Source organism: Vipera berus (genome assembly GCF_964194415.1).
Source record: "Vipera berus genome assembly, chromosome: 5".
Taxonomy (NCBI): domain Eukaryota; kingdom Metazoa; phylum Chordata; class Lepidosauria; order Squamata; family Viperidae; genus Vipera; species Vipera berus.
In genome coordinates this window covers 46,076,951-46,147,425 of record NC_138207.1, presented here as the reverse complement: position 1 = coordinate 46,147,425, position 70,475 = coordinate 46,076,951, and the positions used below count along the sequence as shown (strand labels likewise).

The 70,475-nt window shown below is 40.8% G+C and overlaps 5 protein-coding genes across 6 annotated transcripts in view; 3 read left to right on the top strand and 2 right to left on the bottom strand.

Annotated features, from left to right (window-relative positions):
* HOGA1 (4-hydroxy-2-oxoglutarate aldolase 1) overlaps window positions 1–8,880 on the top strand; it is a 9,451-nt gene extending 571 nt beyond the window's left edge. Inside the window, exons 2-7 of one of the 2 annotated variants that reach the window (XM_081329018.1) lie at window positions 3,299–3,427; window positions 3,574–3,701; window positions 5,016–5,150; window positions 6,326–6,422; window positions 6,667–6,800; window positions 7,739–8,873. In XM_081329018.1, the coding sequence (XP_081185144.1) occupies window positions 3,299–3,427; window positions 3,574–3,701; window positions 5,016–5,150; window positions 6,326–6,422; window positions 6,667–6,800; window positions 7,739–7,888 (773 nt within the window). In that variant the 3' untranslated portion in view covers window positions 7,889–8,873. Of the gene's footprint in view, window positions 1–3,298; window positions 3,428–3,573; window positions 3,702–5,015; window positions 5,151–6,325; window positions 6,423–6,666; window positions 6,801–7,738 lie in introns of both variants that reach the window. The other variant, XM_081329019.1, reaches the window with a different exon arrangement.
* Window positions 8,881–15,984: 7,104 nt separating this feature from the next.
* Window positions 15,985–27,346, bottom strand: MORN4 (MORN repeat containing 4; the record flags this gene model as incomplete). The annotated part of the gene is made up of 5 exons (XM_081328560.1): window positions 15,985–16,417; window positions 16,628–16,737; window positions 17,147–17,261; window positions 20,109–20,206; window positions 27,276–27,346. The coding sequence occupies 5 exons, from the start codon at window positions 27,344–27,346 to the stop codon at window positions 16,269–16,271; spliced, it is 543 nt and encodes a 180-aa protein (XP_081184686.1). The 3' UTR covers window positions 15,985–16,268.
* A 3,450-nt stretch (window positions 27,347–30,796) lies between these two features.
* PI4K2A (phosphatidylinositol 4-kinase type 2 alpha) lies at window positions 30,797–43,828 on the top strand. The gene is made up of 9 exons (XM_081329354.1): window positions 30,797–31,314; window positions 37,781–37,981; window positions 39,828–39,959; window positions 40,047–40,200; window positions 40,590–40,651; window positions 41,435–41,534; window positions 41,747–41,880; window positions 42,006–42,065; window positions 42,172–43,828. The coding sequence occupies exons 1-9, from the start codon at window positions 30,814–30,816 to the stop codon at window positions 42,331–42,333; spliced, it is 1,506 nt and encodes a 501-aa protein (XP_081185480.1). The 5' UTR covers window positions 30,797–30,813; the 3' UTR covers window positions 42,334–43,828.
* A 1,613-nt stretch (window positions 43,829–45,441) lies between these two features.
* Window positions 45,442–55,071, bottom strand: AVPI1 (arginine vasopressin induced 1; the record flags this gene model as incomplete). Its single annotated transcript, XM_081329355.1, is given in 6 exon segments — window positions 45,442–45,458; window positions 45,461–45,591; window positions 46,658–47,018; window positions 47,700–47,790; window positions 48,349–48,541; window positions 54,810–55,071. Coding segments are annotated over 4 exon segments (543 nt in total). The 5' UTR covers window positions 47,734–47,790; window positions 48,349–48,541; window positions 54,810–55,071.
* On the top strand, window positions 51,822–53,072 carry MARVELD1 (MARVEL domain containing 1). The gene has a single exon (XM_081330097.1). It carries the CDS (start codon window positions 51,899–51,901, stop codon window positions 52,424–52,426), a length of 528 nt encoding a protein of 175 aa, XP_081186223.1. The 5' UTR covers window positions 51,822–51,898; the 3' UTR covers window positions 52,427–53,072.
* Window positions 55,072–70,475: the final 15,404 nt, after the last annotated feature.

Genomic DNA, 70,475 nt, shown 5'->3' with positions numbered 1-70,475 from the left:
TTTTTAAGAGTTTCCGGTATGCTTTCTTTTGCTGTCTAAAATTAATCAACCACCTTACTCTTCTTGTTTTCACAGCTGTGCGTCTATGAACAGAGTTTACTACCACATTAAGCCTCTGTGTCACTGTATATAACTTGTTTTGTGAACTGAAACCTTGTGGTTATGAACCCAACTAGTGGTGGTTTATTAGTAAATTCTAGTTACCGTAAATAAAGCGTGATAGATTAACTTGTTTATAAATGCTGAACTCAGGCCATCTGGACAGACTTCTGTTAAAAGCACATTCCTGGCATAGAAAATACTCAGTTTCGGGCAAGAAACCATCATGTTTCACTGTGGAGAAAGTGCAATCAGTAAATTGTAGCAGGAAGGCAAACACCTGTTGTGGCTGAATATTATCCAGAATTTTGTTGTTGTTGTTCAGTTGCTAAATTGTGTGCAACTCTTCTCAACACCATGAACCATAGAACACTAGGGTTCTACTGTCTTATACTGTCTCCCGGATTTTGTCCAAAGTCATGTTCATTTCATCTATGACATTAACTTAAGCATCTCATCGTCTGCCATCTCCTTCTTCTTTTGCCCCACTTTTTCCAGTTTTGTTAGTTTAAGAAAGATTAGGAAAAAAGAAATTGACCCTTCTTACTTTATTAGTGCTTTCAAAAGGATAGGAAAGAGAAGCACAGCCAAATTATTTTGTACTCAAGGACACGCATAGTTGCCCACCCAGACTTTGGACCTAGCCTACTGTAAATGGAACATGGAAGAACATGCACTGGATAGCAGATTTTTTCTATCTCTGAGTAATGTTCTACTAACATTAACTAAAAGATAACCATATTAAATCAATAACAGCTTGTATACTTCTTGAATTCCCAAGAAGTATATTCTTTCCTAAAGCTCTCATCTGCTCTCAGGATAAAGCTGTTGTGTTTTCATGGAACTAATCATATGTCTAACTATACTATAAATTTATTTATTTTTATTTTAATTCCATTTATATCCCGCCCTTCTCCGAAGACTCAGGGCGGCTTACAAGCTTAGCAGTAGCCTTCATTCTATGTATATGCCTGCTTGTTAGGGCTTTCACACACACACACCCCAAGCGGCATTATTACAAAGTCAGCTTATTGCCCCCAACAATCTGGGTCCTCATTTTACCTACCTAGGATGGATGGAAGGCTGAGTCAACCTTGAGCCTGGTGGGACTCGAACCTGCACTAATTGCAGGCAGCTGGTGTTACTTAAGAAGGCATTAGCCCAAGTAAAGTAGAAATTCAACGTACTATTGCATCTTATTTATTTTTGTATTGCATTTATTTTTTAATCTTTCCTTTGAGAGAAGCTGGAGGTTGTAAATAAGAGATCTTTACTTTTATCCCCATAATACGATGTGAGGTAATTTGGACTGAAATAATATTGCAAAGTCCCCTACTGAACAATGTTCCAGTTGGGATTTTAACCTGAATCTCCTCAATTCAACTGTTGGTAAAAGTTAGACGAGGCTTTTGCAATACTATATACAATACTGCCTTGGAATCTACTGAAAAACATAAGCTGAGTCAAAACATGGCAGTTAGGCTGCAAGTGCAGGAGATGTGTTCTTCTAAATCTGACATGTCAAACAGAAGGCCCGGGGGCCGGATCCGGCCCGCGAAGTGGTTTCATATGGCCCGCGAAGCCATCCTGGAAACAGTCAGGGAACGGCCCCCACTGCCTTGGCCCTGGCCCAGAGACCCTCCTCCTGCCAGAGACCCTCAGATCTGTCCCACTCCTGCCCAGGCCCTCATAGGCACCCTTGATGCGAACGATGTAGAGCTGGCCACGCCCACCCAGTAGGCCATACGTACTCTAGCCACGCCCACCCTGGCCATACCCACCCAGCCCCCTGAGGGCAACCGCAATGCTGATGCGGCCCTCAATGAAATTGAGTTTGACACCCCTGCTCTAAATCTTACTATTAGGTGATGATTGCCATCAATATGACACATTACCCATAAGGCTGGAATTAATAATAGTTGGAGTTCAACAGTATATAGAGAGCCACTAGTTTCTTACCTCTTACTTCAATGTTCATCTGGAACATGTATCTCTCTGTTTTAAAATATGCTACTATGTATTTCAAACACAAAGGAAAATGTGAGTTGTGACTTTTATACCGTAAGCAACCAAGGACCAGAGTATAAAAGAGATTTCTTCCACTTCAATATAGTATTTTAAACTTCAGTATTTGTAACTGAGAACTAGACATTTAAATGGTAGTATCCTTACTTTGGAATTCATTCTTAAAAACATTTGTATATCACTTCTATCTTTTGGATGCAAGATTAAGACATATTCACCAGACCTTGACTAATGTGGCTTGTTTACTGTTGTGCATAGACTACTAGTTTCTTAATGCCTGCTGCTTTTTCTATTGTTTGCTCATCTTATAGTTCTATAATGTTAATTATTTAATTCATTGATGACAGTATGTTGCTTTGGCGAATTTTAGTTTAAAAACATAGGTAATCCTCGATTTAGAACCACAATTGAGCCCAAAATATCTGCTGTTAAGCAAGATGGTTAAGGGAGTTTTGCCTACACTATGACCTTTCTTGCCACAGCTGTTAAGTGAATCATTGCAGTTGTTAAGTTAGTAACACGGTTGTTAAGTGAATCTGGCTTCCCCATTGACTTTGCTTGTCAGAAGGTCGCAAAAGGTGATCACATGACCCTGGGACACTGCGACCATCATAAATACATGCCAGTTGCCGAGCATCCAAATTTTGATCACAAAACTGTGGAGATGCTGCAATAGTTGTAAGTATGAAAAATCGTCATAAATCACTTTTTTCAGTGATGTTGTAACTTTGAATGGTCACTAAGAGCCTTGGTGGAGCAGTGGGCTAATGCCTCCTTAAGTAACACCAGCTGCCTGCAATTATTGCAGGTTCGCGTCCCACCAGGCTCAAGGTTGACTCAGCCTTCCATCCTTCCGAGGTAGGTAAAATGAGGACCCAGATTGTTGGGGGCAATTAAGCTGACATTGTAATAATGCCGCTGGGGGGGGCGAAAGCCCTAATAAGCAGGCATATACATAGAATGAAGGCTATTGCTAAGCACATTGATTTGTGCTTTAAATTGTAAGCCACCCTGAGTCTTCGGAGAAGGGCAGGATATAAATGGGATTTAAAAAAAATGAATGGTTGTAGGTCGAGGACTGCCTGTATGCATACTTAAAACCATAGTATCAGTGAGATATATAACTTGATGGAAACATAAATATCTACTCAATGTTATTTTCTTATTTCTTTAGGTTTTGTAGTACATGGTTCCAATGGGGAAGCCCCCTACTTGACACAGGAGGAATGCCTGGAAGTAGTGATGCGGGTGCACCAAGCTGTGCCTAAGGAAAAGCTCCTGCTGGTTGGGTCAGGATGTGAATGTGAGCAATAAAAAGGACTAGAGGAGTTGGCCTCTAGCTGACCATACCTTATACAAGGATTCTATGTTTGGTGCCTTATTTGACCCCCAAGAAGCTGCTAATATCCCAAGAGCTGCCCTTTAATTCACTTATATTTCTTCCCTTAGCAACTTACTGCACTATTGAGAAAACAAAACAAATGGCTGACAAGGGTGCTGATGCTGCTCTTGTGGTAACTCCTTGCTACTTCCGTGGAAGCATGACCAGTGCTGCCTTGATCCATCATTACACACAGGTAAAGAAGTGGGTCAGGATATTCTCTGATTTATATTTATTAGAGATGACTGAAGTGGTCTCAAAGGTATCACATTACACCTTGAGCCAAAAAAGCGAAGCTGACATTATAGCTTAGTATTATGTATAAACCAGATCAGATGATTGGTACTAAAGAAAGTTTTGAAGGCATGATAAGATGAGGCTACGAATGTTGATGGAGATGTTATGTATTCCTTATCTGTTACATGTTGTTTGAACTTGAAGGTATTGTTAGAATTCAAACAAGATAGAAATTCAACTATTTTTTTAAAAAAATTCTTGATTCAGGTGAAATTTCTTACATTATTTAGTGGCTGATTGCAGATTGTAGTACTTTGTCTCACATTCTTTTGCTTGAAGACAGAGTTGAACAGAAAGCTGAAAGTGAATAATGGGAATTTGCATCTTCCATTCTTTTTCAGTATAGAGTTGAGACTAACTTCTCAGTGTTCACTCTCAAGACTGAGAATTTCACAAGCAATTGAAAAGGCCTTTCTATATCTGTGTCCTCCACATTTGTTGGAAATGCTGCATATAAGATTTGGCTGTGTTGTGAATACTGGGAATACTGGGAATTGTAATTTCAACATATTTTGAAAGATGCCAGCTTATAATAGGCTGAGTTAAAACAATTGGTAGATCACAAGCCATTTTTGAAGTCATGGTAATTGCCATAGAAGGACTACAATTCCAAAATTTGCTGTAGTGAAAGAATGGACATATCACAATTCAGCAAAATATTATATTCCAATGATCTACATTCTACTGAACAGGAAATGCATGTAACAGTTCAGTTGTCCAGATTCAGTCTAAATACTGAAGTGCAATAACAAGCTGAGTAAAATTCAAGGCAGATGCAATTACAATATCTGTGCAACAGAGATACATAAATTGGGACCCCAACAATGTATATCCCTCTGAAAGCCTCAGACATCCTCCAGAAGTTGGCACCAGAGTATAGTGTTTATTTTGACAGCTGAGAAAAATACTATTAGAGTTAATTAATTATATCTAGTCAATATTAAATTCAAGGTAGCTTTTATCTTGGCCCTGCCAATTCTTTAAAGTACCGCCCTTAGCATACTACCCAAAAACTAAGTCTGGCCTTCTGTTTGAAAAGAGAGAATATGGCACACATGCATCATCCTGGTTCTGCAATAATTTGAGATTGCCTTGTATTGCCTGGACTTGGGTGAGGGGACTTGCTGAAGAATGATATTGTAAGGGCAGTTTGTTGCTCACTGGTAGATTGTTTCCCTGTGTGCCCACGTACTTTACTACTTTATGTCCCCAGGTGGCTGATGCATCTCCAATCCCTGTGATACTGTACAGTGTTCCAGCCAACACAGGCTTGGAACTGCCCAATGAGGCAGTGCTCAGCCTTGCGCAACATCCTAACATAGTGGGAATCAAGGACAGTGATGGCAATGTGAGTGAAATATGTCAACCAGGTGCTGCACTAATGTGATTTCCCTCAAGGGGATTCTTATTCCTTCTTGGTGGTATAAGAATCTATGTGTTAGACATCATTTGGTGTTAAGGAATGAAAACTTGTACGCATTTTCTCTTAAGAGACCTGGAGATCTCTGAATTGTTCTTTCCTCCAATGAAGAATTAATGTTTAAGCTGTTGAAGAAAATACTTTTTAAGCATTTTTAGCACAGCCAGATGGCAATTTCCCATATACCTGATTATCACTTGAACATTAAACTAACACTAGAGGTACAAAGCAAGTACTTTGTTAAAGTTCACATTACTGTTTTATAGAGAAATTATACCATATCTAGATTGTTAAGATTAAAGTTCAACTCTCTGTTTCACCAAAAAGCTCACTGGGTGATAACAGCCAAAGTTTAATTTACTTATGGGTAAGAATAAACATGGTAATCCCCAGGCTAAGTATATTGCAGAATAAGATGTAATATAAATGTGAAAGATAAAAAAGCTAACATTTCTGTGGTAATTATAGTTATTTCTGAAGAACTGATATAGGATGAAATCCCAACCATTTTTGTTCTACTGTAGCTGATCTGCCCTATTTCTCTTCAAGCACAGCTATACAGAAGCATTTCAAACAGCTTCAAATTTTCCTTTGCCAAACATCAGGTTAGGGGAAATTTTGCTAAGGAACTTCTGCAATCTAAAATTTTTCAACAGACCTGTCTAGATGCATGAAGCTGGAGACTGTGTAGTCCTTAGCTGTCCTTTAAATATCTAGACCTTCTTTGTAGAATAAAGTGGAAAAATACAAAACTTTAAAAAGATAACAAACCTTAGACTGGCCTTCTCCAGATGTTTTGACTCTAATTCCTATTATTATTTTGGATATGCAGACGAGCTGCTGGGACTTTTATTTTTAGGACAAAACACCTGGAGAGATCCACATTGGAAAAGGCTGCTTTGGTAAAAACAAGTGGTGTGAACAGACAATATTAAGATGCTTTTTAAGGTGCCCTGTATTTATGACTTCCTTGTCGTGTGTGCTTATGAGTGCAGTATCACCATGAGTGCCCTGTGTTTTTCCTAATGGCACCTTTTGGCATTTTGGTTGTGACTGGTGATTAGTACTGTCTTCTGCTACCAAGCCAACATGTCTTTTATCAGATTACCCGCCTGGCGCTGCTTGTCCACAAGACACAGAATGAAGACTTCCAGGTACTGGCAGGATCAGCTGGTTTTTTTCTAGCCAGCTGTATTGTAGGTAGGTTGTAGGATAAATGTTTCAGGATATGGGGAAGCAATACAGAAAAGGAAAGCAGCTATTGTAATATTTAAAAAAAACACTTAATACCGGTAGTTGTATTATAATGTACATGATTGCTAAGAAGCCATTATTAAGTTAGTAGAGTAATGCAAGAAAGGCAGTTGGGGTGGATGAGGTATATATGGGAAGATGAATAGTTTATAAGCTAGACATTTTCTATTGACTCTGAGCTCTACTTTAGGTGCTACAGGAGGAGTCTGTGCCCTTGCCAATGTACTAGGCAGTGCTATCTGTCAGCTTGATGATCTTTGCCGTGCAGGAAATTGGGGTGAAGCCCGTGAACTGCAGCACCGATTGATTGAGCCAAATATTGCAGTAAGAGCCCTTAAATCTGGGGGAACTTAAAGATTCTAAAGTGGAGCTATCCTTGTTGGCAAGTTATGGGAAAAAGGGTTAGAATAATAAAAAAATGAATATTTTTGTGGCATTCCTGTAGCTGGGAATCAGTCTGAAATCCAGTTCTATCCATTTGACAAAATAATCATCTTTGAACTGGAGGCTGTGTGCCCCATATTGTCAAATTCAATGATAAAGCAGTTCTGCTAAATCATTGTCTACTGATCTCCTGCTTTCATTCCAATAGTTTGAACTTATCACATTTAAAATTTCTATTTTGCTCTAAAAAAAACATTTAGAGGAAAAGATCACAATATATTAAAAGCCTGTGTTTCATTCACATGGTGTGTTTCGAAAATGTGTTCCTCCCCCCAAAAACTTTTAAATTATGAATTTTGAAATACTACTTTCAGATTAATTTTGGCAATTTTTAAAAAAAAAAGATAGCCAGGACTTTAAATTCCTTTACTAATTTTCCTAATCCTTCTGTTTTCCATAGTTCAATGCTAGAAATGTGCTCTCTGTGTCTAAGGTACCAGAATAAATTTCTGATGTCTCTTGTTAAAAGACATTTAAATGTAAATTTAAATAATTGGCCTGAATCAATAGTGGATTTGTACTAACTCCAGATTTTACGTAAAAAATAATCATTTGCTCCAAGAATATAATAATCTACATTGTTTCAAGGAGTCTACATTGACTCAAAATGCTGAAATGATGCAGACATGACTTCCTTACCTAGGATTATGAAAAATTGCAGAGAAACAATTGTCTGTCATTACCAGTCTTTAGATAGTACAAGTCTTCAGTCTGCCATTTTCTGTGGTGGTTGCATGAAAAGAAATTTGTAAACAGTTATTCTGCAATATTAGTCAGATAGTAGCTTTTAGAATTTTATATTGTTTTTGTTCTAACAGGTCACTCGGAAATTTGGGGTCCCAGGCCTCAAGCAGGCAATGGAGTGGTTTGGCTATAAAGGAGGATTTTGTCGTGCCCCCTTGCTCCCATTAACTGACATACAATTAATGGAATTACGCCATGATTTCACCTCCAATGGCTGGCTCTGAAGGACAAAGGAGTTCTAGCAATGCCTGGAATCTTGCTTTTAGCCAATTACTATCTAATTGGGAAAGACTCACATGTCTTGTAATTTACTTTGATGCAGCTCATTCAACTCATAGTGTACTTATTGGAGCATCGTTATAGCAACAAAACAGTGGAATAAAATCTTCAGAATGGAGCTTTAAATGAGAAAAGGCTGCATCTGCATCTCATGGTTGACTAGAAGCCCAAAATTCCTTTGCCACTTAAAATTTCTCAATTCTGCATGTCTAGAATATAGTCTTATCTTATATTCTATTCTTCAGCATTTTCCTATACCATGACTAGTTCTGGAATCATAGAATGTTGAAATGCTAATTCTCTGGGTTCAGAAATCAGATATGTGAAATCATAATGTCCTATGTAAAAGATGACATTTCATTCGTTTTTGTGACTTACCAGGCACCACTACCTCTTGTACAATAAAATGAGTTTGTTGCATAGTTGTATAATCCACTGAAAAATTGAACATTCCTGAGGTGGTATAAGAATGTGCAGTTAGTAAATGATTATGTGCCATCAAGTCATTTTTGACTTTTAATAACTACGTACATAGATTTTCTCCATTACAATTATCTCTAACCTATTACTGTATCTATATATTTATGGTATTCACCAGTGCATTTTTTCTTTAAAAAAAAGTGCTGGAACTCAGAGGTGCTGTCACTGGGAGCAATGCCAGTGTCTTGCTACGGTGTCACCGCCTGTCCTTTGCACCCCCGCCCCTGCGGCTTGGAGCCACAAGCCGCGGGGATTCCCCTCCCCACAGCCGCCGTGGGGATTCCCCTCCCCGCAGTTGCTACGCCATGGCCCGTGCTGAGCCCCCACCCGGAGCTGCTCCGAACCCCGACCCAGAGCTGTGTTCCTCGTGGCAGTGGTGTCTGGCACCAAACAGCTGATGGCCTCTGGCACCAGCACCCGTTCACTTACTGCCCCGTCACTTCCAAATCCAGTAAGTGAGTGAGAGAGCAAGTGGTGTTTGGAAGCGATGGGGCAGTAAGTAAGTGAGTGAGTGAATGAGCAAATGGCGTTTGGAAGCAACGGGGCAGTAAGTGAGTGAGCGAGCGAGCAAGAGGCCTTTGAAAGAGACCGTGTGATTGGGGGAAAGACTGAAAGAGGTGCCTTTGAAAGAGACAGAGGAGTGAGTGAGAGCGACTGGAGGTTTTGTGCGCAAAGTGTGAATGAATGGGGGAGCTTTTGCGAGCGAAGGGTGAGAAAAAAGGGGAAAAGTGAGGGGGAGACCGGAAAAAGAAAAGGCACTGACTTCTGACTTCCTCTGTTACAGGAGTAGAAGGAAGCATTAACATTGAACCTCAACTTTTTGCTTTTCTATAATATTATAAAGTAGCCATTTCTATAACAATAAATGAATCTAACCAATGAAACCCAAAATACACCCCCCCTTTTTTTTTAGTCATCAAGTTTTTGACACCTTGTTAAGCACTGGTGGTGCTTGAATATTGTCATGTCCTAACAGTGGTACAATTTCTGAAAAGGTTGAAAAGCCCTGATGTAAATGCAGCCTAAATTGTTTATTGCCATCCTGTTTGCAAATAATATCTTACTTACTTGTGACTAAAAATTTTAATGTACAGATAATACCACAGATAATACCACCAGAAATTATTTTAGCCTTTTTAATAAATGTTATTGATGTTAAGCTCACCATGGAAAACATCATATATTGTTATGTATATACTAGGTTAATTATTTAAAGACTGAAGTGCAACATAGCTAGATTCTAAATAATCTATTTTTCAAAACACACAACAGTCCAAACAGTAAAAGTAAAGTCCAAATTAAGAATATTTCATTCTTAAGAAATGTTTAATAGTTGTAATAGATGTTTATAGATTCAAAATACTTTTCAAGAGTGTACAAAAGATACTATTTTTTTCTAGCGTCAGCTAAATTAGACATATTACATTGAGAAAAATGTTTCTCATTTCTTTCCTGTTACCTTTATTGATTTCATTGCAGAGATGTTAACATAGGACAGGGATCGGCAACCTGAATCGGTGAAAGAGCCACTTGGAACCAGTTCCCTCACCAAAAAAACCCTGGGAGCTGCAAAATGCACGTGCGCATGCACACGTGCATGCACATGCACACAACAGGGCTTGATTAAAGAGTGGAGCCTACCTAAGGCGAGACATACACCGGGCCTGCCCCCTGTCCAGCTCTGGTATGGATGGCTCCGCCGAGCTGGCTTCTTCTCCCCTCAGAAAAGACTGCTCCAAGGGAGGGGAGAAGGAGCTGTTGTGGCAAATCTTCTGAGGCTGCTTCTCAGGCTTGCCTATCTCAGCCTGCTGCGGGATTTGGGGGTTTTTGTGGGATTTTTGCATGCAGTTTATTTGGGGGGGAGGAGGAGGAGGAGGAAGTGTGGAGCAGCCAGTCAGAGCCCTGATTGTTTGCTTATTAAGAGAGAGAGAAAGAAGGAGGAAGGGAAGGAAGAAGAAGAAAGGAAGAAGGAAGGAAGAATATGGGAAGGAAGGAAGGAAAAAATGAAGAGAAAGAAAGAAAACAGTTGCCGCTTGACTCGCTGCAGCCGGGCATGTTGCGTGGCTGGCAGCTTTGCGTGGGCAGGCAAGGGGGGCTTCTCCCTCTGGGGGTGGAGGGAGAAAGACCTATTCACCTAGCTGACATGCTTGCGCGAGGGGGAGGTGTTGCTCGGGATTGGAGGGGAGGCCGGGCAAATTTTCCCCGCCTTGCCAGGCAAACTGAGGCTGATCAAACACGCGTGTGAGGGAGAGGTGCTGCTCGGGGCCAGAGGGAGGCTGATCAAACGCACGCATGAGGGAGAGGTGCTGTTCTCCCTCACGCACGTGTTTGATCAGCCTCTGTTTGCCTGGCAGGGTGGGGGAAATCTGCCCAGCCTCTCCTCTGGCCCCGAGCAGCACCTCTCCCTCGTGCGCGCATTTGATCAGCCTCCCTCTGGCCCCGAGCAGCACCTCTCCCTTGTGCGCGCGTTCCATCAGCCTCCATTTGCCTGGCAAGGCAGGGGAAATCTGCCCGGCCTCCCCTCCGGCCCCAGACAGCAGCTCTGCCTCACCCGCACGTTCAATCAGCTTCTGCGTCCCCCCCCCTCACCCCATCTGACTGACCCACATACCTTCTTTCCAGCAGTCCTCCGTCTCTTCTGCTGCCGCCACGTGCAGTCCAAAAAGAAAAGATGTTTGTGGGCAGTCCCACAAACCAAAGAAGTTCAACCAATCAATTTGTGAGATTTTTTTTTTGGTGAGAAGTTTGAATTGATTGGTTAAACTTTTTTTGGGGGGGACTGCACATGGCGGAGGACTGGGAGCCGCAGGAGACGGCTGAAAGAGCCGCATGTGGCTCCGGAGCCGCAGGTTGCCGACCTGTGACATGGGAAATAGATTATTTTGTTATCTAATTTTACCTTCCAAAAGACAGAAGCAGATGAGAAATGTGAGGTTCTTTCCTGTTGGCTTTTTTGAATTAGCTGTTTTAGATTCTAAAAGTTTAGTTCCTTAAGAAGTAACCTTGTAAATAATTGTAATGTCCTCCTCTAGTGCAGGGTAGGCAACCTTGGCTCTTTTATGACTCAAGGACTCCAACTCCCAGAATTCCTGAGCCAGCATGGCTCAGCTTGGAAACCTCTCTCTTTCCCTTCAGCGTGGCTGGCTCAGGATTTCTGGGAGTTGAAGTCCACGAGTCATAAAAAAGAGCCAAGATTAGAGGGAGTTTGTTTTTTTTTTTTTTGCAAAAAAAAAAGGTGCCGGAACGCCGTTCTGACCGTTCTATGAGAAAAAAAACCCTGGTATTCACTAAAGCTAGATCAGCAAAAATTAAGCATTTTTTGAAAATTGTTTCATAAAATACTGCTACATAGGTCTGAGTCATCCTCAAGTACAGAAGTTTTATGGTATGGCATAAAATACATTCTTCAAGATAATTATGCTTCTATTATTCTACATGTTTCCTGTCTAATAATGGTACATTATATTTGGAAAGAGAAATGGAGAACCATTCAATAGTGCTGCTGATGACTATATTTTTAGCTAAAGCATAAACACATTAAGGCTAATTGACAGTACAACTTCTTGCTCTACACCTAGATCCAAAATTACTAGAAGTGGATAATTGTGTCTATATAGTCATAGCCCCAAACCCAATAACTATGGCTGAGGTCAGTGAGAATAGAGCATCAGAATTTAATCAAGCTGTTTCTTGAAGTATTTTATACAATTCCAATAGCATGAATGGAACAAAAAGTGTTATGGAAAATCTCTTCTTTAAGTGGAAAAAGTTGGGAGGAAATTGAAATTGTAAACAAGAAAATGCATAACAGGTACTTAAGTTTAGTTTTACCAGTTAATGGAAGCTAATTGTGTCAAAATTTTCTTAACATAGATATGAAAAAGTAAAGGACTTAACACTTTGCCAGCATAGCATAGCAAGCAGTTGCAAACACAAAGACTAGCATCAGGTGAAGATTGTTCAAAGGGGGCAGTTTTGACAGTTGTAGGTCAAAGGATCAAAGGAAAAAATGAAAAGGAATATAATAAAATAACATTGGAAAGTATTGGGGTAGCCTTTATTTATCTAAAACTCACTGGCTGCATTCAATACATTCTGCTAAGCTATAATTTAACCTTAGTTGTTGGATAAATTACAGCAGCTGAAGTCATGCATATGCTCAGCCACAAACAAAATGGCATCTTGGCTAAGCGCTGTTTCAACCTACCATTTAAAGCAAATTCATATATTCACATATGGTCCATTAAATGAGTTGAAAGAATACCTTTTAAGATTACTAGACAACCCATAGCCCATTGGGTCAACATTTCAGAGACATTTCCTTACCTAAGCTGAACTAAACGACCACAGGAGGAAAATAGCAGTGGGATCAGGAGCAACTTCCATCTTCCTGCAAGTTTCCCTGTTGGCTTTCTTTGTAGGAAGCTGGCAGGGAGTATTAAGAATGATCACATGACTGCAGCAGTTGCCACAACTTTCTCAAATTTTAGTCCCCTGGGAGTCATGGGTCTCAGATTTTGTACACCTTCTATAAGTTAGCCCATCTGAGGTATCTTGATTCAAAACTTGTTGTCCTATAATACACCATTTCATCCAATTAAAGGTTACAAACCATCGGAAATGAGAGTTAATGCTGTCTGCTTTTTAAAAAACAACAGCGACTTATACTCCAGCATTGGAGTGGTTATATGATGATTTGTCCTGTTTTTATATTCAGTCTAAACAGATATTCTCATTGCAATGATGAGCAAGCTTTTCAGATTAATTCCCATTGATCTTTCAAGGACTGAATGAGTGAGTGATGGAACTAGAGAATGGAGCCTGTATAGTAGTGCTTAAAATTTTCAGTATGATCTAAAATATGACTAGTTCATCAAACTCTATTTCCAAAGAGTTTGGACTCCACCAGTCCACTGTCAGGCAGATTTTGTATGAAGGCTGGCAATCCATCACCACTGTTATCCTCCTTAGGAGTGGTTGACTAACCAAAATAACAAACAGCAATGTGCGTAATTCTTTGGGAGGTCTCAAAGGACTCCAGGTAACATCTAAGGAACTAAAAGCCTCTGTTGTGTTGATAAAAGTCAATGCTCATGAGACCACCACTAGGAGTACACTGAATACCAATGGTATGCATGATGGGGTTGGAAGAAACTCACTCTGCTCTAAAAAGAACATTATTACCTGTGTATAGTGCAATACAGTTTCCAAAAGACCCTACATTAATTCTATTGGAAAGATCAGGCCAAATAGAACTTGTTGGCTGGAATGAAGTGTTTTGTTTGGTGAAGGATAAAACATTGCATTTCTGCATAGGAATCTTATCCTATCAGAGAAATGGTGTAGGAGTACCATGGTTTTGGGCTACTTTGCTATCGTTTGACTAGGATGACTAGGATTCCATTACTGATGGAATTATGAATTCTGAATTGGGCCAATTTTACATGAAAATGTCAGGATATGTATCCATGAACTAAAACTCAAGAGAAAATGGGTCACACAGCAAGACAATGACCCCAAACAGTCCAATCCTACAACCACAGAATGGTTAAAGCAGAAAAAAGTAAACATTTTGGAATGGCCCAATCAATGTCCTGATCTTCATCCTATAGAAATATTGTGGAGGGATCTGAATTGGGCAGGACATGTAAGGAAATCCACTGACATCTCCAAGTTGAAGCTGCTTCTCTAAGGAGCTATGGGAGCGGGCTAAAATTTCTCCAAGCTGATGGACTGATCAACAGAAGATTTTAATTGCAGTTATTGCTATCTGGGTGTTGGGGAGAAGAGTTTTAGAACAGTTCACACTTTAGATCATATTTATGCAGAAATATTGAAAATTCAAAAGGGTTCACAAACTTTTAAGCACTACAGCATATTAGGTCAGAATAAATAATGAGATCCATTCTGGATCTGCGTAATTGAATAAGGCTAATCCACCTGCCTCAGTACCGTAGGAAAATAATACACCAAAGTCGAGCTTCAGCAACTCTTTATTTGGCCAAGGCCCTTAGATGGGCAAAGACACAAAGGCACGAGGGTAGCATTGACACACAGACATTCAGTGTGGAGATCAGCTGGTTACAAGGTCTCCAGCATGGCACTTAGGAACACACATTACATGGGTCAATGCTTGACTAAGAACACCCCCCCACACACGTTAAACAATCCCATGTTTAATTTTAGTGCACAGAAACATAAAATGATTGACAGAGTTAATCTTTATTGATCCATTTTAACTCAATTGTTACCCCACTGAGGGATTTGCTATCACCTCCAGAAAATTTAACTTTTATTCCACCAGCCTGGCATTTTCATTCAGCCTGCATCTCTAGCAAGGAACCAATTATCCCTTCCATATCATTGCCCATCTATTTGTACTATATATTAAGAATGCCCTGCAATCTCCACATTTATAAGTTATTATAAGCTGTTGTGCTAGATTCCAGTGTTACTTAATGCATTTTCTAAAATGGTGTTTCTCAACCTTGGCACCTTTAAGATTTGTGGACTTCCTGACGACTTCTGGGAGTTGAAGTCCATACATCATAAAGGTGCCAAGATAGAGAAACACTGTTCTATAAAGATATACAATATGGCATTATCTAGGAACAGCTGTCTCTTTACCTTTACAGCATTGTATAAAAGATGCTGTTGCTTATTTTGGATACATATAGGGCTATACATGCCATTATTGTGTGATATAATATTTTGGACTAGTGATCAGCATCCTGAGATTCATTTTTATTTTAAAGCAAATGTCTAGCCATTAAGGCAGCAGAGTCAGGCTTGAAACATTAATGGAATGTGTGGTAAAATTTCAGAAGCCAAAAGAGGGAAGTGTGGGTGGAGACTAAGAGTATTTGTGTGCAAATAACTTCCAGTTATGAAGTAGGAAGGCATTTGCAAAACTTTGCCTTGTCCTATGATTAGCAGAGGCAAGATTTTAATAAAGTAATGATGCTCCCTTTTTAACATTTGTAAAATAATACAGCTCTATGTATATGACACTATAGTAAACGAAAACCATGCAACATCTCTGGAGCTTAGTGAATCTCTTCCTTCTGTGGCCCTTAGATAAGTGACCTACATTTCACGTAAGGAAGGGATAATTGTGAAACGATGTGTCACACAAGAAGCTCACAGTGAAAACGGCCTTAGCAAATTGTGTAAAACACAAAGCTAGAATAAAGAGTGGAAACGATCCTGGATCTATTCTGGAGCATAAAGCATAAAGTGTAGCAGAACTCAGACACTCTTATGCTGATCTGCAAAATTGTTAAAAGTCACATTCAGAAAGTCTAGAATTCTTAATTCCACTCAGTATGTTAATTCTTTGCTTTTTATATTTATTCATTTATTTTTTATAAAGAAAGGAAGACTGAGCAGTGAGGAATCAACTGGAGGTTTAGGGACATATAAGAAGATAGAAAATTAAGCTAAATGCAAGTTCTTTAATCTTCCTTTGACCACTGGAAACCAACTCAACTGATCATATAACATTCCAGCTGTGTCAAGTTTGTGGCAAGAAAGATGGATGGATTGTGTCCAACTCAGTTGTGGGGTTATAGGATTAGCAATCTGTCTAATGGAGAATGCTTCTGACAAAGGAAATGTGATACTGACAGGAGACACAGGCTTCATGGCCGAGTTTTGGCACCAGTTCACATTATAGGGGCTAGGCTGCTTATGGAAATGATAAAGGCAAGCAGGATTCAGTTATGATAGTTTGCATCCTAGAGATAGTATTTGCCTCTGTGAATTTTGTACTCCACACTCTTACCAACCTCTGGGTTAGGCTGCCAGTCATAAGAAAGCCCTGTATTACTGTAGAATTTATACCGCTTATGCTGTCAAGCTGTGTGCCATCTTTGAGGCACTCTGTGCACGTTGGACCACTGTCTGGCACTTTTCCCGTCGCAAGAGTTTGTTGTTTTCAAAAAAGCCTTCATTACGGGGTATCCCATGAGAGCCATCAGGAAAAGTCAAAAGTCCTGTGGGAGAAAATAGAACATTATTGTTCAGTAGGAAAGTTGATTTGTGCATGCAGTACTATGAAATATGTCTGCATGTATCTGCATTTTTAAACGAACTCTCACTTATGCCCTGTTCCATGCGGCAGCAGAGTTACCAATATAGATTTAATCCACGGTTATTAGCTTTGCTGCTTAGTTACACCCACAGGACGTATCCTTATCACTCACCAAAACCATCAACCCGTCCACCCTTGAATTCTCCCTCGAAGATCATGTTGTCATAGCGTGTGAAGACTCCAACACCGTTGAATTTTCCCTGCATAAATTCCCCCTCATATCTGCAACAATAACAGGAGCATGTCTGATTGGACATTGCTATCTCATCTGCAATCACTATATTAAAGTTCTTAAAACATCAGTACTAAACAAAAGGAAAAAGGCCATAGAAGTATTAATGAATTATCTTAAAATGTTCAACGGCCATTCTACAGTCTACTATTGATCTACATGAAAAATTATATGGCAACAAATATTATGGGATATTTTTGTTGCATACTTGTATTAAAAGAAAATTCATGCATGCAAAAAGTAGCTATAAACAGTCATTCTGCATAATTCTTTATCATACCATGGGCAATCTGTACTACATATTTATTCATATTTCTGAAAATGACTCAGATCATGCATGTGTGTACTCTCTTTGTACTAGCTAGCACAATGCTACTGAACTCACAATCCAGTGCCCACCTGGAACCATCTGCAAAACTGAGCACTCCATATCCATTGAAGAGACCATTTTCAAAATGTCCAACGTAAATGCTGCCATCAGCAAAAGTCAATTGTCCAATTCCATGTCGACGCCCTAATGGGAGAAAATGAGCAGCATTATTTTTCTATCAGTGGCCAAAAAGACAACACTGTTGTTTGGAGGCCATATCTTATCAATCACTATAGTGACATCTTATTTTATATTAGTTTCAAAATGAAAAGGAAATAATAACAGAGTCCATGCCAGATAATCTGGTAGGCAGATCAAGAATAAAAGGAACCTCTTGTTGTTTGTTCCTTTTACCAAATATTATTTATAAAACATATAAAGGCTGCGTTATTACATGCATTATTACATCATGCACAGGTTCACCGCACTCTTTTAAAAAAGATTTGTGAGCCTCAAGGAAAAGGTCCAGTTTTCTAAATTTGACTGTGTAACCACTACTATAAAGTCTCTCATGTACCACACTGATTCAAAGTATATCTCTAAAGAACACTTTTTTTTTCCAGCTGAGCCCTATGGTGAAACTGGCTGGAAGTGCAGTTGGCTTAAGAAATTGCTGTCCAGTTTTCAATCCATTATTCAACTTTGATAATGATGTTGGCCAGGTGTTCTGGTTACTATGGTCCCGACTGGTATGAAAACAAGAATTGCTTTTTTTTTCTAGAGGTAGATCTTTGAGGGCACGTGATTTTCATGGATAGATCATTGGTGTGCCTCAGAAACACACAGCTGACTCTTCCTTATAATTTGGTAAGCTAAAAATAAAATGAAATTTGATAAATAAATAATAAAATCTTTCTGTCTGATGCACTGGGTGGATGGTGGCGAAAACATCCTTCTTCCTGTCATTTGGACTAGAAAGAGAAACTGGCAGAACTCTTGTGAATTGCAACTGAGTTTTTAAAAATGAAAGAAATGGTTTCGCCGATTTCTTTCACCACTTCTGCAGGAAACTTAAAGCAAAAAAAGTCCAGCATATCACCAATATACTGATGGAGAAATAGGTGAAAAAGTCCAATGATCAGTTATTATTTGTCCATATATTTTTGGTATGTTAATTGTACATGCATATAGGAATCAGTGAAGGGTGCTTCAGAACACCACTTATCAAAGATAGCAACTACTTTGCTGATAAAGTACTGGAAGTTTCAGTATTTACTTCCACCCCCACCCCCACCAGAGACTAATGTCCCAAAATACGTGTGGAGAACAGTGATCAGTGCTAGATGGGAGTAGATATGCTAGTAGCTCTATGCATTGGACATACCAAAGCACAGATATCGTATACATAAAATGAAAGTGCAACATTACCTCTGTGAGTGGGTTTATTTACCCCAGTCCTTTCCTTCCAGGTTTTACTCTTCATATAGTCATAAGGTGAGGGGAAAAGTTACACTGAAACAGAATTCCTAAGGCTGCCCCACTTTTGAAGAGCCATTCTAGGATTTTGTTTCTGTCCTGGCAGTAGGAAAAGGCTTTGTTTTAATTGTCCTATTTGTTGTCAAATAACACAGGTGACTGGAGAACATTAGTTTAACTCCAAACAATAATCCTATTGCTGCCTAGATTTACATATTGTATGACTTGCAAATCCTACGTGATCCTATTAAGTATATTGATGTACTCTGGGCCATCATTAGTAACCAATAGTATACTGTACGGCAGTACGGGGATAATGAAGGGGGTCATCTCCGTCTCCTGATAAAGGTATCTGGGTGAAGAGGGCAGAGAGCATAGTATTCTTAGACATTTTTTCAAAGAAAATCTATTTGCAGAACTAGTTTTAGAAGCTCTTCCCTCACCAGGAGGAAGCTTATGTTCTTTGTTGCCCACCCTAATAGAGCCATTCTTTGCAATAGTCAAGGTAGCTTCTTGTAGAAGCCATTGCAAAGTTGAAATTGAGAGTTTGTAGCCATCCTTCTCTAAAAGCTATGCAAGCATCTTCTTTGTTAAATGGGATGAATCACCTCTACCCACCTGTAATTCCTCATAACGCAAGCTCCTTTTATGAAAGAAATCAGAGGTCTCCTGGCAAGAGCATGGATTCCTTTCATCAGCTATAACTATGATAGCAATTGTTTTTAAGCACAACATAGTTCTCCAATTTTAGAAATACAGTAAGAACACAAGGTACATATTTCTTGTTTCTGAGAAAAGAGGTAGTGTAAATACTATTTATTGTTAATGACTAATAGCAAGGGACGCGGTGGCTCAGTGGGTTAGGACGCTGAGCTTGTCGATCAGAAGGTCAGCAGTTTGGCGGGTTGAATCCCGAGTACTGCGTAACAGAGTGAGCGCCTGTTACTTGTCTCAGCTTCTGCCAACCTAGCAGTTCGAAAGCAAGTAAAAATGCAAGTAGAAAAATAGGGACCACTACGGTGGGAAGGTAACAGCGTTCCATGCTCCTTTGGCATCTAGTCATGCCGGCCACATGACCATGGAGACGTCCTTGGACAAGCACTGGCTCTTTGGCTTTGAAACGGGGATGAGCACCGGCCCCTAGAGTCAGAAACGACTAGCACGCATGTGCGGGGGAACCTTTACCTTTACCTAATAGCAACTGTAGGTTCCAATTGCTTTGTTTTCAGTCCAATTTTCTGTTTACAGATGTGTGCAGATTTGAAGTATCTTTCCTTTGTTTTTGTGCATCTAATATATGTCTAAAATAAATAAACTCTTTCATTTCACTTTGTTTGTGAGACTTCTTTTACACTAGGAGGCTTTGCTTGTTCTATGATCATTTTCATAACTTCATCTTAATAGAGTTCCTGATCTAACCAATTTCAAAACAATTTCAAATTCTATTTCATAATGACAATAGAAAAAAAATTCTCTGGCTGAATTCTCCGTAGTAATAAAAATAGTATGTATCTTTCCCAAGCAGGGTCCCATAAGTAAACCTGATGGTACTGCACCTATGAAAAATTCACTTACCTTCCTTCCATTCCCCACAGTATTCCTCTCCACTGGAGTAAGTGAATGAGCCCTTAGTCAAGGTCATGATACTAACTTTCAGGAAGACTGGACAGCAGCTGCAACAGAAGGTTCAGGAATATGAAAACAGCATAAGACAAGTATGAAAGGAGAGAACATTTACAAAACTATGGGGTCCTTGGTGCTCTCTTAGCTTGGTAGTTTTCTTGCAGATGTTTTGTTACCAAACTAGGTAACATCATCAGTGCTAGGAGGGAGTGGAGTTTACATTTACAAAACTATGCACTATGAATGGGAAAGGTAGACAATGGGTATTGTCAAGAGAAATTTCTTACTACAGCAGACTTAGCTTGCCCCATTTTGAAATAAGTAAATAATTACCATCTAAAAGGGTCTCCTATAAGTCCTTTGTCCGAAGTAATCTATCACTAAAATCAGAGCAACCATATTTTATTAGATTTGGCTCCACCTATAAGAAATATGATCTGCACACCATCTGAGCTTGATAGTAAACCAGGCACCATTTCTGGTGCTGCACAGACATCACAAAATCATAGTATTCATTTCATGCATGACATTAGCAAACATCACAATATATTTTAGAAAATATATTTTGGAATTACTTAGTTACCGAGTTGCATAGTTATTCATAGCTGGGAATGACTAATTAACCTAAGAACAATATAAAGGACAATATAAAACTCAGAGAAAGTGGTTTAATCCCAAACCAAGAAAGGGCTATGTATTTTCTCATTAAATTATGAAATAACTGCGTTAATACGATTAATGTTTTTATGATATTGAACACTAAGAATTTTAATGACCAAATTGACAGCATATGTTATATGGATACATCTAACAGGCACATTCTTCTGATGACTGGCAGATTATTTTCAAATGTTCTTCTGATAAAATAAGAATGGATTAGTGAAATAGTGAAATAATGTATTTAGGGCTGAAATAAAATATAGCACTGGAGTGTGCTGTTGTCCAGATTCCAGCTAGCTAGATATCACCCTACAGTTCAACTTATTCCAATGTATATTCCTGAAAATGGCATCTTTGAAACATTAACAAAACACCAGACAATCTTTGCATTTTCATATTGATATCACTTAAGATCTTCGAAACCAATGTAGTGACTGAGGATGTGAGAATGACTTCCAAAATACTAATAGTAGCATATTGCAGATAATGGCCTCAAATCAGACGGTTTCCCTCAGTGTGATAGAAGGAAATCTTTATCCCGTCTTTCCTTAATTAAGTTCAAGAGAGCAAGCACAGCTACCTCCCCTCTTCTGCACACATACCATGATACCTTAAATTAAAAGAATATGAATGGACAATGCCATCCATTGTATTTCAGGGTTGAGTCATAATAAATGGAAATTGGTGTTTCCATTAATATTCTGCAATTATATTCATATGAACTTCAATGCAACTAGATCACTTACAGTTCAACCATTCCCCTAAATCCTAAACATATAAGAATAAACCTCTTAAACATAGGTTATGATACGCTTTACTCTTACTCTTACTCTTGTTGATCAGAAGGTCGGCAGTTTGGCAGGTCGAATCCCAAGTGCCGCGTAACAGAGTGAGTGCCTGTTACTCATCCCAGCTTCTGCTAACCTAGCAGTTCGAAAGCACGTAAAAATGCAAGTAGAAAAATAGGGACCACTACGGTGAGAAGGTAACAGCGTTCTGTGCGCCTTTGGCGTCTAGTCATGCCGGCCACATGACCATGGAGACGTCCTCGGACAAGCGCTGGCTCTTCGGCTTTGAAACGGAGATGAGCACCGGTCCCTAGAGTTGGAAATGACTAGCAGGCATGTGCGGGGGAACCTTTACCTTTACCTTACTCTTATGGGATCCTCCCTCAAATGGTATTGATATAGTAGTTCAGTTCTCACCCCAGAGACTGATTTGCAGATTTCATTCTACAGGTTTTTCTCCATGCTAGTTGTATAGAGAGCAACTTTGTGCTTTCACTAGAAAGCATACAGTATTCAATCCTTCTGCAATAAATTTAAGTCTTACATTTTGGGCTGCTACAGTTTATTAATTTTATTTCACTGCATTAGATTTAAATGCAGCTTGAGCAAAAGGGCACCACGTATGAAATATTCATGACTGCAATTTATCTGGACTAGCTGTGGATACAACCTGAGTGGTCTTTATAAAAAAAAGAGGAGTGCAGCTGGATCAATCAAAGATGCAGGCAACCCTTGCACAGCAGGTAATCAAACGGAAGTAATTTGAGTTGCATACTAATAGTAGTGAAGTGTAATAGAGTTACTGCCTTTCTTTCAAATAGTTGGAACATCTACATGTTTTATTGAGCTGTATCAACTGTGGCATAGATTCTAACAGTCTCATGTCTCTGAGATTCTATCAGCTTCTTTGACTTTGCAAGGTTTCTGTACTTCTGAGCTGCTTTGTTCATCACAGCTTCAATAGCCTGAGTTGCCTATTGTATCTGTTATATTCCTATGTATTAAATGCTTTTGATAGTCGCTAAAGACTAGGAAATAAAAAGTGGGCAATACTACATAAGGAAACTGATTCCTTACTCATAACTGTTGCTGCTATAGGAATTACTTATGGTTGGCATGGTGAGAACCATTCTTTCCTCTGTAAGTAATGAATGGCTATGTGATTACCTTTGGAGAGAAAAGAAAAACCAAAGACTGCTGGAAGATTAAACATTACAAAAACACCAATAATGCTTTTTGAAGCTACAATAATCAGTCTGACATACCTAAAAAAGCTATTACTACTCATGCTTTCTTTCATCCTGCATGCTCAACTTGTCTTTATTGTTAGTTCTTCAGGAGCAACATTTGGAGATACATCAACTCCAAAGATAAATTATATTTTTCATATATTCATCTATCCAGTACAGGGAAATGCACTAATATTCTGCCAGCATTTCTGTTGCTTTACACTATATGTTCTGGCTGTAATCCTTTGAGGAAGAATGAGTCACAAATGATCAGTAAGCAGTAATAGTATATGGGGGAAATGCTCACTTCTCAGTCTCAGCGGTGGCCATATTCCTCAGACATCTCCTGTTAATGGATTAGCTATTCAGCATACTAGCGCTATATGCTTCTCCTGAATCCTCTGTTAGAGTCATTCTCATACACCATTGGATAAGCTGTTAAGCATGAACATCATTTCTCATACTGGTACAGTATATAGTACACAAAGACAGTAATTCCGAGTGCAAAAACCAAGAGGTTCCTGAGAAATAATCACATGTACTATGGATCAACAACAAAAGATGTTATGTTCTGTTTTCTTGATAACATCTCCAATTCATTTTAAATTTCTTTTCTTTTTTAAGGATCCACTTAGAAAAAATAGTCTTTTTTGTCCATAGCAAATAAAGCCAAGATTATAAAAACAGGAGTGCTCATTTACTACATTATATTAAATGAGAAAACTAGCAGCATAATAACTGTGAAGTGAACCAAGATTTCAAAACTAGTCTCAGATTCAAGCCACACAATATTGTACACAAACCAATACATCTCGTAGGAGAAAGTATAGAGGAATATTCCCCAACTTGATTTTTTCCAGATGTGTTGGATGACAACTTCCATAATATCCAGCCAATGTGTCTGTGCTGGCTGAAGAAAGCAAGACTGATCATTCAATATATCTGGAATATGCTAGGTTGGATAAGGCTAGTACAAAGGAGCAAAATGCATTGTTCGTCTTTTCTCAAATGCCAACCAGAGTCACATTTTTAAAAAGTTGCTGCTGTGAAAAGATACATTTGCTTTCCTTTGAAGCGAAGATTTTGTAATTAATAATCAAAGCTGGCTAATGGGCTATACAAAAAGAATTAGAGACCTGCTTGTCCTTTCATGGATCTTACAGTACAATGACTACTACTTCCTTGGAAATAATTACAGCTATTTTACGGAGCAGAGCAACTGCAGTTGCTCAGCAGCAAACCATGCGGGTAGCAGTTTCCCAATTTCTGAGGACATCTCCATACACTCCCTTAATCAGCAGAATCTGATTCAATGAACAAAAAGCCAGCAATCAAAGAGGACCTACTGTACTCCTGTGTTTTAGTTTCTCCTAAGCCACAACCATTCAGGCAATGCTAACAGTCCTGAGTCATCACTTACCCTCAGGCAGCATCCCTCAGTAGTGGAATCAAAACTGCTCACTGCAAAGTCTCTTTTGACAGCTTCGCGACCGAGCCCAGCGTCCTTAAGTCATGCCCTGCATCCCGAAACCACGCCCATCTAGTAGACTACAACGGCTCTGCACCCCGCTTTACCGGTCGCTGCTGCTCGTTTCCACTCAGCCTTTCTTCACGTTGCAGTTTCCTGCCCCCAAAGCCTTCCGCCCGGATTCCACGCAACATTCCCGGCCACATCACCCTTAGGCTTTTATCTATTCATTGCACCAACAATGACCGCGCCCCTCACCTGGATGCAAGCTTTGTAGCAGCTGCCACCAGCCGCACGCCCCTTTGCTCTCCCCCATGGGCCACCGCCTCCCTCCCTCCGCTATGCCAGGCTTCCCCCCATCCATCTCTCAGGGCACTCGCCCACTAGGAATTGTCCGCTCACGCTGTTGGTGGTTTCCTAGACTACTGGTAGTAACGCGCCCCTCTATTGTCCAGCCTTCCGGCTAATTCTCCCTTCCCTCCGTCGCCTTCTTTGTGAAGGGCAAGAAAATTTTCACGGAACGGCCATATTTCTGAGGGGCAAAAAGACAAGGCTTTCCTCTCAACAGAAGCGAGAGGTTGCGATGCTGAGGCTCTCCGGCGCTCCCTTCATCTGCGGGGAGATGCCTGCTGCAGCTCCCAAGAGACAAAATTTGGGAAAGGATGCTGAAATAGGCAGTACCCTTGAAGAAGAAGGTCAAGAAGGGTTTTATGGAACAATAAAACTGTTTTCATGTGCCTGACTTTTGTTCACTAAGGAATGCAATGAATGTTTCTTTATGGCTACTGGATAATTTTGGATGAGATGGCTGAATTTTGTTGCATGATATTTATGCATTGAAGTTGTTTTTAAACTGTCTGTTAAAATCTTACTCGCCCCCCCCAAAAGTGATAGTGATCTACAATAAGGAAATTAGTATTTCATTTCAACTCCTTATATGTTTGAAGCAATTCCATTAACAATAACAATTTATTAAGCTTGTATAATGTCCTGATTCTTAAGCCTCTAGGGCAGTTTCAGAATTCCTACATGTGTTAGGGGATTTAGAGAAAGCCATTTAAAAAAAATCCACGGAGTTTCAAGGAACTTGGAAGATGTAGTAAGTTCTGCATTAAATATGACCCTTTTTATTGTTAGAAACATTCAGACTAACAGAAAATAGACCAGCAAAACAAAAAGGTGTTTGATTTTAACTTATGACACAACAACTGGTCACAATAGCCATTTGAACAAAATAAAATAAAATTAAATTAAATTAAATTAAAAAGTCACACTGAGACAGGATGAAAGAAACAATGTAATCTACAAAATCAGCTGTAATCATTGCAACCAATTCTATGTGGGACAAAGATCACATAAATTAAAAACTAGGGTCCATGAACACTGGCTGGCAGTCAAACACCACAATTCCAAATCCTTAATCTCTACCCACATAGACACCAAGGAGCATCAGTTCGATTGGAGCAGCACAAAAATCATCAGCTGCCCTCATCCTACACCCAAGCTACATGCCATGCTAGTGAGTTTATCGAAGCCTGGCACTCCACAAGCAATTCCGTCAACAAACATCAATCTACAACCAGCCTACAAACCCCTCAGAACCCAAATCAACCGCACAGCCAACCAGAGATGGCACCAACCCTCAACCAACCCTTGCAAGCCCCCCTCCTACCAGCTGTTTACCTCCCAATGACCCTGACCTGATGTAACCTCTATTGCATAAAATTTAATGGGCTAGAGGAGTTATATTAAACAACTGTGGCCCATTTGGTTATCTTTTCAGAGATATTTCCTGAATGCCTTTAACAATGGACAAGCTTCTAATCTGCCTTCACTGGAAAAGGGAGGCAGCGAGATATTCAGGGATGTATTTGTCCTGAAAATAGCCCATGGTGAACTCTATAGCCTAATCAAACATTAAGAGTTGACCACAGGAAATGTTTTATGACATTTTATATTATGTCATAAAATGTTTTATGATAATTTTTATGTTGTTATTGTTGTTAGCTGCGAAGTCGTGTCCGACCCATCGCAACCCTATGGACAATGTTCCTCCAGGCCTTCCTGTCCTCTACCATCTTCTGGAGTCCATTTAAGCTCACGCCTACTGCTTCAGTGACTCCATCCAGCCACCTCATTCTCTGTCGTCCCCTTCTTCTCTTGCCCTCAATCTTTCCCAGCATTAGGCTCTTCTCCAGAGAGTCCTTCCTTCTCATTAGGTGGCCAAAGTATTTGAGTTTTAGCTTTAGGATCTAGCCTTCTAAAGAGCAGTCAGGGTTGATCTCCTCTAGGACTGACCGGTTTGATCGCCTGGCAGTCCAAGGGACTCGCAGGAGTCTTCTCCAGCACCATAGTTCAAAGGCCTCAATTCTTTGGCGCTCAGCCTTTTTAATGGTCCAACTTTCACTGCCATACATTGCAACTGGGAAGACCATAGCCTTGACTATACGCACTTTTGTTGACAGGGTGATGTCTCTGCTTTTTAGTGTGCTGTCTAGATTTGCCATGGCTTTCCTCCTGAGGAGCAAGCGTCTTTTAATTTCTTGGCTACAGTCCCCATCTGCAGTGATCTTGGAGCCCAGGAAAATAAAATCTGTCACTACCTCCATTTCTTCCCCATCTATTTGCCAGGAATTGAGAGGGCCGGATGCCATGAACTTGGTTTTTTTAATGTTAAGTTTCAAAATTTTTATGTTACAAAATATGTTATAAAATTTGCCAAATTTCAATTCCGTGGGTATCATAGATTTTGGATTTTGGGCATGTTCTGCAAGCTAGCTTGTTTGAGGTACCTTGGTTCAAAAATTGTTGCCTGATGATGCATCGTTTCACCCAGTTAAAGATTACACACAAACATGAGAATTTTACTCGTATATAGATTACGACTGGAAAAGCTAAGGTATATTAGCATTGAGGCTAGGCAAATATCAGAAAACTTCTGCTTTACGAACTTAGACATGTGTTTTGACCTTACCTTTGCAGAACATGGGATGGAGGTGGTGTGACCTTCCTGGGCCTCTCTGGCCTTTCAATACCATCAACCATGGTCTCCTTCTAGAGTGGCTTTGAGGATTATGAATGAGAGGCACTGTGTTATGGTGGTTCTCCTCCTTCCTCCATGGCCTGTTCCATTCAGTGTTGGTAGTGGTTGAGAAGTTAAGCCCGAGGCCCCTACAATGTGGGATGTCCAGTGCTGGAGCCTTTCGCCACTGCCTTTTAACTGTTGCATGAAGCTGCTAGGTCTTCTGGCATTTGTTGGCACAGAATTTAATATCATCAGTACACTAATGATACCTAATTATATATCTCTGGAAGGGGAGGTACTGGCTTCAACTCAATCCTGGCAAGATGAATGGCTATGGATTTCTCCCCCCCCCCAGGTCTAAATAATACTTTATTTTGACTTTGGATACAGTGGCATTTCACCAAATTGAGCTGGTGCACAATTGAGGGGGGGGGTGTTCTTCTGAACTCACAACTTCTACTCAAGGAGCAGATGGCAGTTGTGGCTAGGGGGACCTTTGCACAGATTTGTCTAGTGTGCTAATTGTTTCCTTTCCTGACCTTGCTCACGGTCACTCATGCCTTGATCATTGCCTGTTTGGATTATTGCAATGCAATTTAAATGGATCTGCCCTCAAAGTCCACCAAGAAACTTCAACTGTTTCAGAATGCAGAGCATGCACAGTAATGCGGTCCCTAGGTTTTCTCATGTAACACCTCTGTTTTGTGAACTGCACTGCTTCCATTTTCCTTGCAGGTGTAACTCAAGGTGCTGGTCATCACATTTAAAGTCTTGTTGTGAGGAGCCTTGTTCATTGTAGTATGAGTTTTAATTGTATGTATTTTTATAATTTTTATAAATTTGTGTTTTGTACTTTGTCAGATGCCCAGAGATACAAGATGGCAGGCATATAAATTATGTAAATACACAATACCCCCCAAAACCATTATCTAAGTAAATAATCAATAGGTCTCTGGGTGATTGACCATATTAACAGAAAAACAGAATTTAAAAAAGAGAAGTAACATTGTCTATAATAATAAATAATAATCTAGCCTCAAGAGCACCATTTTTCTATTCCCTAAAAGGTTTTGGAAATAAATTACTCTTAATTAAATCATGTAAAATCATCTGAAATATGACATGTCATATTTTCTCATTCCTAATTCCAAATGAGTCATGAATATAGAAAAAGGGTACTGAATCGCTATAAAATTCCTAGAGGTCAAGCTACATGTTTACTAAAAATACCTATTACTGCAACATTTATTTTTCTCTTTCCTTAATGTGTCCTACAGTATCCTAACTTATTTTAGTAAGAGTTGGATAAAACAGTTTATAATGTAAACCAATCTGGGAGTTTACATTTTTCTCCACTGTGAAAATTTTCTTTTTTGTAGCATATGAGATCACCCAAATTCTTATTCTATGATAGCTAAGTGAAATTAAATGGATCGTAATCATTTGTTTAACTATGCTTTAGTAAATAAATCACATTTGACTGGTTTATAGATTATACAATGCATTGAGCCATAAACTACACTTTAAAAAATAGAGTATGTTAATCCAAAAGCAAACAAATTAAGTTATTCCCTTTCTATTGCTTGAATCAAGGTATCCTAATGAATGGGTAAATGGAAGAATTTAATTTTAAAAATATAAACTTGAGTACTACAACAGTAGTTCAATGTTATTTTTCATTGAATAATGGACATATATGTGACATCCATATGATTATTCTATAAAGATTTCACACATGACACAGCCAGCATTCATTGGAATGAATATGATTGTGAATTCTGTTTATATTGATATTAACAGTTTTGGTGAAATCATGCAAGCACTTGAGAAATAAAAATGTTTTGCCAGAAAAAGGTTTCATTATATTCAATATATTATGCAACTCTTATGCTAAGCAGTTCTGAATGAAGATAATGAAATAAAACATGTAATAGTGTCCAATAGCTTATGATTTTGAGACTACACTAAAGCTATTAAGGAAGTGGGAAGGGGATTAAATTTTCAAGTGTTTATAGCTTAAAGCAAAACATTCTCCCTCCCCCCCCCCCTTTAAATAGGAACTGGCACTTTGAAGAAGGAAAGTACAGCATTTGCAACACAGCGTTGGCGGTGGGGAGAGGAGGGCAGGGATTGGCAAGTGTGCATGCCGTTCTGGAACGAGTTGAGACGGAGTTGTGGATGTAGGAGTTGCAACTGTTCTCCAACATTTTTATCTCACAGCAGCCAGAAATACCAACTCTTGTCAATTTCCCAACATTAGAATAACTGAAACAAAACGATCAGGGCAGCAGATAATTAAAGCAGTTGAGTTCTAACAGGATTTATTTACTAGATTTTTATCCTGCCTTTATATTTTATAAGTAACTCAAGGCAGTAAGCATACGTAATACTCCTTCCTCCTATTTCCCCCCCCCCCCAACAACAACCCAGTGAGGTGGGTTGGGCTGAAAGAGAGTGACTGGCTCAAAGTCATCTAGTCGACTTTTGTGCTTAAGGCAAGGAATAGAATTCACAATGGTCTGGCTTTTAGGTCAGCACCTTCAGCGCTGCACCAGACTAGCTCTTGGGTAGGCGGAAGACAAATCAAGAAAACTGTCCAGTGACTCCATGATTCAGTGAGAATGTTGTCCTGGTTCCCATGCTGAAAGTGAATTGGGGTGGGTAGAAAATTCTCGGAAACCAACGAGATCATAAATATACAGAAGGTACAGTCAGCCATTCCCTAAGAAAAGGGAGTCTTTAAATATGGATTATTGCGATTAAGGGCTATGGGTTAACTTGCTACTTCCCGCTACAAGTTTTAAATCCCTTAAATGCCATGTAGTCCGTCCGGTACGATTGTAATGCCAGCCTTTCTGCAGCCCAGGCAGTAGGATATATAATGTATTATTTTTTGATTTACAATAAGATCGTATGATATTCCAAAGCGGTATTATATGTACATGAAGTATTACTGTAGTGTACATTAACACAGCGAAAAGAATTGTGTGTAACATATTGACAATTGATCTTTGCAATCAGCGCAGAATACGTAGGTGTGAGTTTGCAACGGAGCTATAGATGACTTAAAATGTCTTCAGCATAATCAGGAGATGATACAGTATACAGTAAAATGTACATGTAATACAGAATGAAGGCGGGGCTCTGCTCTAGATACGGAATTATGGCAATAGGGGCCTAGTGAAAAAAAACGGATCGAAAACTAAGGAATGGGTCTATATTTAATCTCCATTCAAAAGGCATGACTTAGCGAGGAAGGGAGAGGCGGAACTCTACATAATGAAGGGGCGTACACTGGGCAGCACAAGCTTTGCAAATGGACGATGGGCTCCCTAGTGGGCGCGGCTTCCGGGCACCCTGTAAACAGGAGGCGTGGCCTCACTGTGATTCGCTGATGCTACTCTGGCGGAAACGGCAGTGGCCGCGGGCCGGTGTCAGGTGATCCGAACTGAGCGGCGTTGAGTCTGAGACCGCGGGGCCGTGGTTTATGCGTGCAAGCGCCCATCCGGGGTTAGATCAGCGCCTCGGACCGGCTCGGCCTATGGATGAAACGAGCCCGCTGGTATCTCCAGAGCGCGGTCCGGCTCCGGGGTATGGGCTGCCTGGGGGTGCCGTGCGCTCCCCGCCCTGCCCCGCTGCCTCTAGTACTCCCGCTGGACCGTGTCCCTGTCCCTCCCTACCGGGATCCCCCGCAGGTGGCCGCGACCGGGAGCGCCAGCCACTGTTGGATCGGGGCGCTGGTGCGGAGCGTGGAGCCACGCGGGGCACTGTAGCAGTAGCCGGGGCGATCCAGACTCAGGCTCCAGTGGGGGTCGGAGTAGGGACCGCCGCGGGTCGAGGTGAACGGGAGCACCGGAATGAATTTCCCGATGACCCAGAATTCGCCGAGGTAGTGCGACTGGCAGAGCTGGCGAGCGAACGCGGAATCTACCCTGAGCGCATCTACCAAGGTTCTAGCGGCAGCTATTTCGTCAAGGATCCACAGGGGGTGAGAGATCGGGGCTCGGGAAAAGTATTCAGATCACGGGACGAGGGAATAAAGAACAGGACGGGGTTGGTTGCTTTTTTAAAATAACTGAAGGGCGGGAGATAGGATACAAGGGTTATGGAATATTTGCAGTTGATACCTTTCTTTGTCAGTCGCTTGCGCCCCCTCCCCAATTCTGCATTGACTTTTGCTCACTCTTTTTCCTTCGAAGCCAGGTTTTCAGAATGAGCTATAGTACTGGAACTGCTTATTCTGCTGCATTAAAAATGACACCCGATATGACTTTGTCATTATGGAAGATTTAATTGAATTAATAAGAGCACATTTAGAAACATAGATAATGATGTTTAGTGAAATAACTTTGTTGCATAGTGACAGTTTCTGTTTGGCTCAAAAACTTTGTGAACTATGTTGAGGTATCAGTGAAATTACAATCAAAATAATGTTAAATATGCTTGGTGATGTAAATTTTTGGTTATCAGGGTGAAATCTCTTGCATGTTTTTGAGAGATTGGCATAGTTTTTCCAATTAAAAGTTCAAGTTTGAATTTTCTGTCTTGAATGAGCAGACCTGTTAAGTTGTTTAATTAGTCGGTGTCTATGGTTTGCCACCTATTCTGAATATCTTAGTTATTACTTTGTTGGGTCTTGATATTTTGGTGCTGCAGGAGCCTTATGTTGATTAACAATTTAAAAATGATATTTAACATTGACATACACTTTCCCCCTCATCTTTAAAGGTTTAGTTTATCTTATCAGTATTAACAATTTCTAGTTTTTATTGCATAAACATCACTGTAGTCCACTATCATCTTTATTCAATATATATTATACAAATTTTATAATGTAATAAAACAACTTGGGGGAAAAAAGGATATTTTGATGCTAATACATGTTTTTGGTTGACATGATCAATTAACAGAATAACAGAGTTGGAAGCGACCTTGGAGGTCTTATAGTCCAAACCCCTGCTCAGGCAGGAAACTCTATACCAGGGATCTTCAACCCCTGGTCCCTGGACCGGTACTAGGCCGCAGCATGCCAGCAACAAGCCAAGCCCCATCCGCAAGATGCAGGTAGCACACAAAACCATGCCCCCTCTGGTCCGCAGAAACCTCTCTCCATGTAACCTGGTGCCCAAAAGGTTGGGGACCTCTGCTCTATATACCATTTCAGACAAATGGTTGTCCAGTCTCTTCTTAAAAACTTCCAACTTTCTGGAGGAAAGTTGTTCCACTGATTAATTGTCCTAGGTTCCTTCTCTCGTTGTTTAGTTTCCATCCATTGTTTTTTGTCCTGTCTTCAGTGCTTTGGAGAATAGCTTGACTCCCTCTTCTTAGTGGCAACCCCTGAGATATTGGAACATTGGCATCATGTCACCCCTCGTCCTTCTTTTCATTAAACTAGATATGTCAAATTCCAGCAACTGTTCTTTATATGTTTTAGCCTCCAGTCCCCTAATCATCTTTGTTGCTCTTCTTCACTCTTTCTAGAGTCTCAACATCTTTTTTGCATTGTGGCGACCAGAGCTGGATGCAGTATTCCAAGTGTGGTCTTAGTAAGGCATTATAAAGTGGTATTATTTAATTTCTTATACTTAAGTGTTTATGTTGGATCTGAAGTGGAAGTTTTCTAATAGTCCTATAGTGCAGTATATGCAGTCTTATTCAAGTAATACTGCTGCTAGCTTTTGGTTCTATTTTACAAGTCACACATGAAGATGATCAATCTGAATGTTAGTAGGAATACAGTCCGGGTACAGTCCTTTGAACTATTTTGGATTCTTATAAATTCAATGGCTGCCTTTTAGCAAAACATTGCTTTGGAGGAAAATAGCTGCTAACCCTGAAAACAACTCCTTCTTTCCTAAATTTACTGATCTTTTGAACAAAGCAGATAAATCTTCAAAACTTATACTTGGGTTAATTCTGCATACAGTATTGAAAATAATCTCAGCCACTCATATTTGGGTGATGCAGAGTATATTTATTTATTTATTTATTTGTTTGTTTGTTTTTATAAACCGCCCTTCTCCCGAGGGACTCGGGGCGGTGTACAGAGTAAGGTAGGTATACAGATTGAACAATAGTGAAAAACAATAGTAAAAACAAACTGGGACCCCAATTAGCGCTATCAGGCCAGGCCGGACTGCTGGAACAGGTAAGTTTTTAAGTCGCGCCGGAAGGTGCGGAGGTCGGGGGCTGAAAGAAAGCTGAAAAACATCAGACAAGTTTGATTTGCAGAAGAATTTTTATGAATTACTCCCTGTTCGCCTTTTCAGTTTTAAAGTGAAGGTTACCATTTGCCCTTTGCTTTCCAAACAATTTTTGCCATGGTTTACTCAACCAGCTTTCGAAAACCAATGCAACTTATTCCTGTTTTTTCCCCATTGGTCATTGATGGCAATTAAACTACAATCTTTTTTTTTCCTTTTGAAACTCAGCTTTTTAGAGAAGGGGGTGCGCCAATCCTCTGGAACCGCTTACCAGCCGAAATCCGGATGGCCCCCGACCTTCGCACCTTTCGGCGAGATTTAAAAACCTATCTATTCCAGCAAGCCGGCCTGGCCTGATAGATTTGGGGTTTTATTTGTAGATCTGGGGTTTTATTTGTTTTATTGTTGGTTTATTGTATACTTACTTTTCTCTGAGTCCTCCGGGAGAAGGGCGGTATATAAAACGAATAAATAAATAAATAAATAAATAAATATCAATCCTTTTGTAGCTATTTTAGTGTGTAAGCTTATTTGGAGGCAGGTAGCTTCTCATCTTACTGCTCTATAAAATTTCATGTACATGAACAATGATACATGCATTCTATCAAAAGCACTGGAGAAAACAATGGGAATATTTTTTTGTTATTTTTACTGCTATGAGAGTCCATGGGCAGAAGAATAAGGCATCGCTGGAATTGGGATCACTCAACGTTTAAAATTGATTTGGGTAAAGATTACATGAAGAAAAGATTTGTCTGTGTTTGTGCTTATTTATGTATTTGCAACTCAAAGAGGTTTTAAATTCTCTTGCTCTCCAATTCTCAGGTTGAAGCTCACATAGTTGTTTTTTTTAGTTTAGAACATTTTTGAGACTTTGGTGCTGCTGTTTGCATTACTGTTTCTCCATCTTTAGGAAACTGGGCATTTCAGTCTATGGTTCAGTTTTACATACTGTATCATAATGTGTTGAAATAAGAGGAGCAATTGATCACATGGAGAATGGGATGACAAGTTTCCGGTCAGCTGCAGTACATTCCCCATGTTTCTATAGGGCTGACTGTGTGTGTAGCCTGATGGTTCTCCTTGTGACTTATTATATCTAACTAAATTAGTTTGGCTCCTTTATGCTGCGTATCCAAGTGCATGAAATCATACAGCATTACAAATCTTTTCATTTCTTGTGATAAGAATTCAGGCTTTTCTTTTCTGTTTAAATTAACTTCCTTTCTTGTTGGATTTGTGGAAGTTGCAGCTGAGATGAATCCAACTTTTGTGTTGACTCATTATATATCACTATAAGGGAACTATGTCTTGGAGTTTAGGACTTGGTATCTGAGTTATCTGCTCCCAGTTAGCCTTGCAAGATTAGTGTTGGGTCGATGAAAACTATGAGATTTTGCTGTGGAATTTGCTTATGTTTGCTGCACGAGTGGGGCTACAGCTATGTTGTTCTATTACTTATTTACTTATTTATTAGTTGTGTGTTCTGTCTTTTCTCCCAAATCTTAGAATGGCATATATATTCTCTTTTCCTCTTTTATCTTCACAATGAAAAGTCTGTGAGTTCAGTTGGATTGACCTAATCATTGGCCCAATGTTTTTAATCCTAAACTATTATTATATTTTTATCCCACCTTTTATATATATATATTACTCAAGGCTGTGAACATACCTAATACTCCTGTCTCCTATTTCCCCATAACAAAAAAATCCTGTGCAGTGGATTGGGCCAAGAAAGCGCGACTGGTCTAAAGTTACCCAGCTGGCTTTCATGCCTAAGGGAGATCTAGAACTCACAGCCTCTTGGTTTCTAGGCCACAACTTTAACCACTACACCAAACTGGTTCTCCTATTTGATTACATCTGGCTGAGGTCAGACTTCCAAATCTGGTATTCTTGGATATACTGGACTACAAATACCATAATGTCCACAGAACGATCAGTAAGTCATGCTGACTGGAAGAAATGAGACTTGTACAGTAGTTCAGTATATCTGGTCATTACTAGATTGGGAAAAATTTAGGAATATGCTTTTCTACTTGATTAGAAGGAGTAGTTTAGCTAGTATTTAACACTGAATTGACAATACGGAAAGTCTAGTTTTATCAGAAAAGCATCTGCTGTTAAAGAAGTTGTTGTATTTCAGAGGCAGTCAGATCAGATAGCGCAAGGAAAGGGCTACTTTTGGTAAATATTTTCTGAATATCCCTACCTGAGTATGCTGAAGTTTTAGATTTCAATATATGGTTCTTGGGAACCCATTTTAATTACCGTAAGCTTCTACATAAAAATATTCCTTAAAGTGATTTTTTGATAGCAGTGATGTTCCCATCTTCAATTTTTTGCTCTTGTTTTCATAAAAGTATTGATTATATCTGATGGTCAAAATGTGTTATGCTAACACTTATTGTTACTAGTATATATATATGAGTCAAGTAAATCAAGACAACCTATCCTTTATTTTCTCCCTTGAATTTTATCTGTAAATTTTTTTCTACTGTTTGGTCACTAAAATGGGAATAAGAAGGCTGAAGGTGGAGCTGCTGGCTTGAAGCCTTAATGGCTAAGCTCTGTATCCAAGATTTAGCAAAATTATCTGTGCATTGTTCAGGGGTTCAACAAGTCATGAGACCCAGTGAGTTTTTTTTTATAAAACAAAAGTCTTTTGTGAAAATAAAATCAATTACTATTTAAGTCTTAAGTTCCTCCTCTCCCAGCAAACTCACTCAAACAGGCTGCTTCTTTTTATATCAGTATTGTGGAAGACTTAATTTGGGGAGAGAGATGAGAGTATCTAAATTGGTTTTATACTGATTTATGTTCATCTACTGGAGTTAGTGGTCTATTACCTCACAGAGTTAGAGCGGGAGGGAATGGAAATCCTTTGACTAAAAATTGCTTTATTGTTTTTGATGCCCTTTTTCTTTTGTAGTAAATAGGAAGGCAGGCAGGCCGTTGCCCCATGTTCACTAAAAACAATCCGATGTTGTAGTTTTAATTTGTGCTGTATTCTCAGATCTGTAATCTTCCTTTGTGCAGTTGCATTCCCTGGACCACATGCAGTTAGATTATCCAAACCTCTCTCATTGCTAGAAAATAAACTACACTGCCCTTTTAAAATAAAAGCTGAAGTTGGAAATCAAGGCGAAGTGAAACAAGATATCCTCAAATTCTGGAGCAGAATATATTGCCGGCGGACAATACCCAGGGGGAGGGCCTTCTCTGTGGGTGCGCCTGCCCTTTGGAACCAGCTGCCTGTAGAGCTTAGGACTGCCCCTGACCTTCGCTCATTCCGCCGGGACCTGAACACCTGGCTCTTTGAGCTTTCTGGCCTGGACTGAGAGTATTAATTGGGGTTTTAATTGGATTTTAATTGGGATTTTTATTTATTCAAGGTTAATGTAATCATTTTAATTGTTTTTAATTTTTGTATTGTTTTTTAAAAAACCTTGTGAACTGCCCTGAGTCCTACGGGAGAAGGGCGGTATATAAGTTAATAAATAAATAAATAAATAAATAAATAAATAAATAAATAAATAAATAAATAAATAAATAAATAAATAAATAAATAAATAAATAGATAAATAAATAAATAAATAAATATTGACTAGAATCCTGAAATATCAGGCAGAAGTCTAGGAAGAATGTATTGTTTCTGTAAAAAGAGCTTTCTTCGATAGCCTTTAAAAGCTGTTAAAGAGCTTTAAACATAGAGTTATGTATTGCCCAAGATTATTTTAAATTTGGTTGTGTGGTTTATGTCTGATTTTTGTTTTTCCCTCTGTTTTCTTTACACAAGCCTCTCAACGTTTTAGACTATTTTTTTAATGTCACAGTTGCTTCTTTATTAATTGAGATCAATACTGTCTTGTGATGTGTTCAGAGCCTTATATTATTATCCTGTGTATTTTCCTATGGGAGGTTCTTTTCAGATCTTTTTTCCTTTATTATGGTGACAGTGTCTTTTACCAGAGTCATGGTTTTCAGTAGCCTGTGCTTTAATCTTTTGATTTTATTGATGCTTAAACATAAATAATAAAACAATACCCAACATCAGATGTTATTAAACCTCCATGTTCTACTTAAAGCCTTTGCCTCCTTTACAGAATTCTTATTTCCTACAAAGAAAAGGGAACGAGAGGGATTAAATTCCCTAGTCATACATCTTGAAGCTACAAGCTGGGATATTAATTTTCTGTGTTGCCTTTGTTAGCAATATATTAGCAATGTCTACTCTTCTGTCCCTCTCAGAAAATTATTGGTGTGTTCAAACCGAAGAATGAAGAACCATATGGACATCTGAACCCAAAGTGGACAAAATGGCTGCAAAAACTTTGCTGCCCCTGCTGTTTTGGAAGAGATTGTCTTGTTCTCAACCAAGGATATCTGTCTGAAGCTGGTGCAAGTCTTGTTGACCAAAAGCTGGAACTGAACATTGTACCTCGCACAAAGGTGAGCCATTCATAAGAGAGATAATCAAATGGGATTAAACTGTGGATCATGAGGCTTGGAACAGGAGAATAGAATAGAATTAGAATAGAAATAGAAATAGAACCTGGAAGGGACCTTGGAGGTCTTCTAGTCCAGCCCTCTGCTCAAGCAGGAGAACCTATACCAGGGGTGGGCAACCTTGGCTCTTTTATGACTCGTGGACTTCAACTCCCAGAATTCCTAAGCCAGCATGGCTGGCTCAGGGATTCTGGAAGTTGAACTCCACAAGTCATAAAAAAGTCAAGGTTGCTTACCCCTGACCCATACCATTTCAGACAAATGGTTGACCAGTCTCTTCTTAAAAACTTCCACTGTTGGAACATTCACAACTTCACAACAATATTTTCCTACATGCCAGTTAGAGAAAACCCCAGGGGCTTTTGGATTGCATTCAACTTCAACTCCTACCTTGTTTGCCCATTGGCCATGTGATTCAGTCTTATGGAAGTTGCAATTTGAAAATACCTGAAAGGTTGATTTCCCATTACTATATTTGAGATAGCCAGTATGTCACATTTCCCGACAGTGACATTCTTCCTTCCACTCTCTTTTTAAATTTCAGGTTACTTATTCCTAGTCCAGGGAATATTTATAACTCTCAATTATATTTGGTTAGAGACAATGGTTACTTTTGAAAAAATACCTGTTCTTTTGAAAAAAAAAGACACTGCATAGAGGAAATAATTGGTAGTAATGGGAGAATGTAAAAATTTTTTTTTAATAAAAAATATTTTTGATCTTACTTTGACAGTTAAGCACATGAAACATGCAAGATTGCTGATCTTTTCCTCAAATGCACTGACTTCATATTGATTATTCTAAGTTCCCATATTTGTTTGCAATCTTCAGTATAGGAATTGCGGTAGAGAAGTAAACTGCTACCTATTTTTTTTTAATTGTAGAGGGTATATAGGGAATGGCCTTGAAGGACAGGAAGAAGAGCTACTACCAAGGTAACAAATGGGAAAGTGGGGCTAAGTCCCTTCCCGAAACCAGTGTGAGAAAACTTTTCAGACAGGCCACTCCTTAGTTCACACAAAATAAAGTGAGGGAGGGGAGAAGCACATTCAGACTTTCAAGATTTAAACCTACATGACATTGGTTTCTTGATCTGGTCTACCTTACAGAGCTATGTGTTATAGCATGACTGGCTGAGGAATTCTGGGAGTTGAAGTCCACAAGTCATAAAGTGGCCATGGTTGGGGACCTCTGTGTTTTAGGATGTACACTTGACGCTAATCTCTAATTTCTCATTATTCTCCATTGTTATATGTTTTTCAAGCTGTTTAAATTCTATGTTCTACCAGATGGTTAGAACTTGTTCTGGACAGACAGGTCTGGATGTGCTTAGTGTCAGTGCTGCAAACATTGACATGTTTTTGCACTGACAATATAAGAGACAGCCTGTTATTTTAATTGCTTCATTTGGGAGGGAGGAATCACCCGGAAGTTGTGATAAGATTGCAAAAGCCCGCGTACAGAATGGGAAGAATGGGAAGCGAAACCTCATATGTAAAACTAATTGGATAATGTGATTTATGACGTGTAGATTGTATGTGTGTTATGATGGGTTTGGGGGGAGGAGATTTCAGATTCTGGCATCCCTTCATGAGTGCCGATGTTTCGTTTCATTACTAAGACTTTTTAGATAAATAATATGCCTGCAATTTGTTTGATTTGTCTCATTCATCGGAACCATGACACTTAGATTTAAGCAATTCTTACTTTGTTCTGTAAATGGGGATTGCTGGATGGCTAGTATAGATGAGAGAGAAACTGATTGTGAACTGCTTATAATTTCTTCAAGGTGGTGGATTTGGCTAGTGAAACATTTAACTACAGTGCCATTGACAGAGTGAAGTCTCGGGGCAAGCGTCTGGCCTTAGAAAAAGTGCCCAAGGTTGGGCAGAAGTTTCATCGAATTGGTCTTCCACCAAAGGTAAGGGGATAGTGTTAAGAGAGTGAGGCATTCAATATTGTTTTTTGGTATGTTGCTCTTGTTAAGGTACTTGCTTCTTATTCTCAGGTGGGTTCCTTCCAGCTTTTTGTGGAAGGCTATAAGGATGCAGATTACTGGCTGCGGCGCTTTGAGTCTGAGCCTCTTCCAGAAAAGAGTAACCATCAATTGTTGCTACAGTTTGAGAGATTGGTGGTGCTGGACTATATTATACGCAATACTGGTAGGTTCTGCCTTTTCCTTTTTCTTGACGTGGAATGCTGATAGAAGTTATTCATATTGAAAATGCTTGTTCGGTGTATACATTCCCCAGTGTCTCTACTTAAATTTTTTTTTGTCAAATCAGGGCATTGCTCCATATGGCTCCATATTGCTGAAATGTACTAGCTACAGCTTCCCAGAATTCAAACAGGACTCTTTTCCCGCCATTTCTGAAGATCTTAAGGACTGGGATCTGGGTTCTTTGGGCTGGAAAGGACTTTCTTCCTACTTCATATTCCAGTGATGCTGTATTCCAGTAATTTTTTCCTCCCGTAATATTGGGATGTGAGGTTTGTTATCTGTGGTGAGATACTTCTCTGTTTTCTAACTGTGCATTTCTATTTCTTTCAGATAGGGGTAATGACAACTGGCTGATCAAATGTGATTGCCCCCTGGACAGTACAAGTATGCAGGTGAGTAGGGCCCGGTGGGGCTCTGACAATTCCATATGAATCTATGGTACAGAAAATAAGGGACTCTCAGAGACTTGCATATAATGTCCTGAATGGAACAGATCTAGGGAAGTGGCTCAAACACCAGAAATCCAGATTAATCATGTACAGTAGAGGTGTACGTATGATAAAAATACTTAAGACGTGTCATGTGAACTATATAGAAATATTAAAGTTAGCTTTAAGCATATAGAATAATGTAGAGATCTAGGATTTGCTAGATCCTTTTTAGGTAGCTTAGCAAAAGTACTTTGTGGCATCTTGGTTTTATAGGAGGCAACATATGAAAGTGCATTAATAATGTCAGTAACCCACTGGAGTCCAAGCATACCAGTTAGCACTGCTTGGTTTCCCTTTGCAGAACTATGTTGACATAGTTTAAGAGCCATGGTGGCACAGTGGTTAGAATGCAGTACTGCAGGCTAATTTTGCTGACCGCTGGCAGTTTAATTCTTAAAGGCTCAAGGTTGACTCAGCCTTCCATCTTCTGAGGTTGGTAAAATGAGGAGCCAGATTGTTGGGGACAATATGCTGACTCTGTAAACCGTTTAGAGAGAGCTATAAAGCACTGTGAAGAGTTATGTAAGTCTAAGTGCTATTGCTATTGCTATGATCAGCATTCCATTGTATTGACTTTGGGGCAATGAGTCTTTTGGAATTATATACATTATCTCCTCAACTAATGGACAATGATTGCTGGAATTTGTATCATTTCCTGATGCAACGTTTTCTGTTTCCTTGTAGGACTCAGAATGGGTTGTAGTAAAGGAGCCTGTAATTAAACTGGCAGCCATTGACAATGGTTTGGCTTTCCCTCTTAAGCATCCAGACTCTTGGAGAGCATGTAAGTACTCCAAGTAAAAGAAGCCATACTAGTTCATTGTATGTATTTTTTTCTCAGTTTGGATGTTGGTGAAGAGCTAATTTCCTAATGTTCTTTTAATAAGTCCACGGTGTTAAGCCCTGAAGTGTTTCCTTTGTATTTGAATCTATGCTACCCTCATTGCTAGTCTGGCTTTATGAGCCTAATATTTGCCTTCTTTCTTCCTTCACAAGATCCTTTCTATTGGGCATGGCTGCCACAGGCCAAAGTGCCATTCTCTCAAGAGATCAAGGATCTTATCCTGCCAAAGATTTCAGACCCTAATTTTGTCAAGGATCTAGAAGAAGATCTCTACGAACTCTTCAAGGTAACCAGAAGAGCAAGTTAATATCAGAATATTATGGGAGGCACCCATTTTTCTCTAAGGACAATTAAGGAGCAGGGATGTAGATGCCACACCCATCCTAACTAGATATGCTATTTCTTTTATAGAAAGATCCAGGCTTTGACCGAGGCCAATTTCATAAGCAGATTGCAGTAATGCGTGGTCAGGTATGTACTTAGTCCCTCTGGATAGATGGGACCTGTGTTGGGCATTGGGCAACTTTTTCCATTTATACATTAGCTTGGTATTCAGCTTTCTTTCTTCTATTCCTAGATCCTGAACTTGATGCAAGCCCTGAAAGATGGCAAGAGCCCTCTTAACTTGGTCCAGATGCCACCTGTTATTGTAGAGACTGCTCGCTCCCATCAGCGCTCTGTCAGTGAATCATATACACAAAGCTTCCAGAGCCGCAGGCCCTTCTTTACCTGGTGGTAGCAGTTGCCTCTATTCTCAGTGAAGAACTTGAGAGTGGGCATCGTTTGAGAGCAAGCAATCAACCCTCCAGACTGAGGTTGCCTGCTGTAGCTGATCAGAAATGTAAGCAGGGTCAGTCTCAACTCTGCACGTTCCCAGTGAGAAACTAGGGATGTTCATTAGTCTGATTGCTGCTGCCCTCTCTTTGGGCTGGACATGTCTAATCATCAGCCCAAGCATGACAGCATTTTCTAGCAGGAGCCTGCATGCCATGCCCTTTTGTTTCAAGATATCCTTCTAATGTTCATTTGGATGGACATCTCCTACAAGGAAGGGCTGGTGGTGAGGGGATAATCCAAATTGGATGGAAGCACTTCACTGTGTATCACTGCCAGCCTTATTGCTCCTTCCTCCCTTGTTGCACATTTGTTATTCCTGTTGAAAGCAGGTTTTTTTGCCCCGCTGGATTTGCTGTTTCTCTTGTTCAATGGAAGTGCTCCTAGGGTGTATGTCTTGGGGCTGTTCAGTAGGGAATGTGGCTATAATCAGAATTTAATCTGATATAAAGTAACTTATTGAGGATTGGGCCAAAGCCAAATGTAACAGCTTCAGTTCCACTTAGCATAAATAATAGGGCAGATGGATTCTGCAAGACAACCGTAGAGAGCAAAAATTAGTGAGCTTCCCATTCCTCAAGTGGCTAGGACCAAGGGCCTCAGATACTGGATTTTAATTTGGTTTTAAATTATCCATCCCATGCTCATACATTCATGCTCCACATAGTCCTAGAGCAAGCAAACAAGAGGTTATATACTTACCACTATTACCTTGGGTTAGCATTTCAGACACATTTATTATATATTCCCAAGAGTAAGCAATAGCTGTCTCTCATCTCTAGAAATGGTGGCTGATTTAGGAGAGAGGAGAGACTATTGCAGAGGCAATGGTGTGTCAGGTCCTACAGAGTGGGAGTTCCATTGGGCTGATTTGAGCATTGACAATCTGTAGGGGGAGGAAAGTGGGGAGGGAAATTCTCTGTGGGATGCTGACACGGGGAGATATCCTCTACAGGGCTGTAGAGAATTGTAAGAGGAAGGTAGAATTTCTACCATATCAAGATGTTCTATGTACAGTGGAATGATACAATGATTGCTGCTTCTCATAGGCTACTGTACTAAACTTCTGGCAACAAGAAGTTCTCATTTGAAATTTTCTATATAAGTTTTCCAGTTGGCTACTTGGCTGCTTCCCAGACCTACAAGAAGAGACCTTTTACTAATTCCAGCTTCCTGCCTCTTCCAAATAAAGTCCTGATACGCTGAATGTAGGACCTCTTTTTCTCTGGTGTTGCTGGTTCAAGAGACAGCTTCCTGCATTTTGCTAGAAGTGGCAGGCAGAAGCTGGCACTTACTTTTTTGCCAGTCCGAACTGAAATGTGTTGTTCTTATGCACTATAGAAATGTATGTAATATATTTAAATCAATGCAAGTCTCTTCATAACAGATCTGCAGTTACAGAGTCAGTCTCTTGTGTGTGTTTATGTCTTCTGGAGTTAATAAGAATGGGATTTTCCCCCTTCACTAGCCTCACACCATGCAGTAGAGCTGCAACTGTGCCTTGACATAACGACTGACTTGTTTATTTGCAGGGGCATAATAGGCTACATGAAGATAGCATCAATGGTATGATAGCCTGGGTTAATATATTGAGTGAAACTAATTACCTACAAGGTCAAATGATTCCCTAATAGTTGGAGAAGGTAATAATTTATCAAACTTGTATGCTACCTGACTCCCAATGATTCCAGGTGGCTCACAATTAAACAATTTACAGTAAAATTAATAAAAGATGGCCAGCTTGACAGACAAGATTGATCTTGCCAAAGATCTTATTTTTATATTTTTATAACCTTATGCATATTATGAGCATATGAATATAGATAAGGATTTATTAGACTTTGTCATGCTTTTTCTGCAGTTGTAGGAAAAAGGCACTTGCCTTCAGAATATTATGTGTGTGCATTTGTGGCAGTGCAAAAGCATTTAGTTCTATCTGCAATAGATTAGCAAACATTGAGAGCTTGCTATGCTCACTAAAACCTTTTATTTAAATAAACCTTGCCAGTTCAATGTTGTTTAAGGCAAAGGTAATCAGCCTACAGTTCTAAAAATTGATGTAGCCCTTGGTGTATTTTCATATCACTTTACTGGAAGAAATGATTCCAGACCTTTGGCAGGGCAGTCTGTTGGGCAACAACAGATGAAGCTGGTGATGTGAGGGAATGTGGCTTCCTACATCATGATATCATAAAGCTGTTACACTAAGGCCTGTATGTGTTTTCATAGGCTAGACCAGGGGTCAGCAACCTGAAACAGTGAAAGAGCCACTCGGAACCGGTTCCCTCACAAAAGGAAAAACTGGGAGCCGCAAAGAAATGTGTGCACATGCGCAGAACAGGGTTTGACTGAAGAGTGGAGCCAAGGCGAGATATGCACCTACCCTGCATATTTGAATTGATTGGTTGGACTTTTTTAGTCCCACTTTTTTTTTTGGACTGCACATGGCAGAGGACTGGGAGCTGCAGGAGACGGCTGAAAGAGCCACATGCGGCTCCGGAGCCGCAGGTTGCAGACCTGTGGGCTAGACAAAATATAACCACGCAATGCATAATGACCAAATCGGTTTCTCTAAAACAATTTGTAAAAGTAGATCAGGTGATGGAAGATATAGAAGCATTTATTAACTGTTTAGGTACACCACCTCTGAATAGCAGTAAGTTTGCATATGTGGAATAAGGAAAAGTAATTTCTTCTGCATTCCAATTGTAAATTTCTCAAAGATCTTTTTAGGAGAAAGCAGTTCTGGACTAGAGAGACATTTGAACTCTTCTTACATTTAGACAGGAAGCTTTATTAAATATACACCATAAATAGTCAGAATATGTAGTGTTTGTGCTTTGACATAAACTGATCAAGTCTCTAAATTAGCAAACCAAAGTGCTGGAGAGCAAAAGAATTTTTAAATTTTTTTCTGCTGTTATCTGCAATCATTTGTCAAACATTCTCCCTTTAAGGCTTCTCCAGGCTAATCTGATTACACTCAGCCACAATCATTGGCATAAGATCACAATCATTTTTCATTGTGTATGTAGCCACACCCATCTCATTTTCCTTCTTCCTATATTGGGAAGCAATGTAGTGGCCACTTCCATCTGCTGTCTCTATCTCTTTCTTACTGTCACCATGAACAGCAGCAGAAGATGTATTACAGTCTTCAATCCTGTGGGTCAACAAAAATCTCATTAAGAATTGCATTATACTCCTTTTTCTTAGAAGCAGACAATCAACATAATCCTTATGGAAGCAAAGCATTGTGATGCTAGTTTGCTAATATAACAAAGAGGAAAAATGCTTACAGCTGCTCTTCAACTCAATATCCTCTTGCTGTGTTAGCAGAAGAATATATTCTCCACATATTTTAGACAACAATACATCCATAATTTGCCATGAGTCATGCTGGTTAGAACTGATGGAAAATAAAATCCAAATAATCTCACAATGTCAGTTTACGGTTGATTTACAGCTTGTTTAGCCGTGATGGATATATTGTGCTTTAAAAAAACAACCCTTAACAATGGGAAGGGAGAAGAAAGAACTTGCCCAGGGTTGTTTATAGCAAGCCCAGATGGCAACAAAATTAGAAAAACAAATGTTTCTTGTGATGTTTTGATGCAAGCTCTGCCCCTTACATAATTGCACATCATAATGCAGCTTCCAAAAGGTAGAGGTTGAGTTGAAATATCACATGATGCATTTTATCATTTTATCTCTCCCTCTGCAGTTTCCTATAATTTTGCCTCTTCTGATCTGCAATATTGTAAATTATTGACTTACCTATTCCGTTATATGAGCTAAAATCTTTTTTTCCTTTCTGAAAGCCTTATAAAAATCTATTCTACATCAATTTTGTTACTACTGTAATATCCATGAATATAATTTAACAAGGTGGTTCAAGATTGGACACCTATTAAAGAAACTTTCCAAATACATGCTTTTATTACTGTTTAATACTTATACAATATCAATTGTATTAGAAATATATTCCAGTTGAATGGTTCACAGTTCACAACTGAATAGTGCAGCAGCTAAGTTTTACTTTCTAAATACATGCCAGAAAACCAAGAAAGTTTCAATTTAAAAACCCCCAAGCTAAATAAATTCCTTATACAGTACATTAATCAACTGTGAACCAGAATAAAAATATGTTCATACTCTTAGATGAAAGCAACTGAAGTTGCTGTACCAGCAATTAAGAAGCAGTATAAGAGCAAATTTCAACATCATACCTTAAGTGACTGAAGTGCTGTAGCTCTAGCAGCCTACTACTACTGCCCTTTCCAGATGGAGGCCTCCCATTGGTTTGCAGCTTCAGTTTTCTCTGCCTTCTGTGAAGCTGTTGTAAGGCCCGAGTAATGCAATGGCTTTCTGCACGCTCCCAAATTAGCTGAGCTCGTTCTTCTGCTTGCATATCCCCACTGCTATGGAAGAGATGACGTAATTGCAGTAACCCCACCCCCTGGAAAATATTGGCAGATGCTCTCTTTCTGGTACATGATTTAACGATTTGATTCTGTGGCAAGTCACAGGTAATAGAGGCTGGGGTTCCCATGGTGCTAGGATCTCTCCATATTGTAGTTAGTGGTGGTTCTGTAGAAGAGATGAAACCAGGAAGAAACAGATTGGTTAACTGTTCCCTTCCTTCCTATGATATCATAACCTGGATCCAAGGGGAAACAACATGCACAGATGTTTAATAGCCTTAATATGAGGTACCTATAGGTCAGAACTAAGTTTCCTTATAACACAGTTGGTCCTAATTACTCCCAGAAGATATGATTCCTCATAGAAGAGACAGGAATTATTTAAGTCATTAAGTCTTAACTCTCTACTCTGTGCAAGAATCCAAATTAAAATATCCATGACAGACTCCTTTCTCTACTATAGTGGTTATTCAGTTATGCAATATTTCAAGAGTGTTAATTCAGAGCTTTTCATTGTCTTAAGGCACTGGCATTATTCAGATGTCACAGCTTAATGTGAAAACTGTATGGAAATTCATATATAGTAGTAGACAGAATGTGTATTGTCAAGACAGGGCTTGCACATTTCCTCAATCAGCAGGAAATACGAGCTCCAGGTTATTCCACCTAAACTGAGATGAGTACCAGGGTGGATCCATTTGGGGTGGGAAGTTTTCTCAGTCAACAACAGGACAATTTTTCTCATCAGCCTTTCAGGTTCTGACATGCCTTGTGTTTGACAAAGCCTAGTAACAACAGCTACGATTTCCTATGAAAGCCGTACCCAACCAAATGCCCAAAAAAGTACCTAAGAAATGTGAGCAACACAAACGATGGACCATCAGCAATTAGAACCGGAGTCGTATTTGCTAAACTGGCAGATTATGTCAATGAGCCAACTCGATTAATCCGTCAATTTGGTTGAACAGGCGGCGTGGGGAGGGGGGGGGAAGAGAGAGAGAGAGAGAGGGCTAACACTAAGGTCTCATTTTTCAGGAGGTAAAAACTGCATCCTTTTACAATACTTAACACTTATTTGTTCTACAACACCGGAGTTTGAGGAGGCTAGTTTTTAGAAGGGTCCTGAATTACAGAGAGACCTAGGTTTGGATACATACTAAAGGGCCGAGTTTGAAGACCCCTGCACTAACGGGTAGCCTTTCAATCGAATGGGCCTTAACTGAATTCTCTCCGATATTCGCCACTGTCAGCTACCATTAATATTATATAAGAAGTACTCCCCGCGAGTCATTAAATCCACTGACTAATTTAGGGCAAATTCCTCGTTTCAGAGAACCCGACCCCCAGCCCCACGCGATCACTTTGGATTTTTGGCAGCAGAAAGGATGTCAAGGCGGCCATGCTACCCTAACTAAAATGAATTTCATCAAAAGGAATTTGTCTGAACTGTTGATAGAAAATCTTCGAAAGGTCTTTCGAACAGCATAAGGAATCACCTTTCTCCCCGCCCTTCTCCATCCCATCCAGAATTTTAGAACGGCAATCGAGGCTGAAGCCGAGACTTTCCAGATCTGCAGGCACTCACGGACCTGGCGTCTGCCGTCCAGCTTGGGGTCGCCGGCCCTTCAAAGGCTCTCGAAGATCCGCCAGAGCCTCTCAAACCGACCTCCGGCCATTCATACTCGGCTCCTGAGAAGATACGTTTGGCCAATGGAGAGAAACGACAACACACTTCTCAGCCAATCCGTTCCGCCGCCTCTTCTCCAAATGGAGAAGAGAATACTGTAATCTAGCGAATCGATTGAGGGCGAGGGCGGGACTGTGAGACCTCTTTTGGGAACACGTGGCAGGCAGGGTTATTGACGTCAGGAAGGCGGGAGTTAGCCTGCCGAGCGAGAGGACGTTGTAGCCTGGAAGTTCGCTTTCGGCGGGGCGCGTGTTTTTTGTGTTCAGCTCCTGCACAGACACTCTTACCTCGGTTCAAATACGGGCCGCCATCCAATATAAATAGACGGCCTATAACTGTAACTGCATAGCGTCACAGTCATGAGCTATTTTTATTTATTTATTTATTCATTCATTAAATTTATATGCCGCCCATTTCGCTATCGAAAACAACTTTGGACAGTTTACAATTTTTCTCCCCGCCGCTTCTCGGCTTCCTTGAGGTTTCTGTCCATTGGCTTGTGTTAAAAGTCCTGCTATTTTCACACAACAGTGTTAACTTCAGAGTACCACCAGCTTCTCTGACAGCCTGTTAGAAAAAAAAAAACAATCTGGCTAACCTAGCACCATGATGGCTTGATTCTTCCCATACTGACAGAAGAGAATATATGTAGCTCAGGGTTGAACTGTGGGGTCCTTAGCGCTCTTAGTTTTGTAGTTTCCTTGCAGACATTTCATTACCCAATTAGGTAACATTATCAGTGTTAGTAGGGACTGTTCTTATTCTTATATACTAGTGACTTGTCCTGTTAGCAGGGCTTTTTTTCTCATAGAACTCTCAGAACGGAGTTCCGGCACCTTTTTTGGATGGAACCTTGTAGGGTAGGCAAGGCGGGTTGTATCACATGTGTGAGTTCCGGCACCTTTTTCTTTTACAAAAAAAGCACTGCCTGTTAGTGGTGGGAGTAATCTTGTGATTCCTTGATTAGGCTGTTTACTATTAGCTCGTTTGCATTTGTAGTTCCTTCATTGGAATATTGTTTATTTCTTGACTGTTGGTCTGGTGTTAATTTTTATGTTAATCTCTGCTCTTATGAGTGTTGTTTGCTGATTGGGAGGTGTTTTGTTGTTTTTGTTTCCCTTCTGACTTTTTGAGTGTCTCTTTTGAGTGGTATGTAGATGTTTATCTCTATGTGCCTGTTGATGGTTGATTTGTCTGAAGGACAGGCTTCCGGGAATTTTTAGACTATTTGATCTGATATATTATGTTTTAGTACCTATATGTGGAAACTACCAGTACTTAACAGTAAAAACTGAAAGCTCAGCTTAAGAACAAATAGTCATGTTAAGCCACCTACTCTAGGTATTTTCCACATATAGGTACTAAAACATCATTTATAAAATCAAATAGTCCAAAAATTCCTGGAAGCCTGTCATTCAGGCAAATCAACCATTAGCAGGCACACAGAGATAAATAACATCTACATACCACTCAAAAAGGAAACAAAAACAACAAAACATAGATTCTGTGTAGTCATTAAGAGTCAGCACAGATTTGATCTCACATATTACCTTTGATATTTAACCACATGCAGCACATAAGAATTTGTTTGCAACAGCATATAAAAAACAAAATTAAGTTACAATGATACAAAGAATAAGCTCTTTTATGTTAATGAAAGGTTCAGTTGTGGAGATTATTTATTTATTATTTATTTATTTATTTATTTATTTATTTATTTATTCATTTATTCATTTATTCATTTATTTTCTATACAGCCCTTCTCCCGAAAGACTCAGGGCGGTGTACAGAGCAATAAAAAATACAATAAAAATACAATATACAGATCACGGCGGAAAGAGCGAAGGTCAGGAGCCATCCGGAGCTCAACCGGTAAATGATTCCAAAGGTCTGGTGTGCCCACAGAGAACGCCCTCCCCCTGGGGGCCGCCAGCCAGCACTCTCTGACCGGCGGCACCCTGAGGAGGCCCTCTCTGTGGGAGCGCACAGGACGAAGGGAAGTTGACGCCGGCAGCAGGTGCTCCCGTAAGTAAAAGTGAACTAGTGAAACAGAATTTAAAATGCATCATAGTAGACAGATTATGAAATTTACAGCAAAAAAGGAGTTTAGTTGGACTGGAATTCATCTGGGATTCATTTTATTTATTAAACTTCTCTGCTACCCATATAGCATAGTGAATCTAGGTGACTTAAAGTTATTCAATAAAATATCATATAAACATTAAAACAATAAAGACCATACATAATTTTAATTGTCCAAGCTGAAAGGAAGGGAGCAAAATTTGCATGGGGAGGAGGTGGGATTTGTCTTAATCCATTAACGACCTCCAGGATGCCACTCCCCCATTGGGGCTCCAGGCAGTTGGCAGAGCCAAGTCTCCAAGCCGTTTTTTCCAAGATCAAAAGGGTGGGTGTGGATTTCATCTGGGCAGGCATGATATTCCAGAGGCACCATAGCACAAAAGGCTGTCCTCCTGGATCCTGCCAGCTGAAATTCCTTGATCAAAATTTGAAGTTGCTATATGGAGCATTTATTTTCCTGACAAAGGTAACTTGCATTGGACTATAAATCCAAAATTTACTCCAGTCATTGCAGTTACAGTATACCTTGGTGAACAGCTCCAAGTCCCTCATGCTACAGCTTCTTAATTTAACAAAAAGGGAGTGGTTTTCAGATTATTTACGGATGTGATTAGATCAGCTTTAGTGTGAGACTGATAAAAGTTCTGCTTACAGCAAAAAGAAAGGAAGGCTTAAAAGATCTTCTAAGCCTAAGGATTATGCTTGTTCAAAATCAAAGTTTGCCTCTCTGCAATCTAAAGAATGCAACAGAATTTAAATGCCAGAGCAACAAATGAAGGAACTATTTGTACATTTAGCTTTACATCTTCAAATTCTTTCTAGAGAGTTTAATAAGTGACTTTCACTTGGCCCTTCTCCATGCAGAAGGGAGGAACTGAACTTGATGTCTGCAGAGTCCATGTTTTCTCTAGTAAATCTTTTTGGTTTGGCAGAGCCTTGTTGGCCCAAGTAGTAACAGAGCTAAGGAAATTATAATTCTAAAAAAGGCAGCCTTCAGAATTTTGTTAAAGTTCTTGGCTAGAGCTACAGGGGCAATGGAGAGAGGGAGGGAGTTGTAAGAGGAAGGAGAAATGAAATGTTCCAAAAAAAGGAGGGGCAAGGGTGGGAAAGGGAGAGCTAGAACAGGAAATTGAGAGGCCCTAGTGTAGGAACAACTGCTAAGCTGCAGATGTTTGGCAGCTGCAGACAGAGGAAGTGCCTAAGAGGGGAGTGAGATTTGCTCGGCTGAAGAAGGCACCAGAGGAGACAAGAGCTGCGGAGGACTTAAGTGGTATAACATGCCTCTTCCACCACCCCCTTCCTCACCTCCACCCCCGTGTCCAGCATCTAGAGAATCTCTGAGCCTGAATAGGCCCTTCCTACGAAGCCTGTTAGGAGGGCTGCGTATAGCGCAGCTGCTGTTGGGTGCTGTCTGCTGGGTAACTTTAGCGGCGCACAAGTATGAAGGCGCAACCTACTTTGCAGTTTTTGCAGCAGTCCTGGTGTGGCTTCTTACCTTGGCTCTCTTTGGGCTCAGTTTATTGGGCCGATGGACTCTGATGCCTGTGCTGGGGACCCGCTGGCTCCTAACAAACATTCTGCATGACCTGTTGCTTGGAGTGATTTTCTTCACGGCTGCTGCAGGCATCATAGGCTACAAGGCGCGGAGCATCAGCTATTGTACCCTGAAAGGTTACAGCCTGCCCTGCAGTTACACTGCCTACTTAACCGCTGCTATCTTTGCTGGTATAACTGCCTTCCTGTACTTGCTCTCAGGACTCTACTGCTTGGTACGGCGTTTCCAGGGGCACCATGATATCATCTGATAGATGCAAGAAGTTCAAGAAGTACAAACAGACTTTATTCAACTAGATGGATAAGCCTAGCATACAACTAGCCTATAGATATCTTGCTCCAGATGCCTTGTCACCTTCCTATGGAAAACCCGATGCATTCCCTCTTTTTTATGACAGTTATGAATGCTCTTACCTCCAGATGACTGATCTTTTCATCCACAGTTGGATGCATACTGTCATGACCCAGAAGCTAAAAGTGATGCATTTTAGTAGGAACACCTGGGAACCACATGGTGGAATGTTTTTTTTCTCTCTCTCTTTCTCTTGTCTTCTTTCATTTTGGCAGGAGGATTTTGATGGGTCTGGGAAGTTTTGATCTGATCTATACTTCTAATATATCTGATTGCTATAAGAAGAATTCAGTATTATCACCTTCTGGTATACAATATTGGTTTTTATTATTCATGCTATCCTGTTTTGATTCTTAGAAATGAAATGTTCAGATTTTATATCCTATGGGCTTCTTGAGGTTTTTGCTGTTGTTGTTTTTACCCAGGAACATTCTGTTTTAAACAGATATTTATATATAATTATTTACTGTAAACTTTTAAACTTTTGAATACACCCCTGATAGCATTTGTAGCATGATTATAGTAATGTGTTTTTCAGAAAACAGAGGGATGAAGCAATGGTGGGATTCAGCTGGTTTGCACCAGTTCGGCAGAACCGGTAGCTAATTTTTTGTTGCTGAGGCCCAGAATGGACTTCCAGAAGCGGCATCCACACAGAGAACCGGTTGTTCACATATTTGAATCCCACCACTGGGATGAAGGCTTCTGCCATCTGAAACTCTGTACCCTCTATTTGAAAGAGACGATTTTTAATCCCAGATGTATGCTAATTAAATTTAGAAAAATAATACATTTTGAATATGCTCAGAAATTATTTTTATTTATGGGTATTGTTTAATATGTCCCAGAACTAAGCTCTGCCTCCATGAATGATTACCACTTATGGGTTTCAATTCACAAAAGAATTGCTCAAATAAAACCTTCTGTGATCTTGCCCCATAGATGTTTCTGTATATATTATTATTATTTAACTTTGATGAAATCTCAGTCCATATTCTGCATTAAAGAGGCCTTTCCTAAAATTGTTTCCTTCAGAAGCGTGGGATTCTATTTCCCGTCTGAAGAGAATTGTAGAAATATTTTTGTCCAATGTTCTTGAGAGTACCAGATTTGGAAGCCCTTTTACAGCAAACCAATAATTATAAATAGGAGGTAATGTTCAGAGTAATGGGAGCGGAGGCCCTACCTAGAAATGGAAAGGAGTTACTGATAATTAGCTAAAGATACATTTGGAATTAGGGTGAATTATAAATTTTCTCTAGTTAACTCCTTACATGCTTTAAGTTTATGCAGGGTATTTTTTCAAAAACAGGTACCTTGAAATAAGGCTTTCCAAGTTTATTTCCTGAAGCCTCTGTTTTATGCAGACTTTCTAAAAATACTGAGAATTTGGATCTCAATAAAGATGTCTGACTAGCAAGGGACAGAGCTATTTTCCAGGCTCCAAGTGTGGTGTAGCTCCTTTGATGATAGTGCATTATATACTTTTGTTATAATCTGGAAGCGTTTGCAATTTATTTTGCATAAAACATTATATTCAATTCAACTTGAGGCGAGTGAAAGTACAATTCTGTAGTGCCTGAGAAATTCTGAATATAAATATGCAATTACCCACCCTCACTCCCCCCAATAGTAGTTTAAGTATCAGTACTTTAGAATTTGGCCAAAGGGAAATGGGTGGGAAATCATTTTCATAGCAACAAGAATTCTTGAACAGAAACATAATTCAGAAAGCTCCTGATAGTATTGGGATCCAGCATCAGGATTCAGAATTTCATGGAGAAATGGTAGTGCTGCCTGGACGGTATTACAGCCTGATACCTGTGATCATTCAAATCTTGTAATCAGAGTCCAAAAACAGTTACATCATATAATATTTCATTATGTTCATGGATAGTTACTCTTTGCCCTAGTTAAGAAGTATTTCTGAATTACAGATGTTTCTTGGACACAGAATATTTTGCTTTTTTGTCAAACGTTCTGAGCAGCTACCAAGACTGCCTCTGGAAAATTTCTATAATTATTGTGCTTCTATACTAATAGTGCAAATGGTGGAGCTGGCCCTCCCTTGACAAAATCTTCATTAGAAAGGAACTTTGTTCTAGCAGTAGCAAATGAGAAGCCAATTTAATAGTCCCTTTACTCAATGATGTCCTAGGACTGGCTTTAGGGGTTTCAAAATGACTGATCTGCTTGAACCTCAGCACATCAACCTCATCTACTTACCAAAAAGCTTGATTCCAGCCATTTTCATCTCTTTTACCGTGCTCAATAAAACATACCTGAGTGCACCCACATTGGAACATGAAGGAATGGCACCATGGTGATTACTTCACAGAGGAGGCATCCTTCTTCTCAGTCAGCTGTAGATTCTTCGGCCAGGATGTGTGTTGCTGCTGTAAAGACTGAGCCCAAGAGACTTATATGGCAATGTCATCTTCGATCCTGAGGTAAGATCCCTTGGATGTAGGAGACAGAGAAGTATTTTTTGAACAGAAACTTAGAGGCAAACAGAAGAGAGATCCAATTGAAAAAGAGTGTGGAAGGATATCTGTCATTGACACTTTAACAAAATCAAAAGCCTTATTGTAAGTCCAGAAAGATAAAACATTTGTTCAATTTATATTCCACCTTTCTTTTAAGAGCTCAAGGTGGCTTCATTTATCCACACAGCAACTAGCCCATGAGGTAGAGTGGTCTAATTAAACAATACAGGTAGCCCTCTACGTGCAACCACAATTAAGCCCAAAATTTAATTGCTAAGAAAGCAATTTCTGAGTGAACTGTGTTTCGTTTTGTGACCTTTTTGCCAAAGTTGTTAAGTGAATCATGTGGTCATTAAGCAAATCTGGCTTCCCCCATTGGCTTTCCTTGTCAGAAGTTGCTAAGCTCTCAAATTTTGATCACATAACTATGGGGATGCTGCAACAGTTGTAGGTTTGAAAACTGGTCACTTTTTTTAGTGCCATTGTAACTTCAGTCATTAAACAAATAGTTGTTGAGGACTACCTGTAATCTAATGAATTAATTTGGCTGCGCATCAACTTGAACCTGGGTCTCCCTCAGTCAAAGTTCAATACTTTAAACATTATCCTATATTGTTTTTGTAGAAGAAAAATTCTGCCCAAAGCCAGCTGTTCAGGTGCATCCTTGTCCTTGGACAGGCTATTAGTTGCATATAATAGTCTTGCTAATTATGCAGCAACGGAGGGGGAAGAAAGGAAGAATGGGACATTAGCTGTCTTCACGCAAGGTGAAATTGATTGGCTATTGGGAAAGAACCAAATGCCCATACCAAGAGTTATGGAAGGGCATGGTAGCCGGACAGTATTCTAGGAGGAGGAGACAGATATGATCAGTGAGGCTGATAGTTTTCATGTGGATTCAGTTACTTTTTTTTTCTTTGTAGGCATGAGGAAATTGTTCTGTATGGAGCCCTAATCTTCAAGCATGCTGACGCCAAGGGCAATTTGGCTCTATGCTACAGGCAGCCCATCAATCGAGGATTGCTGTGCCATCCTATCTACTAGGGATGGGAAGAGCAAGGGGAAATGTTGTTGCCACTTTTAGCTACTGTTAACATGCTCTCACCAATGTGCAATATATCTGGGAATGGCTATAATACCCATTAAGTTTGGACCATCTCATGTCACAATAGATTATTCTTGTTCATAAAATCTGGACAAAGGCATTCTCAGTAGGAGGAGATGCAAAGCAAGCTGTATAAAATACATTAAATATTTAGGGGTATTTGGATAATTTTCCCTTACATTCCAAAAGTTCCACTTCGGTCCTTATAGAAAGATTTCTGTTCCTGCATCAAATTCTAGATGTATTCTGTCTTAATAAAGATTACATTCCAGATCCTTTTCTTAATTCTGTAATTATCTCAGATTCTGCATAAAATTGTGTATAATGATCATAATCTGTTAAATAGCTCTGTTTTAAACATATATGCATTTTCCTTTCTAAATGCAGGCAGGAAAAAGGGAAAAACGTAAGTATGACAACAAGGAAAACATAAATTACAGAGAGATGAGGGGCAGTATGGGTAGTAGTAGGCAAGAAGCAACTCATTCATCTTTGGCTGTAAAAAAATAGCAATTAAAGATTAAATAACTTAGAATTTGCTAAATTCCACAGCACCAACATATACTGCCTGAGATTTCTGCCTTAGTTACTTAATGCTAGGACTGGCCCTGTGCCTTATTCCTGCAAGGTTGGTGTTCTAGATACTGTAAGACATAAAGGAAGAAATCTGATTTGGAGACTGCATGAACAATTATCTTTCATGAACTTAATGATTTTGTGATAACTTCTCTCTGCGTATGCATGACTTGTTTTCAACTGTTATCTTAACCTCTTAAATCCTCCTTGGCTAAGTTAGTCCTGCAATTAAGTATTAAATCCTATAGTGCTGTCTTCCAGATGGTACTTTACTTTTGAAATAAATGACTGGATGTTACTAATAGATGGATCATCTGCCAATGCATAATCATTTTTTTTAGAAAGACAAATGTGTAAATAATTGATGTGGATGGAATTTAATATATTGCTTTTGACTCACACTTGATCATAACCAGGAAAGAAAGATCCTTGGCATTTATAGTTTTTATTGATTTTGGCCCAAAAGCTGTTTGAAACATCACAGAACAAACAGGAGAAATGTCACAACAGATTTCACAACCTTCATGTTACTAATTTACTCAGAAACATTGGTTTTTCCTGCCATTACTTCATTTTAAGTTGGCAAGAAACTGACTTAATAGAATATTGCATGTCACAGATATAAGTGAATGCAGCCAGATAACTGGGTTGTTGTGGAAAAATAGGAGAAAGGAATATTAGATATTTTTGCCATGTTGAACTGTTTATAAAAATAATAAAGATGGGATATAAATTAAATAAATTATTGACTGCTAGATAGAGATGAATCTCAATATATATTACTTTAAACATTCAGGGTACTCAGTGATTTTTTTAAGGAAATATTTTGTTGCTGAAAACAGTTCTAATAGATTATAGAAATTAGTTAAGTGGCAGTAAAGATTGTAGCCATTAGTAATCAGGAAAATTTATTTATTTTATTTATTTTATTGCATTTATATACCGCCCTTTCCCTGAGGACTCAGGGCGGTTTACAGGGAGTTAATCAACCATACAAAAGTTAAAACCCAATTTAAAAAATATTAAATCAACCCTGTACTATTAAAAACCCCAATTAAAATGAATGTCTCCTCAGCCTGGGCCCCGGCGGAATGATCGGAGGTCGGGAGCAGTCCTCAGCTCCACCGGCAGCTGGTTCCAGAGGGCAGGCGCCCCCACTGAGAAGGCCCTATCCCTGGGTGTCACCCGCCGGCAATCTCTTACCGGCGGGACCCTGAGCAGACCTTCCCTGTGGGAGCGCACTGGGCGAAGGGCGTTTGATGCCGGCAGCAGGTGTTCCCTCAAATACCCCGGACCCAGGCCATGTAGGGCAGAGATGGGAAGTTATTTTCTATCATTATAAATATGTTGGACTATTATACTGGACAGGATCTGCTTTAAATTGGATGAATAATATGAGCAGCAAAAGCATAATAATTTGAAGCAAAACCAACAATACTTGCTCAGAACGTAAGTTACAGCACTGCATGCTGATGAACTTTTACACTCATTTATGATAGGAACCAGTCCACACGTAACAATGCCAGAATAAAATGCTGGTAACCCCACTTTGATCAAACTTTCTGGTGAGCTCTAGCTCATGGCTAGATGGTCACAGAAAGTGGAATTTATAGTTCAAGCGTTTTTCAAAGCAGTGGAAGTGAGATCATTTTCAGGAGCACGAGGGTAATTTTATTCAAGGAAGTGATAATGTTGTAATAACAAGATCAATTGTGATCATTGTGAGTAGATAATACAGGGCAGTCAGAGAATGAGGAAAATATTCAAGTAGAGTAAATACTTCCTTTTGAGGAATATTTTTGTATGCACTACAACTCATGAGATTGTTTACATTTCTAATTAAAATAATACATTTTAGCTGTTAAATCTTCATGTTTTACAACATGTATTTATGCAGAGAGAAACAGGCAAATAAAGTCTTATTGATCACAGTGAGTGTACTGTTGCTCTATGTGCCCTGAACGTGCTTTTCAAAGGCAACTGGACTTTCTTAGTTTTTTCTTGAAAACATTTAGCTTCTCATCCAAGAAGCTTCTTCAGTTCATTTCAAGCTTCAAACAAAGAAGCTTCTTGGATGAGAAATAAAGCGTTTTCAAGAAAAAACTAAGTTGTTTTTTGAGAAACACGTTTGGGGACAACCATGACCTGGATGATTGAGAATCTCCATAGATATATGCTTCGTGGACACTCATAGAAGTATTCTATAATGAGAGCACTCCAAATTATATCCCTATGTCATTGTGAAGACAGCAATAATTATTCAAGCTTCAGATCTTCCCTCCGAGTATTATTTTAATCCTGCAACAGCTTGTCAAAACCATTGTTTTTGATCAGTAGACAAGCCCAGACAGTGAAGAAAGGAATGAGACTCAGACTGCAACACTTCCTGACAGTCAGTGTGAAATGAGCTTCTAAGACAGAGTGAAGGATTCAAATAGGAAAACCGTGCATGAAAGAGCATTAAGACATCTTGAACAAAGCTGAAAGTTTTTTTTTGCATAAGAAGAGTCTTCATGTAAGGAAAAAGAAACTGACAAAAACCATGGAATAACTCAACAGAAGGGACCACTACAGCAGAAATGTACTTGAGCCATTATGAGGAAATGCTGAAACTTATTACAGGGCACACAAGTTACTTTTCAGGGTTCTGACAGCAACAATAACACCATATAGTAAAGTAGGGGACAGCAAAACTCCAAGAAAACTCAGGCTAGCTCTCACATAAGTAACAGAATGCCTTACAAAATTTAAACACTCAGGAGTTAATATATTAAGGTCCTACAGAAAAAAGAATTCTGAATTAATTCATTATAAGATGAAGGACTCTAGAGTGAATATTATTGATCAATATCTACAATGCTGATCCCCTCTGAGTTGGTAGGTAAATGTTTATCAGGTTCAATATCTACAATGCTGATCCCCTCTGAGTTGGTAGGTAAATATTTATCAGCTTTTCCAGCCTAGGACCTAAACCTAGTCACCTAGGTTGTTTCTAATTTAGGTGGCCTAATTTACTGCAGATAAATAACTGGTAACTGGTAAAAAATATTTCAGTAAAAGGATGAATTGGGCAATTATGGCTTGGAAAGGGTTAGAAAGATCATTTAGGCCCACCCTCTATAAAATGCAGACATTGACCTCAACAGCATCTTTGATAGCCAGGGACAGGCCACCACCCAAAATAGTCTGTTAAAAAACTCAAATTGTTAACTCTCCTTCCTTGTAATGTTAACCCACTTTTTAAACCAGTCTTTTGGAACTAAGCAGTGCCCCTGGTCTCTTCATGATAAGCTTTCAAGGACTTGAAGAGAGCTACTCTGTTTTTCAAGGCAAAACATAACAAATGCATCCTACTATTCCCAATTTTTTCTTCCAGGTCCCTTATCATTTTGATAGATCTATTTTTGACCCCCTTCAGTTTACCAATGTTCTTTCTAAAATGCAATACTCAGAACTATATGTTCTATTCTAGGTGCAGTCTGACTAACGCAAAACAGAGGAACAAAGACATCTTTTCATATGGTTTCTTTAATTATAGTATATTGATGTAGGCTAAGATTAAATTTGGTGTTTGTTTTGCAGCTCTATTACACTACTGGTTCATATTCATCTTGTAATCCACCAAGATATCACAATCCTTTTGATGTACTGCTGCCCAATTTGCTTCCTTTTTCTATAATTGTGTCTTTTTCATCCCATAGGATTTTGCATTTGTCCCTTGAAATTTATGTGCCATACATTGTCTAGAGGTGACTTGCTACTTTCTATCCATTGTTTCAGTTTTCAAAAATTATTCTGAATTAGTCTTCTGAGCTATTTGCTATCTCAGTTATGTTTGTATCTTCTGTAAATTTGATAAATGTATTTTTTTAATTTTCCGTGCAAATCATTTTAAGCATGTTGAATAGCTCAGGACCTAAAACAGAAGTTTGTCGTTCAACACTTTGTTCCAGCTTGATGCCGAGCATCAACATGCTTTTGATTATGATTATTGAACCAACTATATATCCATCTAATGATAGCATAGTCCAACTCGTATTTTCTACTAAAATATCATGGAATACTTTTATCAAATGCTTTGCTAAATAGGAGCTATACTGTGTGTACTACATACTCTTAATTGGTTTCTGAATCTAAGAGAAATTTAGGTTGGTTTGACATAATTTAATCTTGATAAACCCATGCTGCCAGCCAAGGTGTTCTTTTCTAAAGGCTCACATACCAACTGCTTAATAATCTTACTAGTATGGCTTCCTGTAAAATCTAAGACCCTATCTACTGAATAACTTATTCAAGTCATGCCTCTGATGTGTGACGTTTGAGCAGTGGCGTAGCGTGGGTTGTCAGCACCCAGGGCAAGGCAAGTAATTTGCGCCCCCTGACCCGCTGGGCTGCCGCTGCACTGTCCCTCCCCCAGATAGTCCCTTGCTCTGCACCGCACCGCACGCCTGGCACCCCCCCTCCACAGTGGGCGGCAACCCGGTGGCTCGGATCGGATTCGCACAGCCAGCACTGCATTGAGTGAGTGAGTGAGCCAGGCAGGGGCAGAGAGCTGCGAGTGCGAGCGCCCCCCCAGATGTTGCGCCCGGTGCAGCTGGCCCCCCCTGCACCCCCCACGCTACGCCACTGCGTTTGAGATATTTTGGACAGAAAATGAATTTTCTATCTAGAATTAGTATTTAGACTTAGATATGAAATAGAAACTGCTTGGTAGCTCTTGCTCTTGATATTAATAGTGCCTGGCCCAACTGCTGAAATGTTAAAAATATTGAAATCTATAAAATCAATTTCTATTTGTGTCATTTATACATATGAATTGGCTCAAATTGTACATGTGACAATCTGAGATAAGAAAGGGTTTGAGGCAGTTTATCTGTATGAGGTTTCTATGGGTCTCATCTCATAGCTGTGGAGTTTTTTTTTTATAATTGCAAAAGTTTGTTTGTATTTTTTGATGTTCTGGTTGCTTGCAGTAAACTGTTCATTATGGATTTTGAATGTTTTTAAAAATAGACATTGACAATTACTGACAGAGGAAACTGCTTTTCTTCCTATCTTTCCAAACTCTCACGGCAAAATTTAAAGTCTTTTTTTTTTACCACCACCTAGTGGCTTTCTTGTGAATGCTAAGTTTTATTGTCGACTACAGTATTAGCGGGACGCGGTGGCTCAGTGGGTTAGGACGCTGAGCTTGTCGATCAGAAGGTCGGCAGTTTGGCAGGTCGAATCCCGAGTGCCGCATAACAGAGTGAGCGCCCGTTACTCATCCCAGCTTCTGCCAACCTAGCAGTTCGAAAGCACGTAAAAACGCAAGTAGAAAAATAGGGACCACTACGGTGGGAAGGTAACAGCGTTCCGTGCGCCTTTGGCGTCTAGTCATGCCGGCCACATGACCACGGAGACGTCCTCGGACAAGCGCTGGCTCTTCGGCTTTGAAACGGAGATGAGCACCGGCCCCTAGAGTTGGAAACGACTAGCACGCATGTGCGGGGGAACCTTTACCTTACCTTTACAGTATTAGCAGCATGTTCGATAGTTATCTGCCAGCACACAAAACCAAAATGTGACACGTGGTGAACACACACCAGTGTTCCAGTCCACAAAAACCGAGAGCAAAACAGCCCAAAGCCCTACCCTATGGTTTACAAACAAAATGGATGAATTAATATAACATGATAGACAATAGACATTAAGAAAGCCAATGAGCATTCCTTTTGTTGAGAAATTGCTGGCGTTCCAAATCAATAAAACAAAATTTCAAAGTTACAGTTGTAATAGCATAAATATGGAAGCACTTGTAAATCTTGATAATGAAAGACTAATTTAAGGGATAATGTATTAACAAGTTTGCACTGCACCAAATAATGCAAAGCAGGGTGGATAACAATCGATGATTTAAAAAAATAAATAAAAAAATCACTTTAAAAAAATTAAATTGGATTTTTTTTATTTTTATCAAATTTATTTTAATAAAATGCTTTTGGAGTAAAAATCTATCTAAATATAGTTTTCTATTTAAGATAAATTAATAATTTAGTTTATTCAGCATGAAATGGAGCTTAATTATGTAGCATGAGGCTGTATATTCTGCAATATTTACATTTTTGGTAATGAATCCAAGCTCTGCAAGCTGAGATAACATGCACTGCATTGATGCATTCACAGAATTTCACAGTAACCATGAGATAAATCATAAAGTTCAGGAATATTCCTTTATCCCATTATTTTGCAAATCTATGTACACTACAAACTGTATGATTTTTTTTTGGAGAGAAATGCATCTGTACCAGGCTTTTTAATTAAATAAAAGAATTTGAGTAGTTCTCCAACTATGTGATTAACGTATTAACCTAAAATCGGTTCTCATATCGCTGTTTTACTAACCTGACAGTTTATTATTCTAAAAAACCTTCATTTTGTTTGCAAATATTAAAGAGTCTAACTACCAGCAAGAATGAGTCCTTTCATTTAAAGAGCACCTGTCATTTCAGATCCATCATAGCAGCACCTGTTAGTGGGCATCTACTCACTTGCTGCCTGCCATGTCCCTCACCTTGTTGTGTCACTGCCGCATCACCAGCCGTCCCATTAAAGTGAATAAGACTGTTGGTGAGTCAACAGCAGGTCAGTGGAGGAGCCACTGCTGGACAGAGGTGACAGTTACTCTTTAAAAATTATGATTTAAATCGAATCAAATCCACCCTGATGTAAAGTATACGTTATATTCAAATTAACATTTTCACAGCCTGCTTCTTACAATCTGCAGAAAATGTTTTGACTTTCTGTTCTTATGCCACAAAAATTACTTTTTCTGTTGTTAGGCCAAAATCCAATCACTTCAGTTATTTGTGAACTGAATTTAGCAACACCCTTTCCATATAAAATGGTAGAAACTTCACTTAACATGTCAACATTTTTACTACAATTCTCTCTTAATATTTAAAGATTACTATGGGTATCATCTTAACTTCTATTGAAGCATCAATAGAATACACCAGTATGTGATCAGTACATAATCACTTTCCCATATTAGTTTTTAGATCTGTGGCAAACAATGGAAATGTTTTCATAAATGGAACTTTGGTCTTTGTATGACATTAGAATTCATTATACATTTTCTAAATAAAGTAGTGTAATCGTTTGACCAAAACTATAGTTATTGTGTAGTGGGTCCGACGCAAGAGAGACGCCAGCCGGTGTGTGAGTTCAGCTCTTTATTGGAAGGGGAAGTGAACTGAGGAATGAGGGCTACCTGGCCTCCTTATATACCTGGCCAGGCAAGCTAACAGCCAATGGGGTTGGCCCTAGGTTTCCCGCCGAAACTGTCCAGGCCAACGCCCCCTGAGGGCTGTTGCTATGCAGATGCCTGCATACATAACACCCCTCCCCCCTTAGAGAAGACCCACATAACAACAACAACATGCAACTACTATAACTATGAGTATATATATAAAAAAAACAGTGGTGTCCTTGTGTGAGGATCACTTGCACACATAGTCCGACAGGTAGGCTGGTGTCCTGTGTGGACGGGTGGATCGTCTGGGTGTGCTTGGCCCCTGGGCTTGGACCGTGGGTTCCTGAGGCCTTTGTGCAGGGCTGCAAGGAGCCGGCATCAGGAAGTCCTCCTCCTCTGGTCCCTGCCCTGTGACATCCTCAGCTGGGTTGACCCCTCCTGGAGTGTGGTCCTCCTGTTGATCGTGTGCGTTGAGTTCAGGGACATGTGTGACGCGCTCAGGGGCGTGTGTGACGTGCTCAGGGACTCTTCCTCTGAGCTGATCGATGTGTCGCCTTATGCGTCTGTCCCCCTCCACCCCTACAATGTACGAAAGGGGTCCTGTTTTCCCGACCACTGTCCCCGGAACCCAAGGATGTCCAGCCCCATAGTTCCTTGCCCAGACCAGGTCCCCCAGGTTGAGGACCCTGTGTGTGGATGATGATGGCAATGGTGATGGTAGTGATGCTGGTGGTGATGGTGATGATGGTGATGATGGTGATGTTGCCCTACCGGTTTCGGCTGCTACCCGGTCTGGGTGTAGGCGGTCCAGCTTGGTGATGAGGCGCCGTCCCCATCGCAGTTCTGCTGGGCTCTTGCCGGTAGCCACGCATGGTGTTGTGTGTTGGGCTAGTAAAAATTTGGCCAGTCTGTGGTGCCAGTCCCCGCTGATGATGCGCCGGAGTGCGTCTTTGGTCGTCCTTACCATCCATTCGGCCTGCCCGTTGGTAGATGGATGGAAAGGCGCAGAGGTGGCGTGCCTAATCCAGTTCGCCTTCAAGAATGCCTGGAAATCAACAGCAGTAAACTGAGGCCCATTATCAGACACAATTACGTCGGGGAGGCCGTGTGTGGCAAAGAGAGCTCTGAGCACCTGGATTGTCCTCCCCGAGGTCATGTTGGGGACAGGGACTACCTCTAACCACTTGGAGTGACTGTCCACCACTACTAAAAATAGTTGACCCTGGAATGGCCCCGCATAGTCAATGTGAATGCGGGACCATGGCGTGTGTGTGGCCTCCCACCGGTGTACTGGTGCATGTGGCACTTCTGGCCTGGATCTCTGGCACGTATAACAGGCCTTGACCCGATCCTCAACCTCCTTGTCCAACCCGGGCCACCAGAGGTAGCTCCTAGCCAGTGCCTTCATCCTGACCACCCCCGGGTGCCCTTCGTGTAAGGAGTCCAATACCCTGGCGCGTAGTGCGGGTGGAATGATGACCCTGCTACCCCAAAGGAGGCACCCTTTGTGTGTGGAGATTTCATCGCGTCTAATGAAATAGGCCTGAAACTCTGGTCCCGGGGATTTGTCCTGCCACCCTGTGCAAACCCATGAGTGCACCCTGCCCATGATGTTGTCTGTGGCTGTGTGGCTGGCAATGTCCTTGGCAAGAACTGGGCACTCGGGTAGTTCCTGCAGGGCTAGGATCTGTGTGGCTGGTGCTGGGTCTGGGTCGTGTGTGTCTAGGGGGAGCCTACTTAGACCGTCTGCGTGGCCCATCTCCTTCCCTGGCTTGTGTACCAGCTTGCAATTGTATGCTGCAAGGAAGATGGACCACCGGAGCATCCTGGGGGACAGAATCTGGGGGGTTTGCCTGTCTGTGGTGAACAGGCCCAGGAGTGGTTTGTGGTCCGTGAAGACAGTGAACTCCCTGCCATATAAGTAATCGTGGAATTTCTTGATTCCTGCCACGATTGCCAGGGCTTCTTTGTCTATTTGGGCATAGTTTCTTTCTGCTCCAGACAGTGTCCTAGAATAGTATGCTATGGGGACTTGTGCCCCGTTGGGCTCAAGGTGGCTTAGGACAGCGCCCACACCATAAGGGGATGCATCGCAGGCGATACAAATGGGCTTGGACTCGATGAAATGGGTTACTGTGGACTTGTCTGACAGCAATGCCTTCAGGGCCTTGAAGCTCTGATCATGGGTGGCCGTCCAGGCCCATGTTGCCTGTTTGTCTAGCAGCCTGTGGAGCGGTTCAGCGATGGCTGCCTTGTGTGGGAGGAATGTATGGTAGAAATTCAGCAGACCCAGGAATGCCTGAAGCTCTGCTTTGTTCTTGGGTGTGGGTGCTAGTTTGATGGCCCTCACCTTGGATTCTGTGGGGTGGATTCCCCTGGTGTCTACTCTGAACCCCAAAAATTCTGTGGAAGGAACGCCTATGCTGCATTTTTCCTTTTTGAGTTTGAGGCCAGCTGTGCGCAGCCTTGCCAGCACTTCCCTAAGCCTCCCTGCCAGTTCCTCTGCTGATGCTCCTGCGATCAGGATGTCATCAAAATAGGGGCAGACTCCTGGAATGCCCTTGAGTGTCTTTTCCATAACCTCCTGGAAAATGCCGGGAGCAACGCTGACTCCAAACTGCAGCCTGTTCACCTGGAACGCCCCCCTATGGGTTACTATGGTTTGGATGTCAGCTGTTTCCCTAGTGACCGTGAGTTGCTGGTACGCCTGTGCAAGATCGAGCCTTGCAAAAATGGCGCCGCCTTGGAGGGAGAGAACGTGGCTGACCGCGGGAACCGGGTAAGCGTGCGGGTTTAGGGCGCGGTTCACCGAGCACTTATAGTCGGCGCAGATCCTTATTTCCCCGTTGGGCTTGAGGGGGGTCACAATGGGGGTTTCCCACTCCCCTCCATCTACAGGCTCTAAGATTCCCTGGGCCACCAACTTGTCTAGTTCGCGCTCGATTTTGTGTTTGAGTGCAAACGGGACTCGCCGCGGCCGGACCCTAACGGGGGAGACGTTCGAGTTAAGCTTGAACGATATGGGGCCCCCGGTGTACTTGCCTAATGACCCGTCGAAGACGTCGGCGAACTCCCGGCAAACGGCCTCAACGGAGTCCCCCTGGATCCGATGGATCCCGGATACTGAGATTCCCAGGGCCTCAAACCAGTCCAGCCCGACCAGGCTGGCTCTGCGGCCCTCTACCACTACAACATCCAGGTGCCCTTCGCGACCCTTAAAGCTCACTGAAATGGTGGCCTCCCCCTTCACCTTGACCGGCGAATTCTGAAAATCGGTCAGGGTTAATTTAGTAGGCCGTAATTTAATCCGTTGCTTGCTCCGGCTAATTATGTGGTTAAGGGTCTCGTCCGAAATAATCGAGACCGCTGATCCGGAGTCAAGCTCCATGCTGCAAGGGACACCTTGCAAACGGATTGTTAATCTAATTTTGGGTTTGAGCAGCCGGCGGCTACCCGTAAGGTTAATGGCCAGCCGGCTCTCGACATAGCCAATTTTTGTTTTGGTGGGGGCCCCAGTACCTTCGAACGGCGGTTCCTCCGGCTGCAGCTCGTGGATCTCCTCGGGGGTGGCGGCTACGGCAGATGGCGGCTATGTGGCCTGTTTTCTTGCAGGCCCGGCACGTGGCGGACCGGAACTTGCAGAGGCTGCGCACGTGGTTCCCACCACACCCTGCACACCTCTGGGGAACGGCGGTGTTGCTGGGAGGCCTGGTCCTGTCTGGGCGTCTGGCTCGCTGGTCGGGGGTCGACTTCCGCTGGAGGAGGTCGATGCTCAGGTCGTCCTCCTCTGTGGCCCCTTGCCGGTGGACGCTGGTTGCCTGGTTGCCGGGCCGGGTTTCCTGGCAGGCTTGGACGGCCCCGCAGGCCGCTTCGTGGGCTAGGATGGCGTCCTCGGCTTCCTGGAGAGAGACCTCCTCTCTTTCGAACAGGCGCTCCTGCAACCGCCTGTTGCGTAGGCCGCAAATCAGCCGGTCCCGTAGTCGCTCCTCCAAATTTGTGAACCTGCAAGTGACGGCAGCTTCCCGCAGGGCGGCGAGGAAGTCGGCACCGGTCTCGTCGGGGCGCTGGTCCCTTTTCTCGAATTGTGACCGTGCGGCCACCTTGGAGCGCCGGGGCTTGAAATGTGCGTTGAGCCTGGCCACGAGGTCTCGGTACGCGACGTTGTTGATGGCCTCCTGGGGGAACAGGTTCGCGGCGACTTCCAGCAGCGCTGGTCCCCCAAGGCAGAGCAGGGCGGCCGCCTTTGCACCGTCCTCGGATATCTGATTGAACCACATGTACAGTTCAACGTGAGCCAGGTAACGGGTCCAGGTTTCGGGGCGGCGGGTCTCGAATTTGCGGGGTTGTCCGGCTCTAGCCATGGCGGCAGTTGGTCGTGGATGTGGCGCTTGGCGTTGCCGGTTCGGCTGGCGGTCGTGGGGGGAAGAAGGAAAAATGCCTTTCCCTTCAGCTCGCGGAGCGTTTCCCCAGTGACTTCAGCTCTTGGTCGGCAGCAATCCCACCTTCGTCGCCACTATTGTGTAGTGGGTCCGACGCAAGAGAGACGCCAGCCGGTGTGTGAGTTCAGCTCTTTATTGGAAGGGGAAGTGAACTGAGGAATGAGGGCTACCTGGCCTCCTTATATACCTGGCCAGGCAAGCTAACAGCCAATGGGGTTGGCCCTAGGTTTCCCGCCGAAACTGTCCAGGCCAACGCCCCCTGAGGGCTGTTGCTATGCAGATGCCTGCATACATAACAATAGTTGTGCATTACAATGTAAGAAAATGTGTCTTCAGGTGCAGCTCTTAATTTTTTTGCAGTTCTTCGCTAAATGAATATTGCATTTAGAAGGCATTTCTATTATAGCAATTAGCTATAATATAGCTATTAATATAGTCTATTAATTCATGTATAGAATTAGACTTTTTGTACAAAGAAAAACAAATTTTAAAAAGTTGTATCAATATACTGTTCAGATTATTTTTGACTATATGAGGCAAAAGTTGTTTTCAGCTCCTAGCAACCATAAATATTTACTCCATGACGAACTATTGCTGTTTTTTCAAATCTCTCACTGGTACATTCATTGCGACACTTGCTGCTGGTTGTCCTTTTTCCGCCTTTCCCAGCACTAGAGGTTTTTTTTTGGTAGAGAGCTGGATCTTTGCATAATATGTCTGAAGTAAGATAAATTGAGACTGGTCATTGAGAGAACTCTGGGTTGATCTGGCTTGTTTTCTTGGCTGCCAATGGTATTCTTAGGAGCCTTCTCCAACACTGAAGTTCAAATGCATCAATACTTTTCTGATAAACCACCAACTGGCCTCAAGAGCTCTCAGGGAGTATGCTAACAACCATATGACTGCAAGAAAATATATGATCCTTCCAACCCCTCCCCTTCCTCTCAGAAGTAATCTTTCCATCATCCCCACCATCCTGTCAGAATGGATGAAGCTTCTTGGATGAAAAGTGAAACATCTTCAAGGAAAAAAGGAGTCCAATTGCCTTTTGTAAAACCACCTTTGAGACTTTTCTGATCGTGTTTCTTCAAAGTCTAAATTGCTTCCATAGTGTGTCATAGGGAATACTGTGGCTTGCCTGATTCTCATCTTTGTAGAGACAGACACTTCACAGCATTTGGAAGTCTTTTCCAGGGCCTTCATGGTTGCTCTGCTGAATGCTAGACTGCAGCATATTTCTTGACTGCTTGTTCCTTTACTGTTGATAACAAAGGTAAAGGTTCCCCCGCACGTGCGTGCTAGTCGTTTCCGACTCTAGGGGCCGGTGCTCATCTCCGTTTCAAAGCCGAAGAGCCAGCGCTTGTCCGAGGACGTCTCCGTGGTCATGTGGCCGGCATGACTAGATGCCAAAGGCTCACGGAACGCTGTTACCTTCCCACCGTAGTGGTCCCTATTTTTCTACTTGCATTTTTACGTGTTTTCGAACTGCTAGGTTGGCAGAAGCTGGGACAAGTAACAGGCGCTCACTCTGTTACACAACACTCGGGATTCGACCCGCGAAACTGCAGACCTTCTGATCAACAAGCTCAGCGTCCTAACCCACTGAGCCACCGCGTCCCTATTTACTGTTGATAGTTGATCCTAAAAGGCAGAAGCTAACTACCACTTGGCTATCTTCTTTGTCAACTCTAATTTAATAGATTGACTACAGGATTTAAATTTAGAAAAAGTTTTGCCCAGATGACTGTAACTCGTATTCATTCTGAATTATCTTATTTACAACGGCTTTTAATAGCAGATACTATTCCAAAGAAGCTGCTTTTCCCAAGGCTGTGAGCATAAATGGAGTCATCTGAATCTTTTCTTCTAATCTTTTATTCAATCAGGAAGTCCGCCCCACACCCCGCGCTATAAATGACAGAAAACCCAGGCACTACGACGACAGCCTGTGGTTACTTAAAACCGTTTTTGTGGCTTGCTTCCCTTCCTGCGCTGCCCAGTCGACCCGAAATACTTGCACAAACTCAAGAGCAATGTAGGAGTCGGTTCCTCTCCTGCAACTAAAGCCGCCGCCGCCGCCGCCTCCCATTCCCCTTTCTGTTCTTGTT

What these genes read in the sequence shown, in the direction of transcription:
- MARVELD1 (XM_081330097.1), top strand. Translation starts at nt 51,899, where the DNA reads ATGCCTCTTCCACCACCCCCTTCCTCACCTCCACCCCCGTGTCCAGCA.
- PI4K2A (XM_081329354.1), top strand. Translation starts at nt 30,814, where the DNA reads ATGCGTGCAAGCGCCCATCCGGGGTTAGATCAGCGCCTCGGACCGGCT. An exon ending in GAATTGGTCTTCCACCAAAG is followed by an intron (nt 39,960 to 40,046) that starts GTAAGGGGATAG and finishes TCTTATTCTCAG; the next exon opens with GTGGGTTCCTTCCAGCTTTT. An exon ending in TCCAGACTCTTGGAGAGCAT is followed by an intron (nt 41,535 to 41,746) that starts GTAAGTACTCCA and finishes TTCCTTCACAAG; the next exon opens with ATCCTTTCTATTGGGCATGG.